This window comes from Maylandia zebra, linkage group LG4 (genome assembly GCF_041146795.1).
Source record: "Maylandia zebra isolate NMK-2024a linkage group LG4, Mzebra_GT3a, whole genome shotgun sequence".
NCBI lineage: Eukaryota > Metazoa > Chordata > Actinopteri > Cichliformes > Cichlidae > Maylandia > Maylandia zebra.
Genome location: NC_135170.1, coordinates 9,046,059 through 9,118,147, shown reverse-complemented (window position 1 = coordinate 9,118,147; position 72,089 = coordinate 9,046,059).

Below are 72,089 nucleotides of genomic sequence, written 5' to 3'. Positions count from 1 at the left end.
TTGGCAACACTGGAACAGAGCCAGAGAGAGAAAGAGAGCCAAGGACAACAACGTCACATTAGAAAGGTATCCGGTTGTTCAGTGATGACCAGTGTTGGGTAAGTTACTCTAAAATAGTAACTTAGTTACATTACTAGTTACTTCTCTCAAAAGTAACTCAGTTACTTCAAGTTACTCGTTACTTTCAAAGTAACTAGTTACTAGGGAAAGTAACTTTGGTTTTACTCAGAATTCTCTTGTTAATGTGTTTCTTCCATAACTTTGCCAGTCTTCTAGCTTGCTTACTTGCCACAAGTGCACTGTGCCACCTACCAATAGAAAGGAAAAGATAATGTGCATATTTCCATGAGAGAAATCCCACGCCTGGACCGTCATTGACTGCTGCCATGATTCTAGCCTACGTCACAGCGTCATGTGCGCCTTTTACATCCAACACAAAAACTGCAGTCGTGGTGCTTTCGATTGTACTCAGAACTCGGAAATTCTGCCTTCTGAATAGGAAGATGTAGGCAACACCAGACTGCAGATGAGCTGCATACAGGGCTGGACTGGGACAGAAAATTGGCCCGGGCATTTTGACTAGAGACTGGCCCACCATTATAGGAAAAATCATAAAGCCTTTGAATGAAAATAAACACTGTTGTGACAGTGATGTACACTGTTTTGATGGTATATATGCACCAATCTATCAATTGTTTTTTGTAAGATTCAGATAATTATTTTTTAAAAGCTAGACATTTTAAATGAGAATAAGAAAGAAAAGTATTTCTTTGTGCCCCCCTTTCCCCGTTAATGCCCTACATGCCCCCCTGGCAACACTTTGCTAGATCCGCACCTGCACAGTTACCAGCTGTCAGCTACCTAGAAAAGGATCCTGGGGTTATTTGTCTCTCAGAAACAGTTTCATAACTTCCCTTCAACTCATTCATGTCACCTAAAAGGTAAACCTGTTTCTCCATCACCTGTTCAGCTCTGATGATCCAGTAAGGACATCTCCTGGTTTCATCTTCATGTTTCCCTCTCACCAGATAACCAAACCATATCATGACCAGTAGGGCTGAACGATATATCGCATTTGCGATAATATCGCGACATGATCAAGTGCAATTTTCTAACCGCAAAGGCTGCGATTATACTCTGTTTACGTGACATGCGCGAGTAAAACATGTGATATGATCAAACGAGATTGTCTAACCACAGAGGCTGCACTCTGGTCACGTGACACGGGGAGCAAAGTTTTGAAACAGTCTACCGAGAGTGAACTAGCAAGCAAAGCTGTAGCCTACACAATGGCCTCAGGTTCAACAGAACCAGAGCCTGCGGGGATGCTAGTACCAAAGAGGAACTGCACATCAGCCGTGTGGGAATATTTTGGGTTTAAAAGAGATGATGTCGCACAGAGTCAGGTACTGTGTAAAACCTGTCTTGGTAGAGTTTCTACATCTCGGGGAAACACTACGAATTTGTACCAGCACCTTAAGACTCAGCACAAAACAGAGTATGATAGATGTATGGATAAAAAATCTAGTAGTGTGCAGAATAAACCTAGTAACGTTACTCGGCAAGGATCACTGACCGAACTGTTTGAAGGTGTTACGCCATATGAACGCACTTCAAAACGGCACGTGGAAATCACCAAAGCAGTAAACCACTGCATCGCGAAAGACATGATGCCCGTCAATACGGTGACCAAGCCTGGGTTCAATAATTTGGTAACTACACTGGATAAGAGGTACAGAATGCCCTCCCGCACGTATTTCAGTCAGACTCCAATACCCGAGCTACATATGCAGTGTAGGCGGAGGGTTGCAGCGGAGTTAAAGGCTGTTAAGTTTTTTGCGGCGACAACAGACATGTGGTCAAGCCATACAGCAGAGCCCTATCAAAGTCTGACGGTGCATTACATTACCGAAGACCTCCACCTCGAAGCTCGCAGCCTACAAACGGCCTACTTCCCCGAAGACCACACAGGGGAAAACATTGCTGCTGGCCTGAGAGAGGGGCTTGCGTGTTGGGAAGACAACCTTGTCTGCATAACGACGGACAACGCGTCAAATATGGTGAAAGCAGCACAGCTGAACGAATGGACCAGGCTCCAGTGTTTCGGACACAGATTACATCTTGCTATTGGTAAGTTACTGCCGTGAGAGGGAGAGGGAGAGAGAGAGAGAGAGAGAGAGAGAGAGAGTGTGTGTGAGTGTGTGTGCGTGTGTATGCGCGAGCCTGTGTATCACTCTCTCCCACAAACACACAACAATATTATTTACCTTGTTCTTTACTGCTGTTAATTCTAGATATGTTATGTCAACCCCACACTGATGTACCCACCTCTTCTTATGTATTTTCTTTTTTGTATTTTCTCCATCTTCTGGCAACATCAGTCTTGGCTGAAGATGCTGAGGACACTGATCTGACTAGATCAATTAAAACCAAGGTCCCGGCATACCTCAACGACAAGTATAGTGACCAAAGGAGCTTGCAAAGAAAAGCGTCTGGACTTCTATAAGTTGCTTGAAGACATTTCACCTCTCATCCGAGAAGCTTCTTCAGTTCTAAGGTCAAATGGTGGAGAGGTGAAACGTCTTCAAGCAACTTATAGAAGTCCAGACGCTTTTCTTTGCAAGCTCCTTTGACTACGATGACCTGGATGACTGAGAACCTTCACAGACAAGGTTAACGTGCTGCACGGGTGAAAAGCTCAGAGCAAATCACACCGAACTGCAGTATTCGTTTATTTTTATAGGTTACATCGTCAATATGCAAATATAATCACATTTCCTGTTACGCAGGTCCTGATGCTGTCTGTGTGTAAGCTGTGTGTGTGCAAGCTGTATGTGTGTGTGTCACAAAGTATGTGTGTTGCAAGTCAATTTCTAAGAATAATATAATGCAAGTCAGCTTCTGCGGATATGTATTTCTGTACTGGTCTCTTGTCAGTGTCACAGGGTCAGCTTCCTGTTTCTACAGAAAACTGTGTCTGGTGAAATATGTATAACATAACTTTTGAAGCATAAGCAAATAAAACAATAAAAACTCCCTAACACCTTGAAAATTATATTTCCAAAAACACATAATATTTATATATAAGCTAACTGCAAAACTAATGTCTCTCTTCGCATCTGGCAGGAGAAGAGGTCTCGCACTGAAACTGCTCAAAATTCTCCAAGTGCACAGGCCTCTGGGGGAAAGGCAAAGAAGACTCTTGGTAGTCTTTTTAAAACCAGTGCGGCCTCTTCAGCTTTGCCTCTGCCACTTGAAGATGTCGTGGAGGCAGAGTTGAATAGTTACCTGTTGACCCCTGTCATTGACGGAGAGGATGATCCCTTAGCCTGGTGGAAGGTGCACAACATTCACTTTCCACGACTGTGCAAGATGGCCCGCAAATATCTGTGTGCCAGCCACAAGTGCCCCCTCAGAGCGTCTGTTCAGCACTGGAGGGAATATAGTGACCTGCACTCGCTCATCCTTAAAGCCAGCAAAAGTAGATATGCTGGTCTTCCTAGCAAAAAACCTGTGAGCTAGGTAGGTAGGCTGAGCCATACTCATTGTGCACTTTAGTTTGTGCTGTGTTGCTGTTACTTACTGCAGATAATCAAGATGTTCAGCCAGTTTTAATTTAAAGGCGTGTTTGTGTGTGTGTTTATACAATTGCTATTATGTTTGCACTTTATGTGTAATGTTACTGACTGCAGAGATCAGTAAGATGTGTGTATTTTTTATTTATTAGTTTTATTTATTTAATATTATTTTTTAATTTAATGACTGTCTAGTAGTTCACAGAAAAACTGAGTGTGGTAAAGCCACTGATTTTTTTATGTATATTTCTGCAATCTGCACATTGTACTGACTTTCATTTTAATGTTTACACCAGGGTTCCTTGTCAGCACTTTATGCTCAGATGTTTGTAAGCTAAAAATAAACTATTGTGTATGTTTAAATATACTGTTGTGATTGAAGAAGTTAAATAAAAATGTCAGTCATCAATTCATGCATCACCTCATGTCATCATAACAGAGGTCTGTCTTCCAGGAAAGAACAGTTTAAAATTAATGTAATATAGTATTGGCCATACTATATGATGTATTGCTTGTCTTTGTTTAATAATACAAAAGACAAAGACCTTAAAAAATAATCGCATCGCAATCGCAATATTGGGGCAAAAAATCGCAATTAGATTATTTTCCATAATCGTTCAGCCCTAATGACCAGCAGCTTTTTTGCAGCTGTGGCTCCAGCAAACATCAGCTGATACTAGAAATTAATATTAAATAAATTCTAACAATAGCTGATCAAGCTTAAACGTGCTGCTGTTGTTTAGTGCGACATCCGCTGGTTTCCTCTTTCGGCGCAAAGTGAGCGATAAACAAACAAGAGAGCCGATCAGCTGATCATTGATCAGTTTTCATGACTGAAGTAGAAACGGGAGAGGGAGGGGGGAGAATGAAAGAAGAAGAGGCAGCTGTGCAGCAAAGACACAGAATAACTCCAGCTTTGTGCCTTTTTCATTGTAGCTGAATTACGGGACAAACTGTTCCTTTTCACCTCAATAAGAAACGCGTAATATTTTCTCTGAATACCAGACGGGATGGTTGGCAACTCTAATAACTTATGAACAAAATAAAGTTCAACATCAGTATCATAGCACCCACCCAGCTGTATAGAAACCCCGTCATGCTAGCTACCACGCAGTACGGAAAAAGTCAGAATAACGAAAATAAACTCCACCTAAACTTGGTTTATATCTGACCCAGAGAGAGTGCAGGTCATAACTTCTTACCTGAAGTTCAGTTCACACTTGGACCGGCGGCCAATTCCTTCAGCCTCCCCTTTCCTTCATCCACCTGCTGGCCTCCACCACTTGCTAATGTTACTGAATCTGTGGAAGCTCCGCGATAGCCACCACACGAAGTAATGAGTAACGACCCTATCTAAATCCCAGTAATGACTAACGCGTTCCTGATTTTGGCATAATAACTAGTTACCGTGCTCGTTACCACAATAATAACGTAGTTACTATAACGCGTAACTTAATAACGCGTTAGTCCCAACACTGGTGATGACGGGACGAATCCTACTTCCGGGTCTAAAGTAGTCTGCGTTTAATATGGCTTTTGTGTTGTTAACATGTTTAATGTTATGTATTTTCTTATATTTGATATCAAAAAGCTCCTAAAACAGTCAGTGATCACTGCTGACCTCCCTCAGCTTTTATTACCGCTAATCATTTATTTAAGCTCAGTTTTTAAAACCTTAGGATGTAACTACAGCCCAGCCCATGCAGCAGTATATGAATGACTAACCTCGTATTGTGGATGGATTATCTCAGTTGTTCTCCTGGCTGAAGTTTTGTCCTTTTACAGCACCCTGCCACGCGATTACATTTGTTCCTGACCACCGAGAACACTCATGTTAACTTTTATCGAGTGGAAAAAAAGTTAGCTTGTTCATATTATGCTAACATAGCTGTGTCGCTAGCGGTCACGTAGCACATCATTATATACCAGCTAGCCAAACTTCAGTAACCCTACAAACGTCACTGCTGTTTCGTTTTCTGTCTTCATTTATGTTGGAAGTGATAGCAGAGCTGTACGTTTTAATTTGTTTCCAAAACCCCGCAGTCAGGACATGCTATATTGTATTTAGATAGAAGCTAGCGAGCTAACTTCCTGCTAACTTCTAACTCCGTTAAATGTCAAAAATTCCGTTTTCATGGATGCCTGGATGTTAAACTCAATTGTTACACCTGGTAGAGCAGAACGCTGATCATTTTATTAAAGATGAAAGACTTTAGACAGTTTTTCAACTCTCAGTAATGCCATAGTGATCGTTTGATGGTAGCTTTACTAGTCCCTAAGGACCTGTTGAAATCTCCCAATTCTTTGAATCTTTGGGCTGAAGGAAGGACAATACTCGGTGTATTTATGCTCAATCAACAATCATTTATTTCCATACAATTCAACACTTAAGAGCATAAGGACCATCATGATGGGGAGACATGCCTGAAGAGGGTCACAGCAAATCTCAAAATGGTGACGGGTTGCTCAGCTTTTTATAGTCTCTAGTGGCCCCCATCTAGTCGTAAAAGCCAAAACATCACATTCTTTCTCTGTTACAGCGCCTAAGTTATGACCTCGGCTCCCTGTCTTTCTCTGCTTTCTGTAAGGTGGGGGTGTGGAATGTGGTCTGTCTCTTCTATTATCGGCACAAGGTCCTCTGCACACAACATTCTCTTCATGATTCAGCAGTATGAAATGTCAAGAAACAGTGTAACACATTCAACAGTGTCGAGTAATACAGGTCAATCCAATAGGTCTAATGATTTTCACACTCTTTTAAGTCAGAAGTATAATGCAAACTAAGACTACATACTGATCACACACTCTATGTTAAAGGGTATCATATGATCTATAGCAGTATCATACTTCAACTACTTTGATTACATATATAAGGTAACATATAATAACAGAATAATATCACAATTCCCCCTTTGATCTCTTTTCTTCAAAGAGATCACTTACAACATACACTCCAGCATTGCAAGGTCCAGTTCTTCTTGGTCCTGAGGCCCTCTGTCCCCCTTTAACGGGTGGACCATATGTGGGATGACCTCTGTATTCACGCAGTTCAGATGCAAGCAAAGTTAGATTTACAACCATAACAGCAGTTACAGATGACACTCCCATCACTCCCCAATTCTCCCACAGCTTTATTTTGGTGCTCCAGTTTTCCACCCCCTTTTTAATGCCCCCTTATACCTTTCAAATGTACTTAGGCTAGAACCTCTGTCTAAGGAGCTTTTAACCTTTATTTTTATTGCTGCAGCTACCAGTGTTTTCCAGTTGGGTGATTCTCAGCTTCTTTCTTCGACCTCCGGGGTTAGACCACCCTTTAGTCATTGCACAGTTCTGGGGATTATTCTGCCCCGATTTCAAACAAGGATCTGTGTGTTTTGGGATCACCGCTGTGTCCCCCTTTTTGCCAAGAGCCTCTTGAACCTCGTTGGTCTGGTGTTCCTGGTTTTCGCCAACCCCCTTCATGGTCATTTCTGTGTTTGTGGGATCCATGTTCTCCAGGAGCCCAAACACCATGACACTTGACCCCAGTTGCTGTCTCGGCAGTCCCTACATCTGTCTCTGCTGTGAAGGGTCCTCACATCTCCGTGTCCCCGTCTGGTGTCTGTTCCTTTCTCTGCAAGAGACAGAAAACCAAAACACCTCTCTCCCTAGCCTTGATAATCTAATATTGTTATCCATTGTTGTTCTAATGATTCAAATTTGGTTTAAAATATTATGTTCAGGACCTATTCTAATCATAATCTATGTGTGTGTAAAAGAAATCAAAAATTAATGAACCATTTCTAAGTGTAACACCTTATATGCTTAAGTTTTGCCATACCTAAATTATTAAACACAGAAATAACGTCATAAGATGTTCATAAACCCATTGTTTGGTGTTCGGACTCAACTTCCCCCTTTTTGACACACTCCCATGTGTCAATTCATTGGAGCTAGACAATTAAAAGAGAAGGTTAGTGACATCATATCTCAGAAAGTATCAGAAATTCTTCTCTCGAGTACCATTGCTCCAGCCTTGTCGTCCCAGAGGATCCTCAATCCCGGAAATTTCCCTTCTCCTCATGTAATAAAGTCTGTCATCCTTCCATGCCCTGGTAACTGATCCATCCAGAGCTGTAACATTTTGAAATGTACATACAACAAGCCAAACCACACCTTGGTCACACCAACCCTTTTCTGCCCTGAAGATGTCCAACGCCATCTTAGTCTGGACCAGGGTTGTAATAGTTTTGCAATTTTCATTAGTTTTTATTTTTATTTAGCTTCGACTTCAGATTTTCAATTTTATATCAGTTTTAATCAGTTTTTACCAATTGTTTGCTAGTTTAGTTTAGTTTTGATTAGTTTCAGTTATAGTTTTAGTTGTGTCTGCAATAATTAAGTGTAGCAAAATCCCAGTCCCATCATATCAGTCATGCTCTTGTGCTTATCCTTGGGTATTGTGACTATTAACTCTTGCAGCACCGGGTGCTCCTAATTTTGGTTCGAGTGAATTTATAAACTTTGTGAAGGGAATTGACTCCTCTGCACACTGGAATAAACATGATCCACATTTTACTGCCTGTTATTTCACCATCTTATTGATTCAAATGCTCCATCCTCATGTGGTTTGCGACATTATGTTTATCCACTCTGTCTCTTTTTTTTTTTCTTTTTTTTTTTTCTAAATGACATCAGAAACAGCAGTATGCGACATTACGTGATGGCAGAGCTTCAGTTCATCCTTTGTCATTTTTTTTTTTTTTTTTTTTTTTTTTTTTTAATAAATAGGACAGGGGGAATGAATGGGAGAAAGAGGGGGAGAGAGAGAAAGAAAACCAAAGGGGAGAAGAGACGGTGAGAAGGGGGGGGGGGAAGAGAGAGAGAAAAAAAAAAGAACTCCTGGGTCACCTGTATGGAGAAAAAAAAAAAAACAAACAAAAAAAAACAAACAGAGGAGACAGCAAACAACAAAGAGCAACATAATAATAGAGAAAACAAAGCACCATCACAATAAACTAGCTAGTCATAGATATCAATATTTACTAAATAATAAACGATATTGTGCAGCACGCAAGATAGACAGCGAACAGTGTGCTTTGAGGCAGCAGCCAAGAAAGCTTTAGTCCGCGTCTGTGAATACCCATGTGTGCATACCTGTGTGGATCAGCATGCTTGCATTCCAAAGGTTTCTCCATGTAATGATCTGCTAGGGAGTGTGGGGGGGCCACAGCCCCGTCCTCCAGGGTGTGAAGCGGGTATGGAGGAGATCAAAACTCCAGACATCCAGAGGCCCCCAGAACACAAGAGACCATGGAAGACCAATAGAGGGGCAGCCGCGCCACTGTTCCAGTAAGAGCTGAGGAGAGTCCCAGATGAGGGCTCGCCCAGCAGTCGCGGAGCAGAAGTCCACTCTGTCTCTAAATGTTTGAAGAATTTTCAAGTTTGGGGTCAAATTTTAAGAATTTGACCATAAGTGAAAGTTATGGTGTCATCACCCCCTTCGGGGCTTACCTTTCCCAGTTGTGATGATATTCCTCCCTATTCTTTGCAAATACCCCCTGTTGGTGGCGAGAAACTGTTGGTGTGGTCAAGTGGGTGCTATAGAAACAAAAGCTCAGGACAGAACAGTTATCAGTCATGTACTTCATACAAATTTTGCATATGTTTTATTTCATATTGATCCTCTGAGTGTAATGGTACATTTTAATTTGAATTTATCCAAACTAAACACAATAGGTTTTTCTTTCTCTACTTTGCTCTTGTTCTTTTGCAGTACCACATCCTATCACATGTCCCTGTCGATTATATTCTACTTTTAATACTTACTATTTCAAGTGAGAACCTAAATCACGTGGCCCAATGTTTATTATTGCATATCTCTATTCTGAATGTGGCAAGTCATTCATAGGTATTGTTAAAGTTTTGGCGATTTTCCTCTATAAAATTTAATTGACTTTTTTACAGTGGCCTGCTGTGGTTAATAGTAACATATTCCAGTCATGAGTGATATCAATAGTTTTCTCCACTGTAGCATTTGGCATTCCCAATTATATCACACGATACCTTAATCAAAACACAGCTAATCTAGCAGTTTTCTTAATGCAAACATCAGTAACTCAAAATCAGCAACCAAAGTGTTAAGTCTGCAGTTCATACTTATGTGAAGCTACAGTCTCCTCCTCCAGTCTCTCTTATCCTCCTGCTCCTGAAAAAACAAAACAAAGCGAAGCATCCACCCTTCTCTTGTCCGCTGGGTGAATTGTTTATTGGCATTTACTAATCCTAAAGTGGGTGCAGTCATTGTCTCAGTATCAAGTCAGTCAAAACTTTTAGTCGTCAGTCCATCACAGTCCATTCACATGCATACCTCCATACACATTCATACCAGATGTTGCTGATAATGGAGTCTCACGCGCAACCTATTCGAGCATCCATCATCAGCAAGATGACGTCATCATTTTAAAGGAAAACAATTCCTTGTTGTTTTTTGGGCCGGATTGACTCGGTGCAATCCTTTTAGACTCAGAACTTCTCAGTGTTCCCTATAAGTGAATTTCTCCCAAGCCAATTACAATCATGGAGAAGCACACTTTGCAACTGTTTTTGTAAGAATATTTCATAGCGCTTTAAATTTCAATCTTTCAGGCCTGGTTTAAAGAGCTGATTGTTAAATCATAAACTCACAAAATATCAACATATCACCACCGGTGGATCACACCTCTCCGATTTTCTTATCTCAGTGCACTGTAACAAAAACGAAAACAGACATAACCAACAAAATACTACTAAAATAACACAAACTAGGGCCCGTTGCAGACATGTCCAAGCATAAAACTATCCCTCTCTCGCTTACGAGAAAGAACACAAGCCAAAGCTCACTGATAACATCAAGCTAGCGCTAAGCAAAACCAAAAAATCCACCAGAAATTCACAGGAACGTTTTGCTTCCTGTCGGGACAATATTGTGTGGGAATGAGAAGCTCAGGTGCCGTAACACCTTTTGTTCCTCCTTGAATTAAATTTCAATCACAGAAAATGCCGTACTCCAACCTAACCTTACACTATTAATTCATCATTTTTCACTCTGTGCCACTGTTCCTCATCAGGGCTGTGTGAAGCACAGCAAAGAATTCAGTCAAGGCCTTGAGCCATAAACAGACATCACGCACAGACATTGTTTTCATAACCAAACCGTTTTAGACCTTATTCCTAAAATCTACATAAATGCCCTCTGAGTGACATATAACACATTCTAAGTAATCAATGGTAATCAATGGCTCCTCATAAAAATTATGCATTGGGATGTTTGTGTGCAGCATTTTGCATATCAGCATAAGCAAAGCATTCTTCATTGCATCAGCGTGTGTGTGTGTGTGTGTGTGTGTGGATCACTTCTCAGTGAATCAGCATTCCAATGTGTGTGTGTGTGTGTGTGTGTGTGTGTGTGTGTGTGTGTGTGTCATTTCTCACTCACTCAACGAGTGCCCGTGTTCATGTGTGTATTTCACTTCATTCTGAATCTGTGTGTTTGTAGACGTGTGTGTGTGTGTATGTGTGTGTGTGTGTGTGTGCGTGTGTGTGTGTGTGTGTGTGTGTGTGTGTGTGTTCATCACTTTCCTGTTCTGGCGTTCTGGGTAAACCACGGCCTGAAGCATGCCCTGGGGTCCTGCCCTCCTCCTTTTCAGTCTGTTTGCGACCATTGCTGCTGCTGCTGCTGCTCGAAGTTCTGTCCGTCCTGGTTCTGACCCCAATTGGGGCAGTCCTTTCTCCAGTGTCCATGCTCACCGCAGGTGAAACCTGCATCTTCTTCTGTGTTTTTTTGTCCATTCTGAGGTGCCTTCTGTCCTCAGTTACTCCTCCTGTCCCGGTCATGCCCTTTTTGCTGCCCGATCATCCGTGTTGGTCCATCACTGTCCTGCACAGTGTAAATGCAGAGTTATCAGGGTCAGCATTCTTTTGCTCAGCCTTACTTTTCCTTCGGGCTTGGCGGGCGTCTCGTCACAGCTCTGTCAGCTGAAGCTGTCTGAGAATTTTCCCCCCGTGTAGTGAAACGGGCTTTAGGTTTAGTGCTCTCCGTATCTGCTGCATGAGATCGCATTCCTGCAGCACTGTTGACTTTTCAGGTCGTTGTTGTGGGTCCAGCTGTTGCAGCATTTGGTCAGTGTCACGTATAGGGGAGAGCAGGAGTCCAGTCCGCCTCGGCTTTCAGGGCGGCAAAGCAGCCTGTAATTAAACATAAAAAGAAAAACAAAAAAACAAAAAACAAAAACAGACAAAAACAAAAGCAAACGAACAGGAAAATGATGTTGTGTTGGCTGTATTACAACGAGAGGGGAGAAACACCGGGACCAGGCCCTGTGTCAGCCTTCTCTCCCCCTTTTTTTTTTGTTTTTTTCTCTCCCGATATAATCAACTCCTAACCCACCAAGTTGACAGGACAACATGCACCTGTTAAAATTCTTAAGATCATGTTTAAAAGCCCAAAAAGAAATTTTCTTTCATTCAGTAATCACTTGTATCAATCAATCAGCAGTAAACATGTCACAATTTGAATCTTTTAACCCCTAAATTTGTCATGTCTTCACTGGTTGGTCAGACCAGTGTCTTTTTCTTTGAAGTTAAATTGTTGTCCTGCAACCCAGAGAGTTTATTTGTCAGTAATGTATTTATCCTTTAACAACAGATGTATGTTAAGTTTCGCTGCTTTAGCCTTGCTGGAAAATCTTCACGTGTTCATGAGTGTAAGCTGTTTCTTCATTGCGTGTGTGTGCATTTGTAGGCAGGCAGGTTAATTTTATCTTTTTCTCAAACTAGGCGTTACCTTAAAAGGAGCCTTTCTCTCAGATTTCTCTGCTTGTGTGTTTTTTTGTTTCACCTTTTGTTGTGATGCTCCGGACGCCTTCCCAACCTCCACAAGTCCGTTGGCCCCAATTTTACGAGTTAAAAACTTCTCTTAATTCCTCCTCTAATTCTCTCCTTGCTGCTGTCTGTTTCACAGCTGCTGATTCGTGCTGGGTGTGGTTCCCATTACCTATAATTTTGCTTCGGCCGCTGTGCTTGTGGGGGCAGTTGGTCCAGGTCCGCAGCTTCCTGTATTAACACACTAAGAGATTTATTTAATTTCATTTTCATCACTGTTAAACAGATAAGCAGGCAACACGCCTACCTTGACAGCGTAAACTGCACGCCAGTCTCCCAACACATTCCTCTCTCTACTCCTCCATACTTCTCCACTACACACCTCTTACTATCTCTCTTTTTTATTTGTTTATTTTTATTTTTAATTTTTATTACACCACAGAGTAATACACCCAATTATGCCCGTCTATCTCTATGTGGCTCCAAATTCCCTCTTTTTTTTAAATTTCACACTCGTCAGGGGACAGGCACACAACAATTTCAACCACTGAAACGAGGAATTCAACCTTTTTTATTTCTTTACTAATCTAGACTCAACCTTTGTTCGCAAAATGTGTCTTGTTCTAGTCCGGAATAAATGTGAACCCGTGGTTACACGGTCGTTCCAGTGTTATTCCGTAGCTAAGCGGGAGTCCTCAGTTCCCAAGTCGCCACCTCGGCACTTAACCTGCCTGCACGTCTACAGACAGGGGGGTTGCCAAACCATGAACAAAATTAGTTTCCACAGGTACACTAGGCATCAACCTTTGATCCTAAAATGTGTCTTTGCTCTAGCGTCCTCCTAATCAAACACATCAACCGTCACTGTCACTGTGTTCAGACTTCACACACAGAAACACACTCAGCGCGCGCCTCACACACAGCCAGAGCGCGCCTTACACACACAGCGCGTTTCACCATCAGTGAGACACACAGAGAGCGTTCCTCATCAGCGGAAGATTACACAGAAACTTCTGAGCTCAACTGTTAGATCTCCTTAAAGCACACTGCACCATAGACCAAAATACCCCTTTCTCTGCGCTTATGACCGCCACAACGGGGCAAAGTCGCATCATAAAAGTGATGCTTGCATCCCCGAAGTTATACCCGACATCATAAACCAGGTTTTGCTCTATGTACTTCTTGGCAAGTAAAATTTTACTTTGTTTTATGACCGCAGCCCTTAAAAAAAAACTCGACTGACGCCACAAACCACCGTCAAACCTCTATTCAATGTACTAAAACTAGCACCAACCACTACTGCACTTCACGGCCGCACCACCGGAACACGGCCGTATCATAAACCAAACCTACGGACGTGTTTCGCTCTCGCGTTGCCAGCGTTCAACCGCACCGTGAGCCAGCATCTGCTTTTCCTTAAATCAACTTCTATTTCATAGCCGGCAAGAGCCAGGACGTAACCGACACCATAAACAAACTTCAAACCTCGACTTCAATGTACTGAACTAATGGCCGCGTCTTCAGAAGAAATTCTAATTATTGCTACAGAAGCCAGTATTAGACAAAATTAAATGTGGAAGGTAAAGTGGCTGCAACTAGCTCAACGTAGTATCTTATTAGTTTCTCGGTAGAAGCAGTTTACTGCAACTAGCTCAACGTAGTGTCTTATTAGTTTCTCGGTAGAAGCAGTTTATTTAACACACTGGAATTCAGCCTCAACTTATGTTGTTAGTATCTCGCGCCAAAAACCAGACACCGACAAATTTACTGTGAAAATACGTGTAACTCAGTGAACAGATTAATTTGGAAAGCCCAATATGCACATTTGGTATTTATAATACAACAGGCTGTGCTTACCTTTCTGTTTTAGGCTGGCCTTCTGTTCACCTTGCCCCACGATCTCACCAAAGGCCAAATCTGCACCTCCTCAGCACACCAAAGATCCGGGTCACACGGCACCAAGTTGTTGAAATCTCCCAATTCTTTGAATCTTTGGGCTGAAGGAAGGACAATACTCGGTGTATTTATGCTCAATCAACAATCATTTATTTCCATACAATTCAACACTTAAGAGCATAAGGACCATCATGATGGGGAGACATGCCTGAAGAGGGTCACAGCAAATCTCAAAATGGTGACGGGTTGCTCAGCTTTTTATAGTCTCTAGTGGCCCCCATCTAGTCGTAAAAGCCAAAACATCACATTCTTTCTCTGTTACAGCGCCTAAGTTATGACCTCGGCTCCCTGTCTTTCTCTGCTTTCTGTAAGGTGGGGGTGTGGAATGTGGTCTGTCTCTTCTATTATCGGCACAAGGTCCTCTGCACACAACATTCTCTTCATGATTCAGCAGTATGAAATGTCAAGAAACAGTGTAACACATTCAACAGTGTCGAGTAATACAGGTCAATCCAATAGATCTAATGATTTTCACACTCTTTTAAGTCAGAAGTATAATGCAAACTAAGACTACATACTGATCACACACTCTATGTTAAAGGGTATCATATGATCTATAGCAGTATCATACTTCAACTACTTTGATTACATATATAAGGTAACATATAATAACAGAATAATATCACAGACCCCAAAGCGCTTTACATATCCAGTCATCCACCCATTCACACACACATTCACACACTGGTAATGGCAAGCTACGTTGTAGCCACAGCCACCCTGGGGCGCACTGACAGAGGCGAGGCTGCTGGACACTGGCGCCACCGGGCCCTCTGACCACCACCAGTAGGCAACGGGTGAAGTGTCTTGCCCAAGAACACAACGACCGAGACTGTCCAAGCCGGGGCTCGAACCGGCAACCTTCCGATTACAAGGCGAACTCCCAACTCTTGAGCCTGTCACTACCCAATCCGGAGGGAGCAGCAAAGATGGCGACCGAGGTAGACGCTCTTCTCCGCGGCTAAGCAGGATTTTGCAGTTTTACTTCCCTTTCAGCCGTCGTTTTTTCTCTGAATCACAAATGAGTTATTCTACTGACTGTTTATTCAGTACACGTATGCGACATTTCTAAGTAACGGCTTCCTGAACCATACTTCAAAGGACTTTTTCGCGACCATAGCCTCTTTGCAAAGTGATAGCTCAGCTAACAGCAGGAAAGCTCTGTTACCTCAGCGATGTTTTCAGCAACTCAGGGAAGCAAAAGGAAGGAAAAAGAAACACCCATGAAGTTTAAAAGTCTAACCAAAGGAGCAACCAAGGAAATGGAGAGAAACACAGGTGTTGCTGGCTCAAAAACCAGCCCCAAGAATGCCGTGACTGCCGAACATGACTACAACCGCAGCAAAAGTCCTGAACTGATGCCACTGCCGGACTCAGATCCCGATACTCCAGCCAGACCAGATGGTAAAAAACACAAAGGGGATATAACTCTTGCTGATGTGCAAAACAACATTGCTACTTTAATTAATGAGCGCTCAGATAATCTGGAGGCTATGATCAGCAAGAATACTGTTAACATCAAGGCCATGAAGAAGTCTATTGACTTCATGTTCTTGGAAGTAGAATCTTTGAAGAATGTTTTTTTCACAAGTAGCTTTAACGGTTTTGTTAAAGCTACTTGTGAAAAAAACAGCAGCAGAATGTCTCAAGTAGAACTGAAGGTCAACGAAGTTGAAAGATACCATTGGAGATGGAATCTCAGGCTCTCAGGTGTCCCTGAGCAAAAGCAAGAAGACATCACCAGAAAAGTACTTGACATCTGCTGCACTGTTGCCGGGGAAACAAGTGCAGGATTCAAAAACAGCATTGATGTAGTTCATCGCCTGGGCCGCTACAGCGAAACTCAGAAGAAACCAAGGCTGGTTATCATTCGATTTGTGACAAGATCAGCTCGTGACTTGATCTGGAGAAAAGCTAAAAACTGCTCCTTTCTGAAAGAAAACTACATGAGGTTCACTGAAGATCTGTCCTCTGCCGACAGGGCAATTTGAGAGAAGCTTTGGCCTCTTATTGATGCTGCAAGGAAAGAAGGAAAAAGAGCTCACTTTGCCGGGGTCCGTGTGATCATTGAGGGGAAAGAGGTGCACCCAACGCTCACTTCGCCTGAGGATCAAGCTCCACCTGCGTTGATGGAGGTTTCATGCCCTCCTTGAGGTATAAAGTTACAGATGTCAAAGGGGTTGTTTACAATTTTGAGGTTCAGGATAAAAGTTAATACCAGTTCCATGTTAACTATGGGAAGTAAACTGTTCATTATTTTGTGTTAAAGCCGCACTGTCTATATCACTTTGTTCTCTCAATGTCAGGGGTTTAAGAGACACTGTTAAGCAAAAAGCTTTGTTTTTGTTTGCAAATCAACAGAATACTGACTTTTTTTTTTTTTCAAGAATCACATTCTGTTATTAAGGATACTGCTTTTTGGAAAACACAGTGGGGCAAGGACCTATGGTTCTCACATGGATCAGAAAGATCGGCAGGAGTTACTACTCTGAAGAATAAATTTAATGGGAATGTTATGCACTCTGAAATGGACTCAGAAGGACACTATGTGTTAATGATTGTCAACATTGATGGTACACTTCTTCTTCTTGCCAACGTGTATGGTTTTAATTCTAAGTCTGATAATGACTTCTTACTGGATGCCCTTGAAACACGCTTTTTGTTCTGGTTATCCAAATACCCGAATCTCCTGTTATTAGTTGGAGGTGATTTTAACATTGCTCCAGATCCTTCACTAGACAGATGGCCACCTAGCTCAAATAACTCTCTGTCCTGTTGTTTAAATACATTCATGCAAAAGTTTCATTTAATTGACATTTGGAGATTTAAAAACCCTAAAGCCAGACTATTTACATGGAGTAACAAATCCAACTCTTCTAAATCCCGTATTGACTTCTGGTTAATTTCTGATTGCTTAAATAGGGATAATGTTATAGCCAATATAATGCCAACTCCACTCACGGATCACAAAGCGGTATCACTTCAGGTCTTTTTCAATACTAATGCTGCCCAAACTTTTAGGAGCTGCTACTGGAAACTTAATAACTCTCTTCTAAAACATGAAAAAGTGCTTGAAGATATTTTGTCATTATTCAAACGTTTCTGGGATAAAGCCCTAACCAGTCATCTCTACTGTCAAAACTGGGAACTCTTTAAATTTGAAGCCGCTAAATATTTAAGAGAGTATGGCTCATCTGCAGCAAAACAGAGGAAAAATGAAGAAATTAATGTAATTACTAGGATATCTGCTCTCACTCAGATCCCACCAGAGAACCTATCTGAAGAAGATAAAACTGACTTAGCTTTGCAACAGAGTAAGTTAAATGATATCTATAAACTGAAAGCAGAGGGAGCCTTTGTGAGATCAAGGAGAAGATGGTTAGAAGAATGGTAAATGGCCTGTATTTATATAGCGCTTTTCTAGTCCCTAAGGACCCCAAAGCGCTTTACATATCCAGTCATCCACCCATTCACACACACATTCACACACTGGTGATGGCAAGCTACATTGTAGCCACAGCCACCCTGGGGCGCACTGACAGAGGCGAGGCTGCCGGACACTGGCGCCACCGGGCCCTCTGACCACCACCAGTAGGCAACGGGTGAAGTGTCTTGCCCAAGGACACAACGACCGAGACTGTCCAAGCCGGGGCTCGAACCGGCAACCTTCCGATTACAAGGCGAACTCCTAACTCTTGAGCCACGATCGCCCCAGAAGGTGAACAACACTCATCCTATTTTTTTTTAAATTAGAGAAATCTCATTCTAAACTTAGTTCTGTTCGGAGACTTAATATTGACGGTATTATAACTGATGATCCCCGAAATGTCTCCACCTATTGCTCCAATTTTCATAGAAATTTATACAAGTCAGAGTTTGATGAGAGTGCTGCTCTGAACTTTATGGAACAAATCCCTGATGTGCGAACAGTTAAAGAAGATCAGATGAGTTTCTGTGATAGGCTGATATCTATTAGTGAAGTGCTACCTGCTATTCGACGTCTTAAACTAATAAATCCCCAGGAACCGATGGCTTAACCTCTGAATTTTACATTACTTTTGCAGATCAACTGGCTCCATTTCTTCTTAATGTATACATTGAAAGTCTTACAAATCAGTCTCTTCCCCCCACTTTATCACAAGGTCTGTTAACCCTAATCCCAAAGCCAAAGAAAGATCCCACTTATATTGACAATTGGAGGCCAATTTGCCTCCTTAATAATGATTATAAGATCCTAGCTCAGATCTTTGCCAAAAGACTGAAAGCTGTTTTGAATGATATTATTGATGAAACTCAGTCTGGCTTTATGGCTAACAGACACATATCCAACAACATCAGACTTGTTTTTGACCTAATTGATTATGCAGATTTGTGTAGGGATGATAGCTTTATCTTATTTGTAGATTTCTGCAAAGCGTTTGACACGATTGAACATGGTTTTATTTTTCAGGCTTTGGACAAATTTGGCTTTGGCCCTTATTTTCAGAATGCAATTAAAACAATGTACAAAAATGTGAATTGCTCCATCAAACTACAAGCAGGTACATCACCTAGGTTTAACTTGAACCGCGGTATCAGGCAAGGCTGCCCCATCTCCCCATACTTATTTCTCATCTGTGCTCAACTCCTCTCTGATTATATTAAACGCAGGCCTCTGAAAGGTATAACAATTGCGGATGAAGAAATATTCATTAGTCAACTTGCTGATGATACCACTCTCTTTTTAAAAAATGCTTCACAGGTGCAGATGGCTATTAACACAATTAATGCCTTTTCTTTAGCTTCAGGACTCCACCTAAACATTGGCAAATGTGAACTGCTTGCCCTTAGAAATTGTACCAGTCTATCTATTGCTGGCATCCCAGTGAAAGAGTCTGTCACTTACCTTGGTATAGTCATTAATAAAAATCAATCCACCAGGTGCTCCCTTAATTTCACTCCAATTTTGGACAAAACACAAAAAAAGCTAAATGCTTGGCTGCAGCGGGATTTATCCATTAAAGGGAGAGTTTTACTCACGAAAGCAGAGGGTTTATCTCGTCTAACTTATGCTGCTTTGTCTCATGATGTAAATAAAGAGACCCTGGCAGATATTGACAGACTTATTTATAATTTCATATGGAAGAATAGAATTCATTATATTAAAAGATCAGTTTTATCCAACTCATACCAACATGGTGGAGTAAACTTTCTTGACTTCTCCTCATTAAACAATGTGTTTAAAATAAACTGGATTAAACAATTTTTCAGGAACCCAACCTCAATTTGGAACTTTATTCCCAATTATATTTTCTCAAAAATTGGTGGTCTTAACTTTCTTTTGCTTTGTAATTACAATATTGATAAAATCCCTTTAAAACTATCCAACTTTCATAAACAAATGCTTCTTTCCTGGTCATTGATTTATAAACACAATTTTTCTCCACATAGATACTATATTTGGAACAATAGAGACATTTTATACAAACATAAATCTGTGTTTTTAAGTAATTGGTTTGATAATGGGATTCATCGTGTTGCACAACTTATAAATCCAGCTGGAGGTTTACTCTCTTACTCAGAATTTTTGAATACATATGGTCTTCCTGTTCCACCAAAGGAATATGCCATAGTGTTTGATGCTATCCCTGCTGGGGTCTTAATGTTGTTTAGAAATCTTGTTGTTAGTGATTTGACCCCTTTACCACTGGATCCTGCTGTTACTTATGTCGGTCAGGTGTGTTTCCCTTCTGTAAGGAGGAAAAACAACCGTGAAATACGAACTCTGTTTCAAACAGACAGAACTTGTGACCCAACGGCTGTCGCCTACTGGAATAACTTATACCAGGACCAGGAATGGGAGAAGATTTGGACCTTACCGTCGAAATTTCTATTAAATAACAAAGTAAAGGAAATATCTTTTAAAGTTATTCATCGTTTTTACCCAACTAGGTCTTTTCTTGTACGTTATAAAAAGGACATTGATGTTAACTGTACATTTTGTAATTGTGTGAAGGAAGATATTTCTCATTTATTTTGGTCATGCTTATACACGAATCTTTTCTGGCAAGAATTTTGTGTTTTTGTTGTTTCCTTTATCCTTTCTGAGTTCTCTCTTTGTTACAAGAAAATATTGTTTGGTTTCTTTAAGTACCCCATGCACAGGGCAAACGAATTTTATTTGATTAACTTATTGATATTATTGGCCAAATTTCATATACATAAGTCGAAATTTTCTAACGCAAAACCATCCTTTCGGTGCTTTTTAAATGAAACCAAACAATATGTTAAAACCATACAACATTCTCAAAATCAAAAAGCTGTCAAAACCGTAAACCTATGTTCCCTGTTCAATATCATGTGATTCTATAATAGACTGTGTCTATTTTGCTTTTTTATACGAACCCGCTGACATTGTGTTTGCTATTTTGTATTTGTATATCTGTATTTTGTGCTTTGTCAATTAAAAAAAAAAAAAAAAAGTCACTACCCGATCCGTACCGGAAACCCGATCGGTACCCCGCATGCGCGAAAGGTTTCTACTTCCGGTCGTAGCGTTTTACGATAGTTATGGGTCAGAGTATCTGTTAAGATGTTAAGAATAACATGTATATCTTAAAATGTTTGCAATAATGAAGCATTTCAGTACAATGTAGACAAAAACGAAAAATAAAAAGAAAGTTACGGATCAGGACTCTCCCATCCTTACTGCGCATGTGTAAAGTCTGACCGTACAAATCGGGTCTACCCGATCCGTACCGCGCATGTGCAGATGTTTTCTTCTTCTTCTGTTCGTTTAATGGCAGTGTACTCCCCAGTGTACGAGGATACCGCCACCTGCTGACCGAGCGAATGAACCCTATTATAAACTGAATTAGCGTCATTACAAACGTGTGTTAAATTTGATTTAGCAATAGTCGAGAGTGTTTATGCTTGTCTGTGAGGAGAGGATTGTTGGAATAGTGATGATGATGTGCGCTATCACTGTCAATTGTCAGTAAACACTTCATCTGGCTGATGAATCTACACGTGAGATATTACAAAGTCTGCATTATTAACTCTGTAATTAGGCGCCATTCTTCTTATTTTACGGCGCTGTTGCTCAATCGGGGGACGCTCTCTGTTGAGGAGAAAAGCATGAATTATCCATTGTTTAAATGTCCCGGGCAGTCGAAAAGGAGGCAGAGCTGTTGAGAAATGCTAGGAGCTAACTGGGCGCTAACCGTATCATTCAAATATATTGAATGTCGCAATGTTGGCAAAGAGAGGAAGTGACGTAAGATTTGCGCATGCGGGGTACCGATCGGGTTTCCGGTACGGATCGGGTAGTGACAGAGCCACGATCGCCCCGTGATACAAATTATCTTGTATGAAAGAGTACTGACCCTTATGTAATTGACTCCGGATTGATCTTGGCCTCGCATAGAGTTGGTTTCCATCTTTGTCTCTTTTTTTCCATTTTACTGTTAGTTCAGGTGGCTTCACAGGTACAAGGAGCTACCTCTTGCTTCAGCTCACCAAGCATGTCATCGAGGTGTTGGAGCTCATCAATTTGTTCCTGCTGATCAGTCAGATTATCTAGGATCCTTAAAGGATCTTGAATTTCGGAGTCACTCATGGCAGAAAGAAGAACAAACAAACAAACAAACAAACACACACACAAACACACAAACAAACAAACAAACACGCATGCACGCACGCACACACACACAAACAGAATAATCAAACAAGACAGAGACCAACAGAGCGAGGCAGAAACAGAGAGACAGACCAATAAGGACAGCAGTAAGAACAGATACAAACAGACTGACGTGGCTCTTAAAAGTGCCTTTAGGAGTTCCTCAAAAAGCAGATGTAGGAAGGAATCAATCAATAATAGGCTGATTGATGAAGAACCTGTTTAGAAAAAAAAAAGTATTCAGAATTCAGAAGCACCTTATAAATAAATATATACATTAAACCCTATTGTAACGATTTAGATAAACCCTGTTTAGTGTCCATTTGTATTTCATTTGCAGCATAGATGATCGGTCTGCTATTTAATGATTATGTAATGCTGCTATTAAGTTTAAAATCGAGAGAGAGAGAGAGCCAGAATGAGAGAGAGAGCTATAAAGAGAGAGCTAGAGAGCTAGATTGATAGATAACGTCTATCTTCAATTTGAGCATCAACCCAATCTGGCAACACTGACCCTTATTAGAACCCTCAAACTTTACAAAGTGGCAACAACAGCAAACGTCAGCACACACTTCTCTATCACTGTACCCTGGATGATGATATATGATAAGCTTAACTTGATTGGCTAACAGAAATGAATTTAGCTAACTTACAGCACATGTGGTGTGGTAACATATATGCTATTAAATGTTAAGTCATTCGCTGTTCCACGAAATTGCTAATCTTAACCCATGGAACTGCTAAAAGCAGCTTTGTGAGCTCACTGTTTCGGGTTTTTCTTTTTGGTTTTAAATAAGAAAAATAATTTTAAAAAATCTACAGATTCAGATTCGCACTTACCTGTGGTACGATCGAGTACGTTGACGTCACTGCCGGTCATCTAATATGATAAAAAAAGAAACTTTCTCAAAAATAAACAAGTGAGTCGCTGTGAATTCCTTAACAGCACCGAAAATGTTTTTGCATAATGTTTTTTTGCCGAAAATGTTTTTGCCTAATAAAAAAAGAACAGCTTTTTTATTAGGCATTTAATTTAATTTAATACGTAAGAGCGTGATTAGCCAAAGCAGACGGTAAAATGACTGCATGTATTCAGAGGAGTTGGAGAAGATATCTTACAGCTGTAGCCGAATGATCGACAGATTTCCAAATATCAAAAGGATTGTAGAACAGTTTATAAAACCGGTGCAATAAAGTCACCCAATCGCTAGCTGTGCCATTACCCAGCATACATCGCTCACTCCGTCAATGCAAGAACCGATACACAAATAACAGCCTGTAATTAGTTTTATCTGCAGTAATTTTCTCTCAGATAGTTGCCTGCATTATATAATTTATTGTGTTCAGTATAGGTCGTTACAATGTGATTTGGAAAATGTCTAAATATACCGACAAAAGCCACTTCCGCGGCAATCTCTTCAATCGGAGGACCTTTCACGTCAATTCCCGACGCGAGGGGGGTACCCTGCGCGTCCATATGTGCAGCAGAGGGGGCCTGACCATGCGTCACACGTTTGACGAGCTGGGAGTTAGAACGTGTTGAACATACCGACGCCTGAGGGCATCAGGCAACGGCAAGGAGTGTGGTAAATCGAGATATGCCTCCATACCTTGAAGGGCCTGAGATGTTCCCAGAGAGGTGGAGTGTAAGACCCGACCTGACATACAGACACAGTCGAACAGGCGCACGCAGCCACCAACGGGCATTCCCACCCTCATGCACACATATTCAAATACTCCACAATCACCCAACGTGGAGACAGACACAAATGGACACTGTACACAGTCCTCTTTTAAGGAATAAAAATCATTGAAGATTCATGCATTACTGACTTTGAAACAGTTACAACAACATATCTAATAAAATGGACATTCTCAGTCACCCACACATGAAGTCCTCTACCCCACCACCCTCGGAGAAAAACATACGTTACTTATGTTGTTTCTTTTTATGTTTTTTACAACTGTGAAAGATTCACTGACTCTTACTAAATGACCTCACACAGTGCCTAATTTCTAAAAAGCATTTCACACTAATAGAAACACATCGACTTCTCTTTTTCTCAGAGAGAAACATGTAAACCTGCACTCACACTGTATTATTTTTGTTAAACCGTCACTGGCTCCATCACTGGCCTCCTCATGTTTGGGTGACACTTAAAAGCCAATTACTGAAATGTTTGTATATCAACTAACGCACTGTTGGATCACCCAGAGAACTTTCCACTCACATGAAACATTTTTGCAAATGCATCCGGACGTTAATTTGACCTGCAGGCTTTCAATTGCTCCTCTGTTGTAAACCCCACAGCAGCTTTTTCAGGCCAAAAGAAGGTTTTGCACTAGCACAGAATCTGACCCTGAATATCACCATGATAGCTCTGACCACTTGATTTCTCGTTATTAACTTTATCAAATGAAACACTCTGAAGATGACAGCTGCATTCCAATCAATTAAACTAACTCTGCATATTGTATTCCTGTCTTGGGATCAAAGTGCTGGAGAGGTGATCTGGTGAGTTCCTGCAGGACAACATGATGTGAAAAATTCTTGTTTGGTTTGAACAACAAAACTGATGAGTTGCTGACTGTGAGCTGCAGCTAGTGTAAATCATGCTTTTGATGGATATTTCTCACTGACACACTTTTTGACCTCCTCTAATAACAAATGTTACCTGAGTTCAGTGTGTACTGCTTTCGTGTCAAGTACAGTGGGGCAAAAAAGTATTTAGTCAGCCACCGATTGTGCAAGTTCCCCCACCTAAAATGATGACAGAGGTCAGTAATTTGCACCAGAGGTACACTTCAACTGTGAGAGACAGAATGTGGAAAAAAAATCCATGAATCCACATGGTAGGATTTGTAAAGAATTTATTCGTAAATCAGGGTGGAAAATAAGTATTTGGTCAATAACAAAAATACAACTCAATACTTTGTAACATAACCTTTGTTGGCAATAACAGAGGTCAAACGTTTACTATAGGTCTTTACCAGGTTTGCACACACAGTAGCTGGTATTTTGGCCCATTCCTCCATGCAGATCTTCTCGAGAGCAGTGATGTTTTGGGGCTGTCGCCGAGCAACACGGACTTTCAACTCCCGCCACAGATTTTCTATGGGGTTGAGGTCTGGAGACTGGCTAGGCCACTCCAGGACTTTCAAATGCTTCTTTTCAAATTCAAATTCAAATTCAAATTCAAATTTTATTTGTCACACACACACAACCATACACAGTATGACATGGGGGTGAAATGCTTGTAGCTGTACAATGCCCGACCATTAAATGACAGAAGAAAAGTTCTACAATATTTACAATTTACTACAAAAATTTACAAATTAACTTAGGAATTTACAGTAAAGAATGTGCAAATAGCAGAAGAGATTATAAAGATAAGGATTATAAATTATAGGAATTATAGGATTATAGGAAATGTGTGGTGGTGCGTGTGGTGACGTGTGTGAGAGTCCAGTCTTATAGTGACGTGTTTGGGAGAGTCCAGTCTACACCTGGTTCAGGCCCCGAATAGCCTGGGGGAAGAAGCTCCTCTTCATTCTCTCTGTTTTGGCCTTAAGGGAGCGGAAGCGCTTCCCAGACCTCAACAGTGAGAAGAGTCCATTGTTGGGATGGGAGAGGTCCATCATAATCTTCCTAGCTTTGGACTTGCACCGCTTGGTGTAGATGGACAGCAGGTCAGGGAGCTCTGATTGAATGATCCGTTCTGCCGAGCGCACCACCCTTTGCAGATCTCGTCTGTCCTGCTTGGTGCTGTTCCCAAACCAGGTGCAGATGTTTGACGTCAGGACACTTCTTACTCCTTTGTTGCCCGGGCGGTGTGTTTTGGATCATTGTCATGTTGGAAGACCCAGCCTCGTTTCATCTTCAAAGTTCTCACTGATGGAAGGAGGTGTTGGCTCAAAATCTCACGATACATGGCCCCATTCATTCTGTCCTTAACACGGATCAGTCGTCCTGTCCCCTTGGCAGAAAAACAGCCCCATAGCATGATGTTTCCACCCCCATGCTTCACAGTAGGTATGGTGTTCTTGGGATGCAACTCAGTATTCTTCTTCCTCCAAACACGACGAGTTGAGTTTATACCAAAAAGTTCTACTTTGGTTTCATCTGACCACATGACATTCTCCCAATCCTCTGCTGTATCATCCATGTGCTCTCTGGCAAACTTCAGACGGGCCTGGACATGCACTGGCTTCAGCAGCGGAACACGTCTGGCACTGCGGGATTTGATTCCCTGCCGTTGTATTGTGTTACTGATGGTGACCTTTGTTACTTTGGTCCCAGCTCTCTGCAGGTCATTCACCAGGTCCCCCCGTGTGGTTCTGGGATCTTTGCTCACCGTTCTCATGATCATTTTGACCCCACGGGATGAGATCTTGCGTGGAGCCCCAGATTGAGGGAGATTATCAGTGGTCTTGTATGTCTTCCATTTTCTGATGATTGCTCCCACAGTTGATTTTTTCACACCAAGCTGCTTGCCTATTGTAGATTCACTCTTCCCAGTCTGGTGCAGGTCTACAATACTTTTCCTGGTGTCCTTCAAAAGCTCTTTGGTCTTGGCCATGGCGGAGTTTGGAGTCTGACTGTTTGAGGCTGTGGACAGGTGTCTTTTATACAGATGATGGGTTCAAACAGGTGCCATTCATACAGGTAACGAGTGGGGGACGGAAAAGCTTCTTACAGAAGACGTTACAGGTCTGTGAGAGCCAGAGATTTTCCTTGTTTGAGGTGACCAAATACTTATTTTCCACCCTAATTTACGAATAAATTCTTTACAAATCCTACCATGTGGATTCATGGATTTTTTTTCACATTCTGTCTCTCACAGTTGAAGTGTACCTCTGGTGCAAATTACTGACCTCTGTCATCATTTTAAGTGGGGGAACTTGCACAATCGGTGGCTGACTAAATACTTTTTTGCCCCACTGTAGATATGTGTCATATGTCATATGTGTTCTTGATTGAACCTCCTGGTCTGGTTGTTTCATGCAGGCTATACTTATGTTCTTGATCAAAACTGACCTCAAAAATAAATGATGTTTATCTTAAGCTAGACACTCAGTGATGCTGCAATAGCAGGAACTGACCTTCAAACCCTCATCCTGCTCTGCACCATTGGTCACAGTGGGAGATTGAAGTAGTTTAAGCAGTTTTGTCCTGTTGAAATCAGCTGATATTTAGTGAACCCCTCTGATAAATATTTAGACTTTCACACATTTCAGGTTGTAGGAGTGGGCTGATTAAAGTGTCTACTTTCTTCACTTTACAAGCAGCTTAAATATCGTACAAGGACATTGCACAAATTTTATAACACATCTGTTCTGCTATCACTCCTGTCAGCTAAGAACAGAAAGCTGAGGCTACAGTTCATATGGGCTTGGAAGATTGGGAAACAATGCTGAGTCTCAATTTCAATCTTGTTGTAACACAGATTATATTTTTCATGAATAGAGTCAGCCAGGACACAACCTTCCTCTGCACCCGTACCTACTCCTAATACCTAATACACAGAAGAGTAAACACAGTCAGTAAGCTTGTCACTTACGGAACTCATCAGGAATCAGAAGACTGCAAATCCTATAAAAGAGTTAAAGATGCAGTGTTAAGAGCATATGAGCTGGCATTATGGTTAGTTTATTGAAATTTAATTTTACACTTTTTTATTTAACAAGCTTAGGAGCCCTGGCCAGTGTGAGTGTAGAATAATTAAGTCTCCTCCTCTGATAAACCTCCATCTGTATTACTGAAAACAGTTAATGAGACTGTGTGTGAACATCTTCTATATTATGTGTCCTAAACTGACATACATGGCCTGCTACACTAAACCAAAGGAATCCCAAAAAGTTGACTCTGTGCATCTGGATGTAGGGTTTTCAGTGGGAGAAACGTTTTATCGCTCATCCGAGTGACATCTTCAACCTCAGCTGACTGCAGGTTTAATCAAACTTATACAAGAGTACATTTCCATAATGACAGACATTAACACCACTGGAGAATAGTTATGCATTATGCATTATGCCATTATGCAACAGCCCAGCCACAGTTCACCATCAATTTAAACTGAATAGACATTCGAAGCTAACCTCTAAGAGGAAATCTTTTCACTTTGTGCCATAAGTCTTAATGCAAACTGAACATTTAACAGTCTTTCCTGAAAACCCTCTCTTATCTGATCATTTTCTAATAACAGTTTAATATACAATAAATGATTACACAGCAGTGGGGAGATTTCATCACAGTGAATGTCTTCATATGTCTTTCTGAAAGTGCTGTAACTGAGTTTAAGAATATAATTCACCCACTGTTATCATCTTCAATGCTTTGTACCAACAAAGAGCAGAGCAGCTACCTGAACACTACTCCACCAGAGGTCGATTAACTTGTTTATAATTTTACCTCCTTACTACATATGACACTGGATACTGTAGCTCCTGTGAAAAAAAGAGCTTCAAAACAGAAGTACTTAACTCCCTGGTATAACTCTCAAACATGTAGCTTAAAGCAGATAACTCGTAAGCTGGAGAGGAAATTGAGGATCACAGATTTAGAAAGCGAAAATGAGAACAACCCTAGGTTTCTCTTCAGCACTACACTGCACTTCAGCACTGGTGTTCACCGCAGACATCCTGAAAGTGTGGTCTGACAGGAATATAGGAGCACATGTTCCTGTCCAGTCTGGGGGCAGTATGAAATATGCCCGTTGTCCACATAACCAGGCCATTCCTTGCACCCAGTACGTGCCGTTAGAGGGCCCACTCATATTCACAGGTGCGCCCTCTCCGTGGCTTGCAGTTTGGACACAATTTGTGGTGTCTCCCAGGGGTCTGTTACCTTTCTCTTGCTGGTAACACATGGAGTGGTTTTTTCCGGGCACTTTGTCCAGGAACACTGGGAAATGGATAGAGATGTTCCGATTTGTCACATTGAGGTCGATCCAAAAAAGTTGATCACATGTTCCAATTATTAAGTGAGGGGTGTGAGATTTTATCGTCGATGGTGATTCGGCTGTGTTGGAATCCAATGCCAGCAAAGCTAGCTGCACACTTTGCTTGAGTGTTGTTCATATATTCGCCATATAATGTGGGGTGTGTCGACGTGCTGGGCATATGAGAACAGACATAACAGTCTGTATTTGCTGATTCTGCCTTTGTTCTGTCGTGGATATAACGGTACCAGGCATTATTCATCCACGGATGAATGTGATCTTGTGTCATGTCTCTTAGGTGAGAGTTGTCGTGTGTCAGTCTTTTCTGCCTTTCTCCTGGTTCAGCTGTTGTTTGCGTCAGCTGGGGTCCTGTAAAAGTGAGCGTTGTAGTCAAGGTAACCAAGAGGGTCCACCTTCCCATGGTTGCACACAGGTCCGTCACGCCTCGCACTTGGTTGCCCTAGAGTTGATCAGAGGCTGGAGGTTGAAGTGCGAGCTTACCCTACGGGGGATCAATCAGCACTCCCCCCTCACCACTGAAACAACCAAGCGTGAGATTTCTCTACTGTGCTGTCTTGGGGGTGTCGTGGTTTCCTGGGACCTCAACCTTTTTGCAGTGGCTCTGATGTATCCAGGAGGGTCTCTCCGCTATTTTGCAGGCAGTTGAAATGGTCAGAAGCACTTGAATTGGCCTCCATCAACCCCCATCACCTCACTTCAGGCCTTCATCCTGCGGTAGGAATACTTATGACTCTTCTACTGTCCATCCTCTGCAGAAAAACCCCTTTGTGGAAAGGGTGCTGGGTCCAGTTATTTTACTGCTGTTATGATCCCAGCAGTCTTCAGTGTGCCATCGTATGCACAGTATAGTGGCACAGCATTAGGTGATGTTCATAGGAAACTGCTGTCATCACCACCATAGCTTCTGGTTCCTGTGCTTTCCCAGAATCATGATGCCATCCTTAGACTCCCTCTGCGCTGTCGATGGAGCTGGCACGCTCCCCTCATCCTTCAGGTGCCCATCTGTTGTCCACAATCTCCTCTGTTGGCCTCTGGAAACCCCCGTGGCACAGCTCTCATTCCAACGCAGTTTCATGGTCCTTGCTGTGGCTCCAAAGTCTGATCTCATGATGGGCCCCAACCAGCTCGACCTTTGACCTCAACCACTGCCTGGGCTGTCAGTTATGCCTGGAATGGTTCTCGCTTCTCACTGGGCCTCTGAAGATTTTTCAGGAGATTACTGCTGCACCTGTATTTCCTTGCTAGGAGGAAAAACTTCTATTTGGAGAGCATGTCAACAATCATCAAACCACATTCTTTAGTTCAGTGAACTTCACTTATAGGCCATCAAAGCCTCATCTGAACATGGATGCACCACTTGCATAGGTTTAATACCCGTTGAATGAGCTGTTAATCACACAAATCGCTGCAAAAATCATATAAAACAAAATTTAATGTTAATTCCAAAATTTAATGTTAATTCATTGTTTCATATTAATCCTGGATTCCTCATCTTGACACATGGAAGCTCCCATGAGTCAACTCATCAAAATCAGATTCCTGTCTTAAAGAAAAAGATTAGCTAGATCATATCCCAGGTAACATCAGGGCATCTCCTCCTCTGGAGCAGCACCACCCTGGACCTATAATCCTGCAATAAAAATGTTAGTGTGTTTTGCATATTAAATTTGCTTAAAGACTGGCTCCCCCAGGAGCCTGCATACACACCATCATGGCCTGGAAAACAAGATCTGGAAGTGAAATCAAACTTCACACTTATAAACAATTATATCATAAGAATAATAAGCATTCTTAGAAAAACAAACATTAGCAATACACATTGACTGTGGTCAGACGGTGGTCAGACACAGGTCAAACGCAGGTCGACAGGTTCCAGAGGTGCCATAAAAAGACCATAAAGTTAGCCATCCATAGCTGTGGAAAGAATGTCATTCACATCATCAAAGTAACCTTCACATTTTCCCAAAAACACAGTGTAAAAGCATCACCAACTCATAACCTGTAAACACAGTTTCCGTCACACATAAACCCAGAAATCCTGTAGTAGAAAAACATTAACTAATCCTCTTATAAATCACATGATCAAACACATGAAAAACTGCAATGCTGTAGAGAAGAAAATGCAAATGTTAGCGCTGCGCAGGCGTATGCATACTTTGTCACCGTTACCTCTGTAAGCAACACTAGGTAGTGAATAACACCCCTGGTAGATGCACAGACACAGAAAATGGCATTTCAAAGGTTAAACCATCATGCAACCTCGAATGTTGCTATCATCTTTCTGCTCCTGTAACAGGAAACACATAAATTCATCCACCCTTTGTCCTGTCTAGGTGGAGGTTAACCTTGAGTCGTGGTCAAGTCTTGTCAGCTTTTACCAGTCAGTCAGTTTTTTTTTTTTTTCATTCATTCATTCATTCATTCATTCATTCTTTCTTTGCTGATAGTGGAAACCATCATCGCATTTAGTTTCCACTTTCAGCAAAATGACGTCATTTCAAAAGAAAAAGAAGAACTTTTAGATCGGATTTCCTCGCTGAATCCTTTTTGTCCCAAATAAGTCCCAAATAAGTGGCGTTCTCCAGAGCCCATTTTAATGTGGAGAAACTCACTTGTAACGGTTTTCTCAAAATGTCGTATAGCACTTTTAATTCCTGACGTGTGGATCTGCTTAAAGAAAAGAAATTGACAAACAGAAATCAGTGCCTGTTGAAAAAAAATGAAAAATGAAAAATAACAGAAATTATCAAACAAAACTTTCAGTGCACTGTGAAAGTATCAAAATAAAAAGGCCTTGTTAAGTCATGACACAAGCTCCTCATCTCAGGAGGGTAAATCATACCATTAGCATGGTTTATCATACCATCATACTAATTGGCAGGCTCAACTTCACAACAAAAGAAATCAGCTAGATTCACTCCAAACCAACCATCAGCTGCACAATACAATCCTAATGTCCTATTAGCTATGAGTTTAATCCCCAGGTCTGTGCTTTTCACTCATTTAGGCCACAGATCTATTTTATTCAATTTTTCTTTTTTCCCGTCATCATAAAACATGTGACATGTTGTCATGCACTTCACAAAAGAAGTTTGTTCTTATGTATTCAGAGTTGTGTATCTAAGTACAGGATTCACTCGCACATCAAAACAGGAAACTCAGTGTTTTAGAGTCTCCACTCTAACAAACTCCAACACATCTCATTCACTCGTGCTAGAATTCAATCCATCCATCCATCCATCCATTCGCTTCCGCTTATCCTTTTCAGGGTCGCGGGGGGTGCTGGAGCCCATCCCAGCTGTCATAGGGCGAGAGGCAGGGTACACCCTGGACAGGTCGCCAGTCTGTCGCAGGGCCAACACACAGGGACAGACAACCATTCGCGCTCACATTCATACCTAGTGACAATTTGGATTATCCAATTAACCTATCCCCACAAGCTGCATGTCTTTGGACGGTGGGAGGAAGCCGGAGTACCCGGAGAGAATTCAAACACCTTTCATTAATCTAAGAACGATCAACTAATTTGCATATCAGCTATTAACCCACTAAGTTGACAGGACAACAGAAATGCATGTTCAAAATGTTATCACAAAAATAGAATTTCCCTCATACAGTAAATTACTTGTGCTGCATCAATCAAGCAGAAAGCATCTCCCAATTTACTATATTAACAACTAAATTTATTGTCTGATCACTGGTTGGTCAAACCAGAATCTTTTTTCCCACAAAAGTTAAAACTGTTGTCCTGCAACCTAGAGAGTCAATTTGTTGCATTGGATAAATTCAGTATTTGATAACAAGTGTCTGCTAAATTGACACTATTTTAACACTGATGAGAGATAAATTTTCATTGCATGTGTGTTTGTGTTATTAGGCAGGTTTAATGCATGTCTGTGGAGCTGCATCTCCAGCAGGGCATGTTCTTAAAGCTGCCTTTCCTACACACTTCTCTGCTATTATTTGATCATTTCTTAACTAATGTGCTATGAGTCCACTGGTCTTTGCATCACACTAAGTGATTTGGACAAGATGATAAACAGACTCACATGCTTAAAATGTTGTCTAATCTTCATAAGCTCTCTTGTGTTTGGAAGTGTTAGTAGGGTTAAGGCACGTTCTGCTTGTGTGTGTGATTTTGTATATGTTTCTTTTTTGCAGTGTTTCAGACTCCTTCTCAATTTTCAAACTTAAGCAGTCAGTTTTGTTTTTCCCAGGTTTACTAACCCAAATTTTGATTTCCCACATTTAACACCAGCACTCCTCTGTGTTCTACTTACTCACTCTGTGTCCTCTCACTCTGTTGTCCTCTCCCACTTCAACAGTCCAATAGCCGGCAGTTCTCCTTAGCTTTGTCCTGTGTTCCACTGTCTCTTCTTGCCATCTTCTCCAAAGGTGGCAAATGTCAAACTCCAACAGTCTCCTCAGTTCTCCTCAAAAGTTTTCTTCACATGCATAGTGAAGTTGCAGCTTCACAGTGCCATTCATCCGATCAGGCAGGATGATGGGTTTGCTCTTCTTCTCTGATGCTGTTTGTCCACATTGCTGCTGCCTGCTGGGTCTCTTTGTTCAGGACTTGCTGCTGTCTCTTTATCTGCCATGTTATTGGTCTTTGGAGCTGCATTCCTTGTCTTCAGGGAGGAGTGAGAGCTGCTTGTGAGGTTGAGAGACACATGGTGCTGTAAATAAGTCAGCCAGAAACTTGGCCTGCATGTTTCCAATGATGTTAAACTATAACTTTCTTCCGACCGCTGCATGTGGAAAATTGATTCAGGTCTGCTTTGCACCTGAAAGTGACAAACTAAGACATGTTCATTATTATCATCACTGCTTAATCAATACACATCTCTCTCTCTCTCTCTCTCTCTCTCTCTCTTTCTGTGTTTTTGTGAACAGTCCTTTCTTAAAAGCAGAAAATGAGATTGTAGTTGTTCTTGGCTGATCAACACAAAACCTTTTTCCTATGATTATTTTTCATCTACAATGTAAATTTTGTCTCTTTTTCACTCTTTTTTTTTTTAAATAGCTGGTGACCTGCAGAATCACCGCTCTCACAATCAAAGGCAATTACTTTTACACAGCGCACAAAAACACTGTGACGTCAGACACATTCACACTCACTTTTTCATCTGCATAAATAAATCATATGGCTGATGATATGTGCCATGGTGATCCATACATATGATCACAAGTTTATTTAATTATTTTCAACCCAACAAAACAAATAAACAAAAACATAATGCTGATGCTATGAACACTCCACACACATGAGTCAAGATGCAGAAAAACTTCTCACGGAAACGCTGCACACTCCAGTTATCACAGTTATCATAGTTATCATAGTTCTGTTTCCCTCTCTTCGAGGAGTTCTCAGACAGCTCTCGATCTGATGATGTGTAGCTTGCTCATCAGCTCAGAAAAGTGGTTGCATGCTTTGCCCACAGTGGCAAAGTCTTGCACTTTCATATTCAATTCAGCTTCTCCATCATGTACTTTTAGATGTTTCATACAGGGTTCAGCATATTAGTTGTTTTCACAGGTGTGCTCTATATCTCAACAATGGCTCATAATAAGACGACAGTCTTTCACACAGGTCAAGTGCCTCTATGCACTTCATTAGTTTAAACATTTATCTATATCACTTCACCTCATATGCCATTGTACTAAATTTGAGCAACCCTAAGCTTAATGTAGATTACTTTTAACAACTATCCACCTCAATTAAATCTATGGTCTGGCACACAGTCTGTTGTCGATCAGGGCAAGCTAAAGAATAAATATTTTGTGTCAGCAAGGGGTGGGGGAAAGCCATTCACCAGAGCATATCTTAAGTGATGTGGACTGGCCTTCTCCACACGCTCTTCAAAGCTGGTGTATTTTCTGAAAACTTCTGACATTTGAATCTCTTCCATTTATAAGCCTGCGATTAACCGCACGGCTCAGGTCCGCGTGAAAGCTGCGCGACCGTGCTCGCGTGAACGCGCGCAGCTAAGGAGCCGTCGCTCTTTTTTTTTTTTTCTTTTTTCATTTAAATACTTTGTGCTGCCAGGAGCAAAGTCCAGCATACGTCTGTCTCCCTCCGACTCACTCTTGGTTGCTTAGAAACCCATGATAACAACAACAGTCGGTGTCACAGACCACGTGTTCTGCTCCGCACACACTCACACAACAACAACAACGACGACAACAACGACACAAAATAGGCCTAATCCGGACTCGCACCGGACCGCTCGGGACACTAACCCAGTTGTGGGACGCTAACCCAGTCGCGCGACAAAACCCAATGAAGGGATGCGGGATGCTCGGGACACACACCCAGGGCGATTTCAAAACCCAATGAAGGGACGCTCGGGACACACACCCATTTTCAAAAATTTTTGCTGGGCCGTCGCTGGCACGCTTGACTTCAGAGTGGTTTACTGATACGGCCTTCGACTTCACCCTAACGGTGAAGCGGTATCAGTTTTATGAGATGAAACTCAACCGTTCTCCTTTGTCACCAGCACGTGAGCCTCAGCAAAGAAAACAAAAATGGAAGTAGTTCAGCAGCGTATTGTGCTGTAAAATCAACTTACTTCCAGACACATACACACACATAGACATTTGCGCGCTAATTTGTCACGAGATAATTTCAGCTACCTCTAAAACTCAAGTCTAATTCAGCTCTTTTTGGCGAACCCAACCTTTTTTAATTTGTCACGAGATAATTTCAGCTACCTCTAAAACTCAAGTCTAATTCAACTCTTTCCGGCGAACCCAACCTATTTTAATTTCTTTGTCTCAACGTGTTTTCATTTGAATTTGTCACGAAGTAATTTCGGCTACCTCTAAAACCTAAGTCTAATTCAGCTCCTTTCGGCGAACCCAACCTAATTTATCACGTTACTTTAAACCTTTGCGGCCGTCTTATATACCAAATAGTGTTTCTTACCCCCGATGTCCCACTGACGGTTCGGATCACCAGACTAAATCCCAGCGCCGTGGACCTGGTCACCGGCCCAGACTTGAATTCACGCTCTGGGACTCTCTCCTCGTCTAAGAGTGCTGTGCACAGACTTCGGTGCCGGCCCCCCACGGCGTCAGGAATCAGTGCTGGATCCTGGAACAGAGTCACAGATAACAGTTCTGATATATTCTGCTCCGGCTACGAAGGACCAAGTAAATGTTAGGGAAAATATTCTAAAACACTTCTTCAGTAAAGACTCAGAGAAAAGAAACACACAGAAGTTCTTGCTAGCAAGGGCAGTCTCAGAAACTCGCGCTGAGCTTTGCCCCTGTCTTTATTTTATACTTCTGTGTGTGTGTGTGTGTGTGTGTGTGTGTGTGTGTGTGTTCAGAGTGTGTGTGTTCAGAGTGTGTGTGTTCAGAGTGTGACCCCATAAACAACTTCCCTTAACCTGCTGGTCTGGAAAATCCAACAGTTCATCTATATGTAAAGAAGCACTTAAACTAAAACAGACATAGCTACGTTAATCCTGCCGTAAAACAATACAACAAGGTACGAACTCTCATGCTCCCAGGATGTGGGGGTGCATTCCTGGAGTGCACACCAAACCTGCAGCCTGTTAGAGATCACACACAATTGATTATATGCCTCTAAGTATACATGGTTGAATATTTCCCAATACAAATAACTACATGCAGTATTCTACCATATGCAAACTTATATCACTAAAAGATTATACTGACTACTAAATACAATTTTCCATTGACATTACCCAACACTGGTCATCACTGAACAACCGGATACCTTTCTAATGTGACGTTGTTGTCCAGGGCCAGTGTTGTTGGCCGAGGAAATACACATTACAACAGGGACAGTGCTTCCTTTGAGGTTATCTTCACCACAACAGGGCCTGTGCTACTGGCTGAGGCAGACTACATTTCACCAGAGCGCATGTTGCCGGCTGAGGCCATTTACATTTCACCAGGGCCTGGCTGCTGTCTGAGGCCATCCACATTACACCATGGCCTGTGCTTCCTGTGAGGCCATCTTCACCACACCAGGGCCTGTACTGTTGGATGAGGCCATCCACATTACACCAGGTACAGTTCTTCCTGTGTGGCAATCATCACCAAACCAGGGCCTCTGGTGCTGGATGAGGCCATCCACATTTCACCAGGGATTGTGTTGCTGGCTGATGCGTTCCACAAAACACAAGGGCCTTTACTACTGGCTGAGGATATTCACATTACACCAGGGCCTGTGGTGCTGCCCGATATAATCCACATTTCACCAGGGCCAATGTTGTTGGCTTAGGCCATGCACATTACACAAGGGACAGTGCTTCCTGTGAGGCCATCTTCACCACACCAGGGCCTCTGCTGCTCGTTGATGCCATCCACATTACACCTGGGCCTGTGGTGCTTGCCGATATCATACACATTTCACCAGGGTGTGTGGTGCTGACCAATACCATCCATATTTCACCAGCGACAGAGTTGTTAGATCAGGCCATCCACATTAAAACAGGGCCTGTGCTACTGGCTGAGGCCATTCACATTACACCAGGGCCTGTGGTGCTGGCCAATACCATCCACATTACACAAGGGCCAGTGCTGCTGGCTGAAACCATCCACATTACACCAGGGCCAGTGTTGTTGGCTCAGGCCATCCACATTACACCACTGCCAGTGATTTCTCTGAGGCCATATTCACTAGACCAGGGTCTGTGCTGCTTGCTGATGCCATTGGAAATACACCAGGGCCAGTGATTCCTTTGAGGCCATCTTCAACAGGCCAGGGCCTGTGCTGCTAGCCATCCGAATTACCCAAGGGCCTGTGTTGCTGGCCGAAAACAACGACATTTCACCAGGGCCTGTGGTGTTGCTGGATGAGGCCATCCACATTACACCAGGGCCTGTGCTACTCGTTGATACCATCCACATTTCATCAGGGCTTGTGTTGCTGGCTGATGCGATCCACAGTACACAAGGGCCTGTGCTACTGGCTGAGGACATTCACATTACAACATGGCCTGTTGTGCTGGCCAGTACCATCCACATTTCACCAGGGCCACTGTTGTTGGCTGAGGCCATCCACATTTCACCAGGGCTTGTGTTGCTGGCTGATGACATCCACAACACAGAAGGGCCAGTGGTGTTGGCTGAGGCCATCCACATTACACAACGTCCTTTGGTGCTGGCCAATACCATCCACATTTCACCAGGGACAGTGCTTCTTGTGAGGCCACTTTCACGACATCAGGGCCTGTACTTTTGGCTGAGGCCATCCACATTACACCAGGGCCTTTGGTGCTGGCCAATACCATCCACATTTCACCAGGCCCTTTGGTGCTGTCCAAAACCATCCACATTTCACCAGGGCTTGTGTTGCTGGCTGATGACATCCACAACACAGAAGGGCCTGTGATACTGGCTGATGCCATACAGATTATACCAGGGCCAGTGGTGTTGGCTGAGGCCATCCACATTACACCAGGGTGTGTGGCGCTGACCAATAGCATCCATATTTCACCAGCGACAGAGTTGTTAGATGAGGCCATCCACATTACAACAGGGCCTGTGCTACTGGCTGAGGACATTCACATTACAACATGGCCTGTTGTGCTGGCCAATACCATCCACATTTCACCAGGGCTTGTGTTGCTGGCTGATGACATCCACAACACAGAAGGGCCTGTGATACTGGCTGATGCCATCCACATTACACCAGGGCCAGTGGTGTTTCCTGAGGCCATCCACATTTCACACAACGGCCTGTGGTGCTAGCCAATACCATCCACATTTCACCAGGGCCAGTGTTGTTGGATGAGGCCATCCCCATTACACCAGGGACAGTGCTTCCTGTGAGGCCATCATCACCACACCAGGTCCTGTGGTGCTGGCCAATACCAACCACATTACACCAGGGCCAGTGTTGTTGGCTCAGGCCATCCACATTACACCACTGCCAGTGCTTCCTGTGATGCCATCAACACCACACCAGGGCCTGTGGTGCTGGCCAATACCATCCCCAATACAACAGGGCCTGTGCTACTTGCTGAGGCCATCCATATTATACCACGGCATGTGCTCCCTGTGAGGCTATCGTCACCACACCAGGGCCTGTATTGCTGGCTGAGGCCATCCACATTGCACCAGGGCTAGTGCTGAGGCCAACTTCACGACAGCAGGGCCTGTGGTGCTGTCTGAGGTCATCTACATTTCACCAGAGCCTGTGTTGCTTGCTGATGTAATCCACATTACACAAGGGCCTGTGCTACTCATTGATGCCATCCACATTAAACCAGGGCCTGTGGTGCAGTCCGAAACAGTCCACATGTCACCGGGGCTTGTGTTGCTGGCTGATGCGATCCACAATACACAAGGGCCTGTGCTACTGGCTGATGCCATCCACATTACACCAGGGCCAGTGGTGTTGGCTGAGGACATTCACATTACGCCAGGGCCTGTGGTGTTGGCCAATACCATCCACATTTAAAGAGGGCCAGTGTTGTTGGCTGAGGAAATACACATTACACCAGGGACAGTGCTTCCTGTGAGGCCATCTTCACCACACCAGGGCCTGTACTGTTGGATGAGGCCATCCACATTACACCAGGTACAGTTCTTCCTGTGTGGCAATCATCACCAAACCAGGGCCTGTGGTGCTGGATGAGGCCATCCACATTTCACCAGGGATTGTGTTGCTGGCTGATGCGTTCCACAAAACACAAGGGCCTTTACTACTGGCTGAGGATATTCACATTACACCAGGGCCTGTGGTGCTGGCCAATATAATCCACATTTCACCAGGGCCAGTGTTGTTGGATGAGGAAATACACATTACACCAGGGACAGTGCTTCCTGTGAGGTCATCTTCACCACAACAGGGCCTGTGCTACTGGCTGAGGCCATTCACATTACACCAGGGCTTGTGCTACTCGTTGATACCAACCACATTTCACCAGGGCTTGTGTTGCTGGCTGATGCGATCCACATTACACCAGGGCCAGTGGTGTTGGCTGAGCACATTCACATTACGCCAGGGCCTGTGGTGTTGGCCAATACCATCCCCATTTAAAGAGGGCCAGTGTTTTTGGCTGAGGAAATACACATTACACCAGGGACAGTGCTTCCTGTGAGGTCATCTTCACCACAACAGGTTCTGTGCTACTGGCTGAGGCAGACTACATTTCACCAGAGCGCATGTTGTCGGCTGAGGCCATCTACATTTCACCAGGGCCTGGCTGCTGACTGAGGCCATCCACATTACACCATGGCCTGTGCTTCCTGTGAGGCCATCTTCACGACACCAGGGCCTGTACTGTTGGGTGAGTCCATCCACATTACACCAGGTACAGTTCTTCCTGTGTGGCAATCATCACCAAACCAGGGCTTGTGGTGCTGGATGAGGCCATCCACATTTCACCAGGGATTGTGTTGCTGGCTGATGCGTTCCACAAAAGACATGGGCCTTTACTACTGGCTGAGGATATTCACATTACACCAGGGCCTGTGGTGCTGGCCAATATAATCCACATTTCACCAGGGCCACTGTTGTTGGCTTAGGCCATGCACATTACACAAGGGACAGTGCTTCCTGTGAGGCCATCTTCACCACACCAGGGCCTCTGCTGCTCGTTGATGCCATCCACATTACAACAGGGCCTGTGGTGCTTACCGATATCATACACATTTCACCAGGGTGTGTGGTGCTGACCAATACCATCCATATTTAGGGCAGGGATAGCTCAGTAGGTAAAGTGGTCACCCCATGATCGGAAGGTCGGTGGTTCGAATCCACCTAACGGCTACCCTGAGGTACCCCTGAGCAAGGTACCGTCCCTACACACTGCTCCCCGGGTGCCTGCTTAGTGGGCTGCCCACTGCTTCACTGAGTGAATGGGTCAAATGCAGAGAAAACAAGTAATTTCCCCATGGGGATCAATAAAGTATCCATTATTATTATTATTATTATTATTTCACCAGCGACAGAGTTGTTAGATCAGGCCATCCACATTAAAACAGGGCCTGTGCTACTGGCTGAGGCCATTCACATTACACCAGGGCCTGTGGTGCTGGCCAATACCATCCACATTACACAAGGGCCAGTGCTGTTGCCTGAAACCATCCACATTACACCAGGGCCAGTGTTGTGTGCTCAGGCCATCCACATTACACCACTGCCAGTGCTTCCTGTGATGCCATCATCACCAAACCAGGGCCTGTGGTGCTGGCTGAGGCCATTCACATTACACCAGGGCTTGTGCTACTCGTTGATACCAACCACATTTCACCAGGGCTTGTGTTGCTGGCTGATGCGATCCACAATAACCAAGGACCTGTGCTACTGGCTGGTGCCATGCCAATTACACCAGAGACTGCGATGCCGGCTTCTACCATCCACATTACACCAAGGCCTGTGCTTCCTGTGAGGCCATCTTTACCCCACCAGGGCCGCTGCTGCTCGTTGATGCCATCCACATTACACCTGGGCCTGTGGTGCTTACCGATATCATACACATTTCACCAGGGTGTGTGGTGCTGACCAATACCATCCATATTTCATCAGCGACAGAGTTGTTAGATCAGGCAATCCACATTACAATAGGGCCTGTGCTACTGGCTGAGGACATTCACATTACAACATGGCCTGTTGTGCTGGCCAATACCATCCACATTTCACCAGGGCCACTGTTGTTGGCTGAGGCCATACACTTTACATCAGGGACAGTGCTTCCTGTGAGGCCATCTTCACCACACCAGGGCCTGTACTTTTGGCTGAGGCCATCCACATTACACAAGGGCCTTTGGTGCTGGCCAATGCCATCCACATTTCACCAGGGCTTGTGTTGCTGGCTTGATTACATCCACAACACAGAAGGGCCAATGGTGTTGGCTGAGGCCATCCACATTACACTACGGCCTTTGGTGCTGGCAAAAACCATCCACATTTCACCAGGGCCAGTGTTGTTGGATGAGGCCATCCAAATTACACCAGGGACAGTGCTTCCTGTCAGGCCATCATCACCAAACCAGGGCCTGTGGTGCTGACTGAGGCCATCCACATTACACCAGGGCCTGTGCTACTCGTTGATACCAACCACATTTCACCAGAGCTTGTGTTGCTGGCTGATGCGATCCACAATACACAAGGGCCTGTGGTGCTGGCCAATACCATCCACATTACACCAAGGCCAGTGGTGTTGGCTGAGGACATTCACATTACACCAGGGCCTGTGGTGCTGGCCAATACCATCCACATTTCACCAGGGCCAGTGTTGTTGGATGAGGCCATTCACATTACACCAGGGCCTGTGGTGCTGGCCAATACCATCCACATTACACCAAGGCCAGTGGTGTTGGCTGAGGACATTCACAATACACCAGGGCCTGTGTTGTTGGATGAGGCCATCCAAATTACACCAGGGGCAGTGCTTCCTGTGAGGCCATCATCACCACACCAGGGCCTGTGCTTTTGGCTGAGGCGATCCACATTACATCACGGCCTGTGATGCCGGCTTTTACGATCCACATTACACCAGGGACAGTAATTGCTGTGTTGCCATCTTCACCCCACCAGGGCCTCTGCTGCTCGTTGATGCCATCCACATTACACCTGGGCCTCTGGTGCTGACCGATATCATGCACATTTCACCAGGCCAGTGGTCATGGCTGAGGACAACTACATTTCATCAGGGCCTGTGGTCATGGCTGAGTCCATCCACATTACACCAAGGCCAGTGTTGTTGCATGAGGCCATTCACATTACACCAGGGCCTGTGGTGCTGGCCAATACCATCCACATTACACCAAGGTCAGTGGTGTTGGCTGAGGACATTCACATTACACCAGGGCCTGTGGTGCTGGCCAATACCATCCACATTTCACCAGGGCTTGTGTTGCTGGCTTGATTACATCCACAACACAGAAGGGCGTGGGATACTGGCTGATGCCATCCACATTACACCAGGGCCAGTGGTGTTGGCTGAGGCCATCCAAATTACACAACGGCCTGTGGTGCTGGTCAATACCATCGACATTTCACCAGGGCCTGTGTTGTTGGATGAGGCCATCCCCATTACACCACTGCCAGTGCTTCCTGTGATGCCATCATCACCAAACCAGGGCCTGTGTTGCTGGCTGAGGCCATTCACATTACACCAGGGCTTGTGCTACTCGTTGATACCAACCACATTTCACCAGGGCTTTTGTTGCTGGCTTATGCGATCCACAATACACAAGGGCCTGTGCTACTGGCTGATGCCATCCACATTACACCAAGGCCAGTGGTGTTGGCTGAGGACATTCACATTACACCAGGGCCTGTGTTGTTGGATGAGGCCATCGAAATTACACCAAGGACAGTGCTTCCTGTGAGGCCATCATCACCACACCAGGGCCTGTGGTGCTGTCCGATACCATCCACATTACACAAGGGCCAGTGCTGCTAGCCTTCCACATAACCCAACGGCCTGTGTTGCTGGCTGAAACCATCCACATTTCACAAGGGCCAGTGGTTTTGCTGGCTGATGCCATTCACAATACTCAAGGGCCTGTGCTACTAGCTGATGCCATCTACATTACACCAGGTCCTGTGGTGCTGGCCAATACCAACAACATTTCACCAGGGCCATTGTTGTTTGCTGAGGCCATCCACATTACACCAAGGGACAGTGCTGCCTGTGAGGCCATCTTCACCACACCCGGGACTGTGCTGTTGGATGAGGCCATCCACATTACACCAAGGTCTGTGGTGCTGGCCATTACCATCCACATTACACCTGGGCCAGTGTTGGTAGATGAGGCCATCCACATTGCACCAGGGCCAGTGGTGTTGGCTGAGGAAATACACATTAAACCAGGGACAGTGCTTCCTGTGAGGCCATCTTCACCACAACAGGGCCTGTGCTACTGGCTGTGTCATGGTCCTGGGCCATGTTGGCCCAGTATTCTTAGTTTTCTTGTATGTTTGTATTTTGTTCCCTATTTAGGCCATGTTTCCTGAGTTGCCGTGTTGTGTTGTTCCCTAAGTGTTTTCCCTTCGTGGCTTTTACCCCCTGTGTGCCCCTCTGTGTATCTGTGAGCCCTCGTCTCTCCTTATGTTTTATTCCATGTTTCCCCTGCCCGTTATGTCTAAGTTCTCCCCGTGCTCTCTCTCCCCCCCTGTGTGCCCTCTGTGTATTTATGAGCCCTCGTCTCCCTTTGTGGTTGTTCCATGTTTCCCCAGCCCGTTATGTCTGTGTTTTCCCTGTGCTCTCTCTCCTCCTGTCTGAACCTCTGTACTTCCTGTTTGACTCTGCCCGTCTCCCGTCAGTGTTATGTTCACCCCGCCCTGTCTCGTTATGGTTATCTGTGTCAGCTGTGTTCCCCGTGTGTTCCCACTTTCCTCGTTAACCCTCTGTGTATTTCTGTCTGCGTCTCCCTCTGTTCGGCGTCGCGTTCTCCCTCATTGCTGTGTGGATTCCCTGTGTCTCCCTACGAGTGTTAGTTTATTTATTCCCAGTTTACTTGAGTTCTGTATTTCCTATGTTCTGCCTGTCAGCAATAAAGCTGCTTTTGAGTTCATCCCCGTGTTTGTGAATCTTGCGATTGGGTCCTCCTCCCGCCTGCCACACAGCCGTATCATGACAGAAGAACGCGACCACGACATGGACCCAGCGATTCACAACCCTTGACCTCCGGGAGGATCTGATTTATACAGTGGAGTATCACTGTCAGGAGTGGGTGGCGCTGCCCGAGGGTGAGTACCGGGAGACCGTAGCCGTCCGTCTACAGCGGATGGTGTCCGGACTCCCGTGGCTATTCGGCGCTCTCCGCCCCCACATCCAGGACTTCCTTGTCTCCACTGTAGGCGTCCTCCCAGAGCAGTCGCTCCTGTACGAAGAGCCGGAGGATGTTCAGCCCGGCCTGCTGACGGATTCGCGGCCCGGCTCGTCTCCTCCCCCTTCCCGGAGAAAACGGCGTCCCCGCCGTCGCCGTTCCCGAGCAGCGGAGCAGTTTTCACCCCTGTGAGAGAGTGACCGTGTGTCACACTCTCAGCCCGAGCCTTCGGATCCCGGACTCCATAACTCATGCACAATCGTGAGTGGCGCTGTTTTTTTGACACCGGACTTGGATAATTCTGTTCCCTTTTTTTTGGACTCCAGGGACACTATACAGCGAGGCACCTCCGTGCCCGATCATTCACCGGGTGCTCTCGCTGGTAACCCCTGTGTTTTTGAGCCCTCTGATTCAGGAAACGCTCGCAGCGTTTCCTTTGGTTTAGCGGATATGACGGTGTCACCCGTGGAGGTAACTGAACCTAAGACTGTTATTTCTCACCAGACTCATCTACACACTGCTACTAGCATTGTAGCCCCGCAGAACTGTGTTACTCCGCCCTTGGACTCTAGGGTTTCCCAGTCTGAGCTCAGCCACACACAGTCAGTATCATCAGCTCTAGATGTAACAGTGCATGCTGAGAAACACATACCCCCTGAAACCGTGTGTTCTATAGCTAATGCTCCTCCTAGTGACTGTTTCATGTTCCAGCCTATTTTGTCTTTAGACATTTCTGATGTTTCCCAGCCAACTCCTCAACCAGCCATTGCCTTCTTGGCTCCTCAAAGAGACACTGAGACGTGTGTTGCTGAGCCAGCCATCTTAACGTCTACGCCTAGCATTCTCCCTGAGCCAGGTGACACAGAGACTATTAGCCATTCCTCTGCTACGAACAGTTTAATCTTTAAACCAGCTCTTGTGTCTGTGACTCCTAGTGTGGTTCCTTCAGTTTCTCAGGCTGTGGTTTTCTCTGTGCCTCAACTTGAAAGTGTTAACTCGGACGTTACCTGTGCAACCTCAACTTTTCCCATGCCTGCTAAGGTCAAGAACCGCAAGGTTTCGTCTGCTATAGACAGACTAGCAAAAGATTTTGGTTTGAGCTCTACCGAGCTGTTTGCACAGGTTCACTTTTCTGTTCCCCAGTTAAGTTGGTTTAACTCTGTGCACCATGCTTTTCAGCCAGGTTTCATGGACTCTGTGTGCACTACGTCTCGGGCTACGTCCGGTACGGCTGCGAGTAGCGTGGTTCCACATCCAGGTCATCCGGACGCTGCTTGTATGAGTTTTCCTGTACCTGTGGCTGCCCCTAGACCCACTCTTTCCAAGACTGCTAATGATGCCCTGGACAACTTAAACACAGCAGCGATGCTAGATCCAGCCCACCATAAGTCTCTGTTTACTGACACTGTATTTGACTCCAACAACTTAGTTCACCTAGTCACTGTTTCTGTTCCTATGTGTCGCTCTCCACCTCCAGTTCCTATAACCAGGGCAGCGCGGGCCCAGCTTTCCCTTGCACCCGTATCAGCTCCTCGGGTGAGGGTGGCTGAGGTCCAGCTGGTCCCTGCTTCTATCCCCTGCCTATCCGTTCATCCCGGCACCCGTACCTACCCCTCGGGTGGGGTTGATGGACATTCAGCCGTCACCTCAACTACAAGCGCACCTACCACTACACCTGGCATCTCTGTCCACAACGCAGTCTGTAGCTCAGTCATTAGCACAGTTAGCAGCTCATTTACCCGCTCACTCATCCGCTCCGTTGTCACCTCAGTTTCTTCCATTGCTTGTTCAGTTCTTAGCTCAGTTAGTAACTTTGTTTCCTGATCAGTCGGTAGTTCAGCAACTCGTCCAGTCACCGCCATCCTCTGCTAGAAGCTCTTGTGAGCTCACTCAGCCAGTTGAGGACAGCGTCGTGCTGACAAAGCTTGGACAGACTGTTAGCCCTGCACAGCCCCAGCCGTTGCCTTCTAAGCCGACTGAGCACCCTGTGCAGCCACAGTTGGCGTCCCCTCAGCCAGAAGTCTCTGCACCAGCTGGCTCTGCATCTGTTTCCGCTGGGGGTTCAGGAGGACCCCTCCAGCCGCTCCTCGTCTCCGCTGGGGGTTCAAGAGAACCTCGCCCGCACCTCGTCTCCGCTGGCGGCTCAGGTCAGCCCGGCCAGCACCACCTCGTCTCCACTGGCGGCTCAGGTCAGCCCGGCCAGCACCTCCTCGTTTCCGCTGGCGGCTCTGCTCAGCCCGGCCAGCCCCGTTCAGCCACCCGTCTCCGCTGGAGGGTCCGAGGGGCCCGTTCAGCCACCCGTCTCTGCTGGAGGGTCCGAGGGGCCCGTTCAGCCTCCCGTCTCTGCTGGAGGGTCCGAGGGGCCCGTTCAGCCTCCCGTCTCCGCTGGAGGGTCCAAGGGGCCCGTTCAGCCTCCCGTCTCTGCTGGAGGGTCCGAGGGGCCCGTTCAGCCTCCCGTCTCCGCTGGAGGGTCCGAGGGGCCCGTTCAGCCTCCATCTACTTCTGCAGCTCCGCCTGGTCCAGCCTCAGCCTCAGCAGCATCCGAGTCTTCGTCCTCGTCTGGTCCAGCTTCATCCGGGACTTCGTCCTCGTCTGGTCCAGCTTCAGCCTGTGCTTCGCCTGGTCGAGCTCCAGCCTCTGCATCTGCACCGCCTGGTCCGGCTCTGTCGCCTGTGGCTGCCACACCACCGTCTGGTCCGGCTCCGTCGCCTGTGGCTGCCACGCCACCGTCTGGTCCTGCGCCCACCGGGCCATGGCCAGCACGCCTAACACTGGAGAGCCGCCGCTGCCTTCCACGCGGCCGGCCCCCTGAACTGCTCCGTCGTCTCCTTCGCCGCCGCCGCTGCCTTCCGCGCAACCGGCCTCCTGAACTGCTCCGTCGTCTTCTTCGTCGCTGCCTTCCGCACGGCCGGCCTCCGGACCAGCTCTGTCACCTGTGCCACCCACCTGGTCGGCCCCCGACCGTGTGACCCGTGAACTTTTGTGCCGGTGGGCTCTGGGTCGGCCCCCTGAACTTTATTTGAACTGTGGTCTTGTGGTCCTGTGTTTTCTGTTGTTCGTTTTTGTTTCCTGTTCTGGTCCCTCCGTCCTGGTCCCCCGCCTCCCGCCCTGGGTGGGTTGTTTTCTGTTTTTCTCTTGGTTCTCAGGTTTTGGCTGTCGGATCCAGCCCTTGTGGGGGGGGGGGTACTGTCATGGTCCTGGGCCATGTTGGCTCAGTATTCTTAGTTTTCTTGTATGTTTGTATTTTGTTCCCTATTTAGGCCATGTTTCCTGAGTTGCCCTGTTGTGTTGTTCCCTAAGTGTTTTCCCTTCATGGCTTTTACCCCCTGTGTGCCCCTCTGTGTATCTGTGAGCCCTCGTCTCTCCTTATGTTTTATTCCATGTTTCCCCTGCCCGTTATGTCTAAGTTCTCCCCGTGCTCTCTCTCCCCCCCTGTGTGCCCTCTGTGTATTTATGAGCCCTCGTCTCCCTTTGTGGTTGTTCCATGTTTCCCCAGCCCGTTATGTCTGTGTTTTCCCCGTGCTCTCTCTCCTCCTGTCTGAACCTCTGTACTTCCTGTTTGACTCTGCCCGTCTCCCGTCAGTGTTATGTTCACCCCGCCCTGTCTCGTTATGGTTATCTGTGTCAGCTGTGTTCCCCGTGTGTTCCCACTTTCCTCGTTAACCCTCTGTGTATTTCTGTCTGCGTCTCCCTCTGTTCGGCGTCGCGTTCTCCCTCATTGCTGTGTGGATTCCCTGTGTCTCCCTACGAGTGTTAGTTTATTTATTCCCAGTTTACTTGAGTTCTGTATTTCCTATGTTCTGCCTGTCAGCAATAAAGCTGCTTTTGAGTTCATCCCCGTGTTTGTGAATCTTGCGATTGGGTCCTCCTCCCGCCTGCCACACAGCCGTATCATGACAGGCTGAGGCAGACTACATTTCACCAGAGCGCATGTTGCCGGCTGAGGCCATCTACATTTCACCAGGGCCTGGCTGCTGTCTGAGGCCATCCACATTACACCATGGCCTGTGCGTCCTGTGAGGCCATCTTCACCACACCAGGGCCTCCGATGCTCGTTGATGCCATCCACATTACACCTGGGCCTGTGGTGCTTAACGATATCATACACATTTCACCAGGGTGATTGGTGCTGACCAATACCATCCATATTTCACCAGCGACAGAGTTGTTAGATGAGGCCATCCACATTACAACAGGGCCTGTGCTAATGGCTGAGGACATTCACATTACACCAGGGCCTGTGGTGCCTCCCGAAACCATTCACATTTCACAAGGCCCTTTGGTGCTGTCCGAAACCATCCACATTTCACCAGGGCTTGTGTTGCTGGCTGATGCGATCCACAATGCACAAGGGCCTGTGCTACTGGCTGATGCCATCCCCATTACACCAGGTGTCACGGAGGAGCAGGGAGGACTCGGCGCAGACTGAAATCCAAACCCGCGAGGTGAACTGAGGGCCTCTGTCGGAAACGATGTCGTCAGGGATGCCGTGCAGCCTAAACACATGTGCCGTGAGCAGTTGAGCAGTCTCCAGTGCGGTCGGGAGCTTTGTGAGGGCAACAAAATGTGCAGCCTTAGAAAAACGGTCCACAATGGTTAGTATTACTGTGTTACCTGAAGAGGACGGCAGCCCCGTGACGAAGTCCAGGGCGATGTGGGACCAGGGCCGGCCAGGAGTGGGGAGAGGCTGGAGCAACCCGGACGGCGGTTGGTTGGGACGCTTGTTTTGAGCGCACATGGGACAGGCGGTCACATAGTCTCTAGTGTCATTTATCAGGGAGGGCCACCAGAAGTAACGTTGCAAAAAGGAGATTGTGCGATGAAGTCCAGGGTGGCAGGAAAAGCGGGCGGTGTGACCCCACTGGAGAACATGTGACCTGACGGATGTGGGAACATAAAGCCGCCCTGGTGGGCCCGTCCCTGGGTCGGGTTCGGTGACTTGCGCCTCGAGGATTTGGGATTCAATCGCCCAAGTGACTGCTCCGAACACGCAGGAGGAGGGGAGGATGGGCTCAGGGTCAGGGTCTTTCTCCGTAACGGTGAACAGCCGGGAAAGGGCTTCAGGTTTTACGTTTCGTGACCCGGGCCTGTAGGTGAGAGAAAAGTCAAACCGTGAGAAAAACAGCCCACCTGGCCTGCCGGGAGTTGAGACGCTTCGCTGACCGGATGTACTCCAGGTTTTTGTGGTCTGTCCATACAATAAAGGGATGCTCAGCGCCCTCTAGCCAGTGCCTCCATTCCTCTAGTGCGAGTTTCACAGCCAGCAGCTCTCGGTCCCCGATGTCGTAATTCCGCTCCGCTGGTGTGAGACGGCGAGAGAAGAAGGCACACGGGTGGAGTTTACCTTTAAAGCGCTGAGACAGGACTGTCCCAACCCCCGTCTCCGACGCATCCACCTCCACCACGAACTGTTGGTTGAGGTCAGGCTGTTGAAGGATAGGAGCGGTGGCAAACCTTTCCTTTAGGCAGGCGAACGCCTCCTGGGCTGGCGGGTCCCACTGAAACGACACCTTCGGGGAAGTAAGTCTTGTGAGAGGCAATGCGATCTTACTATAATCTTTAATGAAGCGCCTGTAGAAATTGGCAAAGCCCAAAAAACGCTGGAGCTGCAGGCGATTTGGGGGCTTGGGCCAGTCTAGGACTGTTTGGACCTTTGCCGGGTCAGGCTTCAGATTACCTTGAGCGATGATGTACCCCAAGAACGCCACTGAGTCTACGTGGAAGTCACATTTCTCCGCCTTCACAAAGAGTCTGTTCTCCAACAGGGGCTGGAGAATCTGTCTCACATGGACTTCGTGCTCCTTCACAGTCTTTGAAAAAACAAGAATGTCATCAAGGTAGACAAAAGCACAGCGGTTAATAAAATCCCTGAGGACATCATTGACTAGCGCTTGGAAAACAGCAGGGGCGTTCGTCAGACCGAAGGGCATTACCAAATACTCAAAATGACCAAGATGTGTATTGACTGCCGTCTTCCACTCGTCTCCCTTTCGAATCCTCACTAGGTGGTAAGCGTTTCTCAGATCGAGTTTGGTGAACACTGTAGCCCCTTGAAGTAGTTCAAAGGCAGAGGAGAGAAGGGGCAGCGGGTATTTGTTTTTGATCGTGATTCTGTTGAGGCCACGATAGTCTATACACGGCCGGAGGGTTTTGTCTTTCTTGCTGACAAAAAAAACCCCCGCACCCACAGGAGAAGAAGAGGACCGCATAATGCCCGCGGCCAGCGAGTCGGTGATGTATTTCTCCATTGTCTCTCTCTCAGGTTGGGTGAGACTATACAAGCGGCCAGAGGGAAGCGGCGCCCCCGGGAGGAGGTCAATGGCACAGTCATAGGGCCTGTGGGGGGGGAGCATTTTTGCTTTGTCCTTGCTGAATACTGCTGCCAGGTCGTGATAGACAAAGGGAACAGCGGACAAATCGCACTCCTCTGTGGGCTCAACTGTGGTTAGCCGAGTGATCGGGGGGGTGGCAGTTTTAAGACAGTTCATGTGGCATTCCACACTCCACCCCGTAACACGCTCTTTCTTCCAGTCTATCTGGGGGTTATGTTGCACCAACCAGGGGTAACCTAACACAAGTGGTGCAAACGGTGTCTTGAACACGAAGAAGCTAATCCTTTCAGTATGGTTACCGGAGAGTGTGAGAGACAAGGGTTCAGTAATATGAGTGATATCTGGCAAACGTTGGCCTGATAAGGCAGACACACGGAGCGGATTAGGCAAAGCTGTGGTAGCAACGTTCAGCTTTGTGGCTAGGGAGATATTAATGAAGCTCTGCTCAGCACCAGAGTCTATTAATGCAGAAAGAGGGTGAATCGCTGTCTGTATCGTGAGCTTTGCGGGCAATGTTAAACGTGGATGGGAGTGTTTACCAGACAGGTCGCCCACCAGTACCCTCTCCATTACTGGTGGGCGCGCTCTTTTGCCAGAGCCGGGCAGGTGGAGATAAAGTGACCCTTACGGCCGCAGTACAGGCACTCACCAGCGGAGAACCGACGCTGACGTTCCGCGGGTGAAAGGCGGGAGCGTCCTATCTGCATCGGCTGCTCTCCTTCCTCGCCCCCGCTGTACTCACGGGCTCCTCGTGACTCGGGGGAAGGGTCTCTTGTTGCCCGCGGCTCCCGCGGTGCGTGCCTCCGCACGCTCCGGCGCGCACGCAGCCGATCATCCACCTGAATACACAGCGACATAACAGCCTCCAGAGATTGAGGGAGCTCACGCATCATTAATTCGTCCTTTAGGTCGTCGTTGATGTTATTTAGTAACGTGGTCCTTAATGCCTCCTGCCCCCACTTTGTTTGCGCTGCCAGGGTCCAAAAATCAACAGAATAATCAGCCATGCTGCGCTTACCTTGTTTAAGGTTGAGTAAGCGGTGACCGGCGGCTTCTGTGCTGGAGCCCTTATCAAACACAGCTTTAAACTTGGAAAGGAAGTCAGCATACGTAATTACAGGGTTTGCTTGAAGTTGAGCCTGCGCCCAGGTCAAAGCACGGTCACGTAACAGCTGAACGAAATAGGCGATCTTGACCTAGAAAAGACATGTGGCAATTGGCGAAAATGCATAGCGCACTGCATCAAAAACCCCACGCACTTCCCCAGCTCCCCCGTGAATGCCTCAGGTGTGGGCAACAGCTTATCCAAAGACACAGAGGAGAGAGGTGGTGCAGCAGCGCTTGCAGCAAAGCCTGATGTTACCTGAGGAGATGAGGCAGAGGCTGGGCGCTCCGGGGGGCTCGCCTTGGGGGGGCTCGCCTCTAGTGGTGTTCGTTGGGCGACGGCCAGAGCCAAGGCGGCCACCTCTCCACTGAGCCGGACTAACATCTGCTCGTGCCGGTGTAGTAGCTCCTCCAAGGTAATCGGGGCCGGGGCCGAGGAAGCAGAGTCTGCTGAGTCCATGGTTGGCTGGACTATTCTGTCACGGAGGAGCAGGGAGGACTCGGCGCAGACTGAAATCTCAGAAAAACAGGTTTATTTACACACTCCAGGTGCACTATATACAGGTGAAGGAGAAGGGGGCCAGGGTTCCCAGGGGTGCAGAGCAGGGTCGGGAAAAGCATCCAGAGTCTCCAAACCAAGCACGAGAAATCTGCATACAGAGAACAAGAGTTAGCACGGAACTTTCACAGACAGAGCTCAAAACTGGCTGAGGCTAAAGTAGCACTGACGAGCGTTATTCAATAGTCCAGCGGCGAGGTGCTATCAGTCACTGCCTTAAGTAGCGGGAGCAAACAAGGTGAGGAGCCACAGGTGATTGCCTACAGGTGGTGGAGGCCGGGAGCTCACAATGAGCTCCGCCCAGGCAGCGAGCAGAGAGAGAGGAGAGAGAGAAAATACAAAACATAACATGTAGCCACACAGGGCCAGCCGAGCAGGCACGGGGACCATGACACCAGGGCCACTGTTGTTGGCTTAGGCCATCCACATTACACCAGAGACTGTGATGCCGGCTTCTACCATCCACATTACACCAGGGCCTGTGCTTCCTGTGAGCCCATCTTTACCCCACCAGGGCCTTTGATGCTCGTTGATGCCATCCACATTAGGGCCTGTGATGCCCTCTGAGGCCACCTATATTTCACGAGGGCCTGTGTTGATGGCTGATGCCATCCACAATACACCAGGGCCAGTGATTTCTCTTAGGCCATCTTCACTAGACCAGGGCCTGTGCTGCTAGCCATCCGAATTACCCAAGGTCCTGTGTTACTGGCCGAAAACAACCACATTTCACCAGGGCCTGTGGTGTTGCTGGATGAGGCCATCCACATTACACCAGGGCCTGTGCTACTCGTTGATACCATCCACATTTCATCAGGGCTTGTGTTGCTGGCTGATGCGATCCACAGTACACCCTTGTGTACTGTGGTGAGGAGGTGAGGAGCCACAGGTGATTGTACACAAGCCTGTGCTACTGGCAGAGGCCATCCACATTACACAACGGCCTGTGGTGCTAGCCAATACCATCCACATTTCACCAGGGCCACTGTTGTTGGCTGAGGCCATCCACATTTCACCAGGGCTTGTGTTGCTGGCTGATGACATCCACAACACAGAAGGGCCTGTGATACTGGCTGATGCCATACACATTATACCAGGGCCAGTGGTGTTGGCTGAGGCCATCCACATTACACAACGGCCTGTGGTGCTGGCCAATACCATCTACATTTCACCAGGGCAAGTGTTGTTGGATGAGGCCATCCGCATTACACCAGGGACAATGCTTCTTGTGAGGCCATTTTCACCACACCAGGGCCTGTACTTTTGGCTGAGGCCATCCACATTACACCAGAGGCTTTTGTGCTGGCCAATACCATCCACATTTCATAAGGCCCTTTGGTGCTGTCCAAAACCATCCACATTTCACCAGGGCTTGTGTTGCTGGCTGATGACATCCACAACACAGAAGGGCCTGTGATACTGGCTGATGCCATACACATTATACCAGGGCCAGTGGTGTTGGCTGAGGCCATCCAAATTACACAACGGCCTGTGGTGCTGGCCAATACCATCCACATTTCACCAGGGCCAGTGTTGCTGGATGAGGCCATCTACATTGCACCAGGCACAGTGCTTCCTGTCTGGCCATCATCACCAAACCAGGGCCTGTGGTGCTGGCCAATACCATCCCCATTACAACAGGGCCTGTGCTACTGGCTGAGGCCATCCATATTATACCACAACATTACACCAGAGACTGTGCTTCCTGTGAGGCCATCTTTACCCCACCAGGGCCTTTGATGCTCGTTGATGCCATCCACATTAGGGCCTGTTATGCTGGCCGATATCATGCACATTACACCAGGGTGTGTGGTGCTTACCAATACCATCCACACACATATGGTTCTTACACACACACTGGACTTTCTGGACTTTGGTTTTGCACAACACTGGTCACTATATTCTTCATTTCCGGTTAATACTTGTACAGCTGCTGTTATTGTGTATATATTTATTTATATTTAGATTTCTTCATACATTCTTATATAGTTCTATATTGTGTATTGTGTATTTTGTTGTACAGTTATTTTATTTTCAACTTTAATTTATATATTTATCTTTATCTTATTCTTCCCAGTTAAATTTACCCTTCATTCTAATTTGTGTTGTACAGTTATTTCATTTTTAACCTTAACTTATATTTTATTCCTTCCTAGTTAAATTTACCCTTTTTAATTTTTCATATTTATTTCCTATCTTATTCATAGCCTTTTCCTTTTTTGTTTTCTTTAGGTCACGAGCAGTTGTCCAAGCATTTCACTACATATCGTACTGTGTATGACTGTGTACGTGACAAATAAAATTTGAATTTGAATTTGAATTTGAATTTGAATTTCACAAGGGCCAGTGTTGTTAGATTATGCCATCCACATTACACCAGGTCCTGTGCTGCTGGCTGAGGCCATTCACATTGCAGTAGCGCCTGTGCTGCTGGCTGAGGCTACCTATATTTCACGAGGGCCTGTGTTGACGGCCGATGCCATCCACAATACACCAGGGCCAATGATTTCTGTGAGGCCATCTTCACTAGACCACGGTCTGTGCTGCTTGCTGATGCCATCGAAAATACACCAGGGCCAGTGATTCTTGTGAGGCCATCTTCACCAGACCAGGGCCTGTGCTGCTAGCCATCCAAATTACCCAAATGCCTGTGTTGCTGGCCAAAAACAACCACATTTCACAAGGGCTTGTGTTGCTGGCTGATGACATCCACAACACAGAAGGGCCTGTGATACTGGCTGATGTCATCCACATTACACCAGGGCCAGTGGTGTTGGCTGAGGCCAACCACATTACACAACGGCCTGTGGTGCTGGCCAATACCATCCAAATTTCACCAGGGCCATTGTTGTTGGATGAGGCCATCCGCATTACACCAGGGACAGTGCTTCCTGTCAGGCCATCATCACCACACCAGGGCCTGTGGTGCTGGATGATGCCATCAACATTACACCAGGGCCTGTTCTCCTCGTTGATGCCATCTACATTACACAAGGGCCTGTGGTGCTGGCCAATGCCACCGACATTTCACCAGGGCCAGTGTTGTTTTCTGAGGCCATCCACATTACACCAGGGACAGTGCTTCCTGTGAGGTCATCTTCACCACACCCGGGACTGTGCTGTTGGCTGAAACCATCCACATTACATCAGGGCCATTGGTCCTTGCTGATGTCATCCACATTTCACCAGGGCCAGTGGTGTTGGCTAAGGCCATCTACATTACACCAAGGTCTGTGGTGCTGGCCATTACCATCCACATTACACCTGGGCCAGTGTTGGTAGATGAGGCCATCCACATTACAACAGGGCCTGTGCTACTGGCTGAGGCCATCCACATTGCACCAGGGCCAGTGGTGTTGGCTGAGGAAATACACATTAAACCAGCGACATTGCTTCCTGTGAGGCCATCTTCACCACAACAGGGCCTGGCTGCTGTCTGAGGCCATCCACATTACACCATGGCCTGTGCGTCCTGTGAGGCCATCTTCACCACACCAGGGCCTGTGGTGCTGGCTGAGGCGATCCACATTACATCACGGCCTGTGATGCCGGCTTTTACCATCCACATTACACCAGGGACAGTAATTGCTGTGTGGCCATCTTCACCCCACCATGGCCTCTGCTGCTCGTTGATGCCATCCACATTACACCTGGGCCTCTGGTGCTGACCGATATCATGCACATTTCACCAGGGCCAGTGGTGCTGGCTAAGGCCATTCACATTACACCAGGGTGTGTGGTGCTGACCAATACCATCCATATTTCACCAGCGACAGAGTTGTTAGATGAGGCCATCCACATTACAACAGGGCCTGTGCTACTGGCTGAGGACATTTACATTTCACCAGGGCCTGTGGTCATGGCTGAGGACAACTACATTTCATCAGGGCCTGTGGTCATGGCCGAGTCCATCCACATTACACCAGGGCCTGTGCTACTCGTTGATACCAACCACATCACCAGGGCTTGTGTTGCTGGCTGATGCGATCCACAATACTCAAGGGCCTGTGCTTCTGGCCTAGGACAATCACATTACACCAAGGCCTGTTGTGCTGGCCAATACCATCCACATTTCCCAAGGGCCTGTGTTGTTGGATGAGGCCATTCGCATTACACCAGGGCCTGTGGTGCTGGCCAATACCATCCACATTACACCAAGGCCTGTGGTGCTGGCCAATACCATCCACATTTCACCTGGGCCAGTGTTGTTGGATGAGGCCATCCAAATTACACCAGGGACAGTGCTTCCTGTGAAGCCATCATCACCACACCAGGGCCTGTGGTGCTAGCTGATACCATCCACATTACACCAGGGCCTGGCTGCTAGCCTTCCACATAACCCAAGTGCCTGTGTTGCTGGCCGAAACCATCCACATTTCACAAGGGCCAGTGGTGTTGCTGGCTGATGCCATTCACAATACTAAAGGGCCTGTGCTACTGGCTGATGCCATCTACATTAAACCAGGACCTGTACTGTTGGATAAGGCCATCCACATTACACCAGGTACAGGTCATCCTAGGTGGCAATCATCACCAAACCAGGGCCTGTGGTGCTGGATGAGGTCATCCACATTTCACCAGGGATTTGTGTTGCTGGCTGATGCGTTCCACAAAACACAAGGGCCTTTACTACTGGCTGAGGATATTCACATTACACCAGGGTCTGTGGTGCTGGCCAATATAATCCACATTTCACCAGGGCCACTGTTGTTGGCTGAGGCCATCTTCACCACACCACACACCAGGGCCTGTGGTGCTGGATGATGCCATCAACATTACACCAGGGCCTGTGGTGCTGGCCAATACCACCGACATTTCACCAGGGCCATTGTTGTTTGCTGATACCATCCACATTACACAAGGGCCAGTGCTGCTAGCCTTCCACATTACCCAAGGGCCTGTGTTGCTGGCTGAAACCATCCACATTTCACAAGGGCCAGTGGTGTTGCTGGCTGATGCCATCTACATTACACCAGGGCCTGTTGTGCTGGCCAATACCATCAGGGCCAGTGGTTTTTACTGAGGAAATACACATTACACCAGGGACAGTGCTTCCTGTGAGGCCATCTTCACGACAACAGGGCCTGTGCTACTGGCTGAGGCAGATTACATTTCACCAGAGCGCATGTTGCCGGCTGAGGCCATCTACATTTCACCAAGGCCTGGCTGCTGTCTGAGGCCATCCACATTACAACAGGGCCTGTGCTACTGGCTGAGGCCATCCACATTATACCACGGCATGTGCTCCCTGTGAGGCCATTATCACCACACCAGGGCCTTTGGTGCTGGCTGATACCATCCACATTACACCAGGGCCAGTGCTGCTAGCCTTCCACATTACCCAAGGGCTTGTGTTGATGGTCGAAACCATCCACATTTCACAAGGGCCAGTGGTGTTGCTGGCTGATGCCATTCACAATACTCAAGGGCCTGTGCTACTGGCTGATGCCATCTACATTACACCAGGGCCTGTGGTGCTGGCCAATACCACCGACATTTCACCAGGGCCAGTGGTGTTGGCTGAGGACATTCACATTACACCAGGCCCTTTTGTGCTTTCCGAAACCATCCACATTTCATCTGGGTTTGTGTTGCTGGCTGATGCGATCCACAATACACAACGGCCTGTGCTACTGCCTGATGTCATCCCCATTACACCAGGGCCACTGTTGTTGGCTTAGGCCATCCACATTACACCAGAGACTGTGCTACTGGCTGAGGCCATCCACATTGCACCGGGGCCATGGGGTTGAATGAGGACATTAACATTACACCAGGGACTGTGTTGCTGGCTGAGGCCATTCACATTGCAGTAGGGCCTGTGCTGCCTGCTGAGGCCACCTATATTTCACGAGGGCCTGTGTTGATGGCAATGCCATCCACAATACACCAGGGCCAGTGATTTCTCTGAGGCCATCTTCACTAGACCAGGTTCTGCGCTGCTTGCTGATGCCATCAAAATTACACCAGGGCCAGTGATTCCTGTGAGGCCATCTTCACCAGACCAGGGCCTGTGCTGCTAGCCATCCAAATTACCCAAGGGCCTGTGTTGCTGGCCGAAAACAACCACATTTCACCAGGGCCTGTGGTATTGCTGGATGAGGCCATCCACATCACACCAAGGCCTGTGCTACTGGTTGATACCATCCACATTTCACCAGGGCCACTGTTGTTGGCTGTGGCCATACACTTTACATCAGGGAAGGTGCTTCTTGTGAGGCGATCTTCACCACACCAGGGCCTGTACTTTTGGCTGAGGCCATCCGCATTACAACAAGGACAGTGCTTCCTGTCAGGCCATCATCATCACACCAGGGCCTGTGGTGCTGGCCAATGCCATCCACATTACACCAGGGCCAGTATTTTGGCTTTGGCCATCCACATTACACCACTGCCAGTGCTTCCTGTGATGCCATCATCACCAAACCAGGGCCTGTGGTGCTGGCTGAGGCCATCGACATTACAGCAGGGCCTGTGCTACTCGTTGATACAAACCACATTTCACCAGGGCTTGTGTTGCTGGCTGATGTGATCCACAATACACAAGGGCCTGTGCTTCTGGCTGAGGACATTCACATTACACCAGGGCCTGTGGTGCTGGCTAATACCATCCACATTTCACCAGGGCCAGTGTTGTTTGATGAGGCCATCCAAATTACACCAGGGACAGTGCTTCCTCTGAGGCCATCATCACCACACCAGTTCCTGTGGTGCTGGCTGATACCATCCACATTACACAAGGGCCAGTGCTGCTAGCTTTCCACATTACCCAAGGGCCAGTGTTGCTGGCCGAAACCATCCACATTTCACAAGGGCCAGTGGTGTTGCTGGCTGATGCCATTCACAATACTCAAGGGCCTGTGCTACTGGCTGATGCCATCTACATTAAACCAGGGCCTGTGGTGCTGGCCAATACTACCGACATTAAACCAGGGCCTGTGGTGCTGGCCAATACTACCGACATTTCACCAGGGCCTGTACTGTTGGATGAGGCCATCCACATTACACCAGGGACAGTTCTTCCTGTGTGGCAATCATCACCAAACCAGGGCCTGTGGTGCTGGATGAGGCCATGCACATTTCACCAGGGATTTTGTTGCCGGCTGATCCTTTCCACAAAACACAAGGGCCTTTACTACTGGCTGAGGATATTCACATTACACCAGTGTTGCTGGCCAATATAATCCACATTTCACTTGGGCCACTTTTGTTGGCTGAGGCCATACACATTACACAACGGACAGTGCTTCCTGTGAGGCCATCTTCACCACACGAGGGCCTGTACTTTTGGCTGAGGCCATCCACATTACATCACGGCTTGTGATGCCGGCTTCTACCATCCACATTACACCAGGGACAGTGATTGCTGTGTGGCCACCCCTGGTTGGGTGGCCACACAGGGCGTCTGCTGCTCGTTGATGCCATCCACATTACACCTGGGCCTCTGGTGCTGACCGATATCATGCACATTTCACCAGGGCCAGTGGTGTTGGCTAAGGCCATTCACATTACACCAGGGTGTGTGGTCCTGTCCAATACCATCCATATTTCACCAGGGACAGAGTTGTTAGATGAGACCATCCACATTACAACAGGGCCTGTGCTACCGGCTGAGGACATTTACATTTCACCAGGGCCTGTGGTCATGGCTTAGGACAACTACATTTCATCAGGGCCTGTGGTCATGGCTGAGGACATTCACATTACACCAGGGCCTGTGGTGCTGGCCAATACCATCCATATTTCACCAGGGCCAGTGTTGTTGGATGAGGCCATTCACATTACACCAGGGCCTGTCGTGCTGGCCAAAACCATCCACATTACACCAGGGCCAGTGGTGTTGGCTGAGGACATTCACATTACACCAGGGCCTGTGGTGCTGGCTAATACCATCCACATTTCACAAGGGCCAGTGTTGTTGGATGAGGCCATCCACATTACAACAGGGCCTGTGCTACTGGCTGAGGCCATCCACATTATACCACGGCATGTGCTCCCTGTGAGGCCATTATCACCACACCAGGGCCTTTGGTGCTGGCTGATACCATCCACATTACACCAGGGCCAGTGCTGCTAGCCTTCCACATTACCCAAGGGCTTGTGTTGATGGTCGAAACCATCCACATTTCACAAGGGCCAGTGGTGTTGCTGGCTGATGCCATTCACAATACTCAAGGGCCTGTGCTACTGGCTGATGCCATCTACATTACACCAGGGCCTGTGGTGCTGGCCAATACCACCGACATTTCACCAGGGCCAGTGGTGTTGGCTGAGGACATTCACATTACACCAGGGCCTGTGGTGCTGGCTAATACCACGACATCTCACCAGGGCCAGTGTTGTTGGATGAGGCCATCCAAATTACACCAGGGACAGTGCTTCCTGTGAGGCCATCTTCACCACACCAGGGACTGTGCTATTGGCTGAAACCATCCACATTACATCCAGGCCATTGGTCCTTGCCGATGTCATCCACATTTCACCAGGGCCAGTGGTGTTGGCTAAGGCCATCCACATTACACCAAGGTCTGTGGTGCTGGCCATTACCATCCACATTTCACCTGGGCCAGTGTTGGTAGATGAGGCCATCCACATTGCAACACGGCCTGTGCTACTGGCTGAGGCCATCCACATTATACCACGGCATGTGCTCCCTGTGAGGCTATCGTCACCATACCAGGGCCTGTATTGCTGGCTTAGGCCATCCACATTGCACCAGGGCTAGTGCTCCCTCTGAGGCCAACTTCACGACAGCAGGGCCTACGCTGCTTTCTGAGGTCATCTACATTTCACCAGAGCCTGTGTTGATGGCTGATGTGATCCACATTACACGAGGGCCTGTGCTACTCGTTGATGCCATCCACATTAAACCAGGGCCAGTGGTGTTGGCTGAGGACATTCACATTACACCAGGGCCTGTGCTACCGGCTGAGGACATTTACATTTCACCAGGGCCTGTGGTCATGGCTGAGGCCAACTACATTTCATCAGGGCCTGTGGTCATGGCTGAGGACATTCACATTACACCAGGGCCTGTGGTGCTGGCCAATACCATCCACATTTCACCAGGGCCAGTGTTGTTGGCTTAGGACATTCACATTTCACCAGGGAAAGTGCTTCCTGTGAGGCCATCATCACCACACCAGGGCCTGTGGTGCTGGCTGATACCATCCACATTACACAAGGGCCTGTGTTGCTGGCTTAGGCCATCCACATTGCACCAGGGCTAGTGCTCCCTCTGAGGCCAACTTCACTACAGCAGGGCCTGCACTGCTGTCTCAGGTCATGGTAAATGGCCTGCGCTTTTCTAGTCCCTAAGGACCCCAAAGCATTTCACACTACATTCAGTCATTCACCCATTCACACACTGGCGATGGCAAGCTACATTGTACCCACAGCTGCCCTGGGGCGCACTGACAGAGGCGAGGCTGCCGGACACTGGCGCCACCAGTAGGCCACCACCAGTAGGCAAACACGGGGTTAGTATCTTGCCCAAGGATATTTGGCATGCAGCCAGGAGGCAGCCTGGGATCGAACCACCGACCTTCTGATTAGTGGCTGACCTGCTCTGCCACCTGAGCTACAGCCACCCCCTACATTTCACCATAGCCTGTGTTGCTGGCTGACGTGATCCACATTACACAATGTGCTACTGTGCTACCCGTTGATGCCATCCACATTAAACCAGGGCCTGTGGTGCAGCCCGAAACCATCCACATTTCACCAGGGCTTGTGTTGCTGGCTGATGCGATCCACAATACACAAGGGCCTGTGCTACTGGCTGATGCCATCCCAATTACACCAGGGCCAGTGGTGTTGGCTGAGGACATTCACATTATGCCAGGGCCTGTGGTGTTGGCCAATACCATCCACATTTAAGAGGGCCAGTGTTGTTGGCTGACGAAATACACATTACATCAGTGCTGCTAGCCTTCCACATTACCCAAGGAACTGTGTTGCTGACTGATGCCATTCACAATACTCAAGGGCATGTGCTACTGGCTGATGCCATCTACATTACAGCAGGGCCTGTGGTGCTGGCCAATACCATCCACATTTCACCAGGGCCACTGTTGTTGGCTTAGGCCATCCACATTACACCAGAGACTGTGATGCCGGCTTCTACATTCCACATTACACCAGGGCCTGTGCTTCTTGTGAGGCCATCTTTACCCCACCAGGGCCTTTGATGTTCGTTGATGCCATCCACATTAGGGCCTGTGATGCTGGCCGATATCATTCACATTACACATTAAGCTAAGGCTATCCATATTACACAAGGGTGTGTGCTGCTTACCAATACCATTCATATTTCACAAGGGCCAGTGTTCTTAGATTATGCCATCCACATTACACCAGGTCCTGTGCTGCTGGCTGAGGCCATCTACATTGCACCGGGGCCATGGGGTTGGATGAGGACATTAACATTACACCAGGGACTGTGTTGCCTGCTGAGGCCACCTATATTTCACGAGGGCCTGTGTTGATGGCTGATGCCATCCACAATACACCAGGGCCAGTGATTTCTGTGAGGCCATCTTCACTAGACCAGGGTCTGTGCTGCTTGCTGATGCCATCGAAAATACACCAGGGCCAGTGATTCCTGTTAGGTCATCTTCACCAGACCAGGGCCTGTGCTGCTAGCCATCCAAATTACCCAAGGGCCTGTGTTGCTGGCTGAAAACAACCACATTTGACCAGGGCCTGTGGTGTTGCTGGATGAGGCCATCCACATTACACCAGGGCCTGTGCTACTCGTTGATACCATCCACATTTCACCAGGGCTTGTGTTGCTGGCTGATGCGATCCACAGTACACAAGGGCCTGTGCTACTGGCTGAGGACATTCACATTACAACATGGCCTGTTGTTCTGGCCAATACCATCCACATTTCACCAGGGCCACTGTTGTTGGCTGAGGCCATACACTTTACATCAGGGACAGTGCTTCCTGTGAGGCCATCTTTACCACACCAGGGCCTGTACTTTTGGCTGAGACCATCCACATTACACCAGGGCCTTTGGTGCTGGCCAATACCATCCACATTTCACCAGGCCCTTTGGTGCTGTCCGAAACCATCCACATTTCACCAGGGCTTGTGTTGCTGGCTGATGACATCAACAACACAGAAGCGCCAGTTCTTCCTGTGAGGCCATCATCACCACACCAGGGCATGTGGTGCTGGATGAGGCCATCCACATTACACCAGAGCCTGTGCTACTCGTTGATACCATCCACATTTCACCAGGGCTTGTGTTGCTTTGCATTTCATTCAAAATATTTAACAGGGTCGCAAGAAGCGTGTGGAAAAACCAAGGCGCAAAATAACTGCCCACGCTTGAGAAAAGTCAAGCGTGCAGCTGCCAAGATGCCACTTGCCACCAGTTTGGCCATATTTCAGAGCTGCAACATCACTGGAGTGCCCAAAAGCACAAGGTGTGCAATACTCAGAGACATGGCCAAGGTAAGAAAGGCTGAAAGACGACCACCACTGAACAAGACACACAAGCCGAAATGTCAAGACTGGGCCAAGAAACATCTCAAGACTGATTTTTCTAAGGTTTTATGGACTGATGAAATGAGAGTGAGTCTTGATGGGCCAGATGGATGGGCCCGTGGCTGGATTGGTAATGGGCAGAAAGCTCCAGTCCGACTCAGACGCCAGCAAGGTGGAGGTGGTGTACTGGTTTGGGCTGGTATCATCAAAGATGAGCTTGTGGAGCCTTTTCGGGTTGAGGATGGAGTCAAGCTCAACTCCCAGTCCTACTGCCAGTTTCTGGAAGACACCTTCTTCAAGCAGTGGTACAGGAAGAAGTCTGCATCCTTCAAGAAAAACATGATTTTCATGCAGGACAATACTCCATCACACGCTTCCAAGTACTCCACAGCGTGGCTGGCAAGAAAGGGTTTAAAAGAAGAAAAACTAATGACATGGTCACCTTGCTCACCTGATCTGAACCCCATTGAGAACCTGTGGTCCATCATCAAATGGGAGATTTACAAGGAGGGAAAACAATACACCTCTCTGAACAGTGTCTGGGAGGCTGTGGTTGCTGCTGCACGCAATGTTGATGGTGAACAGATCAAAACACTGACAGAACCCATGGATGGCAGGCTTTTGAGTGTCCTTGCAAAGAAAGGTGCCTATATTGGTCGCTGATTTGTTTTTGTTTTGTTTTTGAATGTCAGAAATGTATATTTGTGAATGTGGAGATGTTATATTGGTTTCACTGTTAAAAATGAATAATTGAAATGGGTATATATTTGTTTTTTGTTAAGTTGCCTAATAATTATGCACAGTAATAGTCACCTGCACACACAGATATCCCCGAAAAATAGCTAAAACTAAAAACAAACTAAAAACTACTTCCACAAACATTCAGCTTTGATATTAATGAGTTTTTTGGGTTCATTGATAACATGGTTGTTGTTCAATAATAAAATTATTCCTCAAAAATGCAACTTGCCTAATAATTCTGCACTCCCTGTTTCGCCTGAAACAAAGTATAGGTTTTCATTATGTGAATAACTTGAAAATCTTAACTCAAACAGCTGCAAAACCTGTTTGCCCAGCACGGGGAAATTGAATTCTATAAGATAAAGCCATGAATATGTATTTCTGAGTCTTCTATCAAAAGTTACAGCTGTCTTTATGAAGACCATTAAAAACGCTTTATTTCACCACGTTAGTGCGTTTCTCGCTATTACATGCATTTGAATGGAGTTCTCGCCCGACACAAAGTATAGGTTTTCATTATGTGAATAACTTGAAAATCTTAGCTCAAAAAGCTGCAAAACCTGTTTGCCCAGCACGGGGATATTGAATTCTATAAGATGAAGCCATAAATACGTATATCTGAGCCTTCTATCAAAAACTACAGATGTCTTCATGAAGTTTTACAAAAAGGCTTTATTTCGCCAAGACTGTGCGTTTCTGACGATTACATGCATTTGAATGGGGAACTCGCCTGAAACAAAGTATAGGTTTTCATTATGTGAATAACTTTAACATCTTAGCTCAAACAGCTGCAAAGCCTGTTTGCCCAGCACGGGGATATTGAATTCTATAAGATGAAGCCATAAATATGTGTGTCTGAGCCTTCTATCAAAAGTTACAGCTATTTATATGAAGTTGTACAAAAACGCTTTATTTCGTCAAGACAGTGCGTTTCTCGCTATTACATGCATTTGAATGGGGAACTCGCCCAAAACATAGTATAGGTTTTCATTATGTGAATAACTTTAACAGCTTAGCTCAAACAGCTGCAAAACTTTTTTGTCCAGCACGGGGATATTGAAGTCTACAAGATAAAGCCATAAATATGTGTGTCTGAAACTTCTATCAAAAACTAAAGCTGTCTTCATGAAGTTGTACAAAAAGGCTTTATTTCGCCAAGACAGTGCGTTTCTGACGATTACATGCATTTGAATGGGGAACTCGCCTGAAACAAAATATATGTTTTCATTATGTGAATAACTTTAACATCTTAGCTCAAACAGCTGCAAAGCCTGTTTGCCCAGCACGGGGATATTGAATTCTATAAGATAAAGCCATAAATATGTATTTCTGAGTATTCTATCAAAAGTTACAGCTGTCTTTATGAAGACCATTAAAAACGCTTTATTTCACCACGTTAGTGCGTTTCTCGCTATTACATGCATTTGAATGGAGTTCTCGCCCGACACAAAGTATAGGTTTTCATTATGTGAATAACTTGAAAATCTTAGCTCAAACAGCTGCAAAACCTGTTTGCCCAGCACGGGGATATTGAATTGTATAAGATAAAGCCATAAATATGTATATCTGAGTCTTCTATCAAAAGTTACAGCTGTCTTAATGAAAACCATTAAAAAGGCTTTATTTCACCACGTTAGTGCGTTTCTCGCTATTACATGCATTTGAATGGAGTTCTCGCCCGACACAAAGTAGTTTTCATTATGTGAATAACTCTAACATCTTATCTCACACAGCTGCAAAACCTGTTTGCCCAGCACAGGGATATTGAATTGTATAAGATAAAGCCATAAAGATGTGAGCCTGAGCCTTCTATCAAAAACTACAGCTGTCTTCATGAAGTTGTACAAAAAGGCTTTATTTCGCCAAGACCGTGCGTTTCTGACGATTACATGCATTTGAATGGAGACCTCGCACGACACAAAGTATAGGTTTTCATTATGTGAATAACTTGAAAATCTTAACTCAAACAGCTGCAAAACCTGTTTGCCCAGCTGGGGGATATTGAATTCTATAAGATAAAGCCATGAATACGTATATCTGAATCTTCTATCAAAAGTTACAGCTATTTATATGAATTTGTACAAAAACGCTTTATTTTGTCAAGACAGTGGGTTTCTGACTATTACATGCATTTGAATGGAGACCTCTCCCGACAATAAGTAGTTTTCATTTTGTGAATAACTTGAAAATCTTAGCTCACACAGCTGCAAAACCTGTTTGCCCAGCACGGGGATATTAAATTCTATAAGATAAAGCCTGTAACGGTCTTTTGCATTTGATGTTTGTTGCATTTGATGTTTGTTGCATTTGATATTTGTTAAGCTGTATGTCTGGATTTTTTTTCCTTTGCGCGCTCTGGTGGTGAACTGTGTAGGGTACAGCTTTGCTGTTTGGGTCTCCACCCAGCCACTTTTCTTTTGCTAGTGCACATGGTGTCCGCATGCTGCAACTCACAGTTAGCTCCACACATGGAGAAATTATCGTTTAAAGAGTGGAAATAATTGACAAAGAAGATGGAAGATAAGGCAATAAGGCCATAAGGGACTATTTAGCACCTCCTGGATGTCAGCTCACGAGGTTTGTGTATTTTAAATGTTTATTTTCTGTAATTAAGGATTTTTGATTGATTGACACTACGTACAAGAGCGCATTTTGATGTGATGTTTTTGTTTTATTGTTTTGTCCGTGAGCAGTTCTCACGGGTTGCCAAGACCAGAATAAACCCTGTTTTATAACTACATCGTGCGTACGTCAATCCTTGAGGGTGCTACAGTGAGAACTCCGCTCTGCACGGGTAGATGAAGGACGCAGCCCCGCAGGAAAGTCAGGTGCCCCGAAAATAAGTGTTGCCTCAGTTAAAGGACTGAATATAATTAACCACAAGAAAGAGAAATAAAAAGGAAAAGGAATGTAAAAATAATTAAGATAAGTTTCCTTTTATAAATGAACAAAGGACTGGAATATTTCATCTTTTTTCTTTCTTTCTCATTGTTTACATTTCTGCTGTTCAAGTGACTGATATTCATACAGTGTTAAGTTAATGTTGTGATGAGTAACCTGTGTATTGTGCATATGGTGGGCTTCAGCAGTTGCTGTATGAAACAGTATTACTGGCTTGGACAAGATATGTAATGTGACTTAAGTATACACGTTAAGTGATGTTTAAGGAGTAATAGTAATTACTGTGCCTTAAAGTTGTAACAGTAAATGTAGATTAATATTAATTTGCTCCTCAACTACCAAATCAAATTTAAGCTGCTGCACCTTTACATTAAGGCTAAGTAAGATATACAAAAAACCCAAACCCCTCCAACAATGGCAGAGTTTGAGGCTAATCCAGAAGTCAGTGAAAAGGGTGATGTGGAACAACTCTCTGCAGATGAGCAACTACAAGCAGTTGAAGGCACAGCTGATGATGTTTCTACTACCTCACAAAGAGCACGACAGAGCCAACGAGTCCGTACATTGACGGAAAAGGGCAAAGAACTGTACGGTGAGCACATAAAGAAGGCTGCACATCGTTTCAGTGTGCGCTATGAGAAGTGGAAGGTTGTCATTAAGGATGCCAAAGGAGCTATAGGTGGTCAATGCTCAAAGGATCTGCTACAAGAACATGTTTCCAAGGTTTTGAGTGCTTCTAAGGATGTGAATGCAGCCTATGGTGACTTGAGACGTATTGAATCTCCAGATAGTGACACAAGACGAAGGATGGATACGTGTGAAGCCATAACAAAGACAATTATCGAATCTGTAAGAAAGTGTCCAAGCCCAAGTAGTGCGGAGGTTCAAAGAGATGAAGAACTTTGGAAGGACGCTGAGTCTTCATCTAAATCCGTAGCCTCAGATGTGAAAAGTCAAAGGGATGAAAAATGGAAGGAGACTATGCCTAAGTTAGAAGCCTCAGACAGGATGAGTGTTAAGTCACACCACACTAAGCTCTCTTCTCATTCGAGGGTTTCCTCTAGACACTCCAGCCGGCTCTCGGCTAAAAGACAAGATGCAGCTGCTGAAGTTGCAGCAAATGAGGCTGCTCTCCAAGTTCTGCTTGAACAAGAAATCCATATGAAGGAAATTGAAAGGCAAGAAGCAGAAATAGCACAAAGACAAAAGGCTCTAGAAGCTAAGCGCAGAGAAATAGAGCGACTTGAGACTGTAAAAAAGCTGAATGCAGCAAAGGCTCGACAGCGGGTGTATGAACAAAGTGAATGTTCAGATGAAGAAATATACAACCTACTTCACCACAGATCTGATAAGAAAAATGAAGTCAAGTCTGAAAACAATGACCAGCATATGAAACGGTGTTCCTCGCCACGAAATGTGACACCGCACCGAGAGGTGAACACAGAAGACCTGGTCAAAGCATTTGCAGTGTCTCTTAATGCAAGTCGTCTTCCGGTACCAGAGCCAACAATATTCAGTGGCGACCCTATTAGATATAATGATTGGAAAATTTCCTTTCAGACTCTGATTGACAGGAAAAATATACCAACTGAAGAGAAGACTTATTATCTGAGGAAATATGTAAGTGGACCTGCAAGGAAGGCAATAGAAGGCTACTTCCCGATTGGCACAGTCTGCATACTATGCAGCATGGACAGTTCTCGAAGAGAGGTATGGCAATCCCTTCCTTGTAGCAAAGGCCTTCAGAGACAAACTTGACGCATGGCCTAAGATAAGCTCTAAAGGCGGTATGGAACTTCAAGCATTTGCTGACTTCCTTTGCTGCTGTAAGACAGCCATGTCGCAAATGAAGGGGCTTGAAGTGCTCAATGACTGGAATGAAAACCAAAAAATGCTCGCAAAACTTCCAGATTGGCTTACTTCAAGGTGGAACAGAAAGGTTACAGAAGTGCAAGAAGAGACTCACACCTTTCCAAGCTTCAGCCAATTTGTAGATTTCATCTCACGGGAAGCCAAAATTGCCTGTAATCCCATAACATCTCTCTTTGCTCTGAAGCCAAGTGAAACTGAAGGGGCAAAAACAACAAGGAACAGAGGCAATGGAGCAAAGGTGCTAGCAACTAACTCAAATGAAAGGACTGTTAGTGCTAGTTGTGTGTACTGTGAAAGGTCGGGTCACAGCCTACTTAAGTGTAGAAGGTTCATAAATGAGAGCATTGTTGAGAGACTAAAGTTTGTTCAAGACAAGAAGTTATGTTTTGGCTGTCTGAACTCTGGTCATCGCTCCAAGGATTGTGAAGGGAGAGAAACCTGTGACACATGTAATAAAAGACATCCAACATGTCTTCATGACAGTCGCACGAAGGAAGAAAGAACAAGGAGAAATCCACACAAGAACAGTGACAGGACAAGACAAACGAACGCAGATGTCTCACAAGACAACAGTGTCACACCAACAACAAGTGAAGCAACTTCTAACAGAGTCACACAGAATGTTGACGACACTCACACATCTTCCATTATTCCAGTATGGGTGTCAACCAAAGGTGAGCCAGAGCATGAAATTCTTGTGTACGCGCTCCTTGATACACAGAGCGATACGACCTTTATTCTTGAAGAAACGGCACAAGCTCTGCATATCAAAGGTGAATCGACTCAGCTAAAGCTCACTACTATGTCTTCAAGAAACACAGTTGTGTCCTGTCGCAAGCTCTCAGGTCTACAAGTCAGAGGGTTCTACTCAAATAAGACCATTTCCCTACCAGTGACGTATGCCAGAGACTTTATTCCCGCAAACCGAGATCACATTCCATCGCCTGCAACAGCTAAGGCATGGTCTCATCTTGAATGCATTGCAAGTGAGATCGCTCCACTACAAAGTTGTGATGTTGGTCTGCTGATTGGGTACAACTGCCCCCAAGCACTTGTTCCTCGTGAGGTTGTGTCTGGAAAGGAAAATCAGCCGTTTGCGCAAAGAACTGATCTGGGATGGAGTATTGTGGGTTATGGCAATCCATGTCTCGATTATGGAGACGCCTTCGGAATAAGTCACCAAGTCATTGTGAAGGAAGTGGTGCCTGACATTAATCCCTCTTCAAATCTCACCAACAAGGTTCACTATGTCTACAGAACTCAAATAAAGGAAATGATCTCTCCCACAGAGGTCCTAAAGATGTTGGAGTCTGACTTTGTTGAGAAAGCACCAGAAGACACAAAGGTCTCTCAAGAAGATCTCAAATTTTTAACAAGGATGAAGGCCGGCATTAGGCACAAGGAGGATGGTCATTTTGAAATGCCACTCCCATTTAAGAGCGAAAGGCCGAACCTGACAAACAACAAGATATGTGCTATTCATCGCCTCAAATGTTTAGAAAAAAGGCTCAAGAGTAACAAGCAGTACTACATGGACTATAAGAAATTCATGGATGAGATCCTAGCCCATGGAGATGCTGAAAAGGTCCCAGAGCAAGACATTGACAAGACACCAGTTTGGTACATCCCACACCATGGTGTGTATCATCCACAAAAACCCGGAAAGATTTGTGTCGTCTTTGATGCCTCTGCCAAGTTCCAAGGCGCTTCCTTAAATGACCATCTCCTCACTGGTCCAGAGCTAACAAACACCTTGCTCGGAGTCTTGTGTCGCTTCCGAAGAGGCCCAGTGGCTTTCATGTGTGACATCAAACGCATGTTCCACCAATTCCATGTGCATGCTTGTGACCAAGATTACCTACGGTTCTTGTGGTGGGAGAACGGTGACCTTGAAACTCCATTCACTGTCTACAGGATGAAGGTACACCTATTTGGAGCAGCATCTTCTCCAGGTTGTGCCAACTATGGCCTCAAGCATCTTGCAGCTGAAGGGGAAGGAAGTTTTAATGAAGAAACCATCAAGTTCATCAAAACCAACTTCTATGTTGATGACGGACTAGCAAGTGTTGACACTGAAGATCAGGCAATACAGCTGGTTAATGAAGCACGCAAACTCTGCAGCATGGGCAAACTTCGGTTGCACAAGTTCATCTCAAACAGCACCAAAGTTCTAGCTTCGCTTCCGAAAGAAGAATGCGCTGCAGCTCCCAAAGAGCTAGATATGGCACTCGGTGAAGTACACATGGGAAGAGCACTTGGCGTACAATGGTGTGTGGCGTCAGATCAATTTCAGTTCAGAGTAGTTGTTAAGGACAAACCACTCA